This window comes from Patella vulgata, chromosome 5 (genome assembly GCF_932274485.2).
Source record: "Patella vulgata chromosome 5, xgPatVulg1.2, whole genome shotgun sequence".
Taxonomy (NCBI): domain Eukaryota; kingdom Metazoa; phylum Mollusca; class Gastropoda; family Patellidae; genus Patella; species Patella vulgata.
The window spans coordinates 65570499-65631446 of record NC_065883.2 but is presented as its reverse complement, the minus strand read 5'-3'; the positions used below and the strand labels follow the sequence as shown (position 1 = coordinate 65631446).

The 60948-nt window shown below is 36.3% G+C and overlaps 1 protein-coding gene across 3 annotated transcripts; it reads right to left on the bottom strand.

The window, feature by feature from the left end:
• Nucleotides 1–328: 328 nt before the first annotated feature.
• LOC126820456 (TNF receptor-associated factor 3) lies at nt 329–53125 on the bottom strand. Of its 3 annotated transcripts, none has more exons than XM_050548457.2 (7): nt 53088–53125; nt 5589–5645; nt 4070–4141; nt 3689–3802; nt 2156–2227; nt 1748–1889; nt 329–988 (listed from the first exon to the last, which is right to left on the bottom strand). In XM_050548457.2, exons 2-7 carry the CDS (start codon nt 5601–5603, stop codon nt 348–350), a joined length of 1056 nt encoding a protein of 351 aa, XP_050404414.1. In that variant the 5' UTR covers nt 5604–5645; nt 53088–53125; the 3' UTR covers nt 329–347. The 3 variants fall into 3 exon arrangements, with proteins under 3 accessions (XP_050404414.1, XP_050404413.1, XP_050404415.1); XM_050548456.2 differs by lacking the exon at nt 53088–53125 and adding an exon at nt 47344–47577; XM_050548458.2 differs by lacking the exons at nt 3689–3802; nt 53088–53125 and adding an exon at nt 47344–47577.
• Nucleotides 53126–60948: the final 7823 nt, after the last annotated feature.

The window sequence follows — 60948 nt, the reverse complement described above, 5'->3', positions numbered from 1 at the left end:
CGACAACCCGAGTAATAGCGTCAGTGTAATCCTAGGTATTGTTTTTAAAGTTAAAGCTGTCACCATTAATCTTACTTAATTACTTTAAAATAAACAACCAATAAAGGACCCTCTATTCAAGTTCTTCTATATCAGTATACCATTATATATTATGCTTAAGATCTATTGACACCAAATCAGCGTCAAGGTTGATTTATGCAATATAGACTCGACGTCTTTAATAAACATATATACATTTAAAATAAACTATATAATCTATAAAATATACATAAGAATAAAATATCTAAAATAAAATATATTGCATATTTTGTCAATGTACACTGTTACAATATTCAGCTCTGTCTACATTAAACGTTATCCAAGCCATTTAAGTCTACATTACAGCGTATAAATAAAGTATCATCCTTTATATACTGGTTTGAGTTGCTTTCTAAAACAGTATGGCTGACAAACAGTGGACAGCCTGAGGCCACGTTCATCTCAGAAACCGGTCGTCTAAAACTTGTACTTGTAGCATCCGGGTGAAAATGGTCGCTTAGATGGCGTTTACCTGGGCCTTGATCCATGATGTATAATGTGACCTTTTGTTGGAATGGCCACGGTAACAAGGCATCAAATTCTCCGCCCATGACCACAAAGAGCAAGGAAACGTGGGTATTTTGGCCCATACCATCTCCGTCCAAAAACGCCCTAACGCACATCTTGTATCCATATTTACTGGTATAAAATGGTCGGGAATTTAAAGCCAGTATTCTCCCATTGACGGCATCCTGTTTTATTCGCATGTAGTCTTTGATCTTCCATATGATTACACCGTTGTAACTTGCCGCTTCTAATATCTGAAATCGCTGACCCATTTCAGCTATTCTACCATCATGGTTCTGGATTAATGTCTCGTTGTGACATGCTTGTTCCAATGCTCCTTCTAGTCGATTCATTCCGACTATACTTATTTCAGTGTTACCATGGAGATGGTGCGTAAAGGTGTCTAAAAGCGAAAAGAAAAATAATTATACACTAACACGAACTTAGCACAAGGAATATTTTAATTTTAGTACCGTTTGTAAACATGAAATAGAGACCGTAATTTAGACCGGGAGCCCAGGGGGTCAACCTAGCTAAAAAGTGTACCAATTGTCTCCTATACGGGATCAATTTATGTATATCTGGTATCATCAGAATGTAAGTCTGCCGGGTTTCTGGTGGTGGGTGTGGTATTCCACGCCCTAAATGCCATGACCCCCAACTAGGCTAGATTAGCTCAAAAGTGTACCAAATGAAATTCGTACAGCAGTGTACCATACATCTTCAGGTATTACAAAAACACTCTGACAGACATTTCTAGTGGTTGGGTACCCCTGACAGAGCTATGTAATTGCCAGACATTTGTAGTGATGGAGTATCCCTGACAAGAGTTATCTAATATTTAGACCAAAGCTAGGCTAGATTAGCTCAAATCTGGAACACCTAAAACAGCTTTGGAGTTGTTCAGTACCACCACAGAAGTGATGAATGGCCACTGCCGACAGTTTGTGCGGTGGGTTACCCCTAACAGACACGCCCCAAAATGCCACGCCCCCAATTAGGCTAACTTCGCAAGCACTGTTCCCGTGTTTTAAAAAATTAATAGATTGAATCTTAGCTACTTGATAATTATATCTATTCTCTACCTGTTAATTTCTTAGTTTTGTAAAATTCTACCTACCGCCCCCCCCCCCCCCCCACCACCACCTACTTTGTAACTCACCATATTGTTCGCTTAAAGTGGCAACTCTCCCTTTTATATCAACGATATCCCGAGCCGGTTGTTCAAAATCCACTTGACTTGGTAGATCAGCCAATTTTCTCTCCATTGTTGTAACTTTTTCAGTTATTCCAGCTAGATTCAGCTATTAAAAAAACACATCAATTATTTTAATTAGTTATAAACTATGGTTAACCACTAAAAAGTTCAACAGCAACACAAAAAGAGGGAAAGTGGTCTTCAATTGCCCATAATGTTTATTAAAGACATGTCCACATGTGATTAAGCGATCTACTGGATTAGAAGAAGCAAAAACTATTGATTCGCGAATATAAACTTCAAGTAAAATCATAATCACTTTAATTTTTTATTTTTGTACATAAATGAGTAGGTGCCAGTTGTTTTACATACCTTTAAATCTTTAATACCATTTTCTACTAATAATATCTTAGCTTTTATATCATCTGTTACATTAGCTACAGACTGAAATAAACATTAAATAATCAGAATCGTCGACACAATACATCAATAACTTTAAGGCTAACCAAAGGTTATTTTTTACTATAGTGACGTGGCAAATAGATCTCGGCGTTTTCACCTAAGAGTAAGGGTCCGTTTATACAACGCTTTGATGCCACGGACGATACTCTTTTAAAATATTTATCCTTAAAGTAGCTAGGTCTCTAACTCAATATCACCCAAAGTCTAACACGTTGAAAACATGAATTATTTGTCAACTGAAATCGACATTGATGTTGTGATCTTACTGGGAAAAGGTAGGCTTCTGATATCCAATATTTAAGACAAAATAAACATTTTACCATTGGTACACGAATCGTGTACCATAGTGGGTTTCAGTGTCATGTGTAACAAGTGGCCAGAAAGAACGAGGCTAGACATATTCCGCAACTCATGTCAAACGGTGACGCCATAACTTATCTGGAGAGCATGCGCAATAGACTGGAATAACCAGACGCTAGAAATTTCCATTCGGTTGAGACTCATGCCGTATTTCCCTGGACATATATGATTTGAAATTAGAGTCAAAACCGAAACAATTGAATGTAAATCAGTTCATATACAACCAGATTACATTATTATATGCGTTGCGATCCATTTGGGTCAATTTTTAGGTCCCAAATATTAGCAATTTAGCGCCTTTAAATTACTAGCTACATAGTCTCAGTGCGTTCGGAAAAGGTGCTTAAAACCATGTAGAGATTACAAGTATTCGATTTCAGGAGGAATAACTTCGCTAATAACTGATGGAGACAGACCACCATTAATTTCCCCATAACTCCGTTATCCTTCCGCTTCAAAATCATGAATATTTACCAAAACCTGGCAGAAAATTTTAATTCAAACCCTTCGTCCATTCTAGATCAAAAAATCAACAAAAATGGGCATGCAAAAGGAGAGAAAGGAGACAGAGAAAGAATTGCTACAAATAGACAAACTACCATTTGTGGGTACCGAGATGGTGAAATTTAATGGTGGTCTGCCTCCTGATACGCAATTCTGAGAAACTGAATATGTTCACCCAGTTTCAAATCTCAGAAATTGGAGAGAGATTACAGAGACGACGACAATATACGACATTATAAAAGAATGAAAGCGTGTAAATACTCCACACAGCTGCTACATCTCGATAGTAAACGGTGGAACAAAATTCGTAAGGTCGGTAGGGTTTGACCGACGGTCGGGCGAACAGGCTTATGACATAATACGCCCATACTATATTTTTGTATGTTGTTTACCCTTTTACCACAGTAGTATCGAACAAAATACGGCTTTGTTCAAATGAACAAGTGCTCTGTTCTGGACAGTAAAGTTTTCAATCAGATCAGATCAGACAGATATCACGCTTGTTACAATCAGATCAGATCAGACAGATATCTTGGCTTTGGGTTGTGTAATTTCTATGATTTATTGAAGCCAACTTACAGCATGCTGCGCTACCATGAGGTGTTTATCTCTCTCCCTAATATTACGTGCCATTAATTCTAAATGTTGATTAACATCTTTTATTTTATGTTCCTTTAATTCCGATTTAGATCCCTGGAATAGTGAGAAAAATTCCCCATTAGACATGGAGACTCGGCATACTTAATGAAAGGTCAAGTAATTGATTTAGCCCACAATTTAAATGTCTTTTAAAAGGGTTGAAATAAGTGTCTAAAATGTAAACATTAGATTCTTTTTAATTTTACCCACCACAAGTGGAACCACAGAACTCACCCCCCTCCATTCGCAAATTTGATCAAATATGATATTTGTGATTAACGTAATCTCTTGCACAAATTGAACATACATAACTTTGCCTACCATTTTCTTGCAGCCAAAATACGTAAAGTCACATGCAACAGGTTCTTCGGTACCCTCTAGATGCTGGGGCAACTGAAATAAAGACAAACTATTATTAATGGCTATTAAATTGGAAATCTAAAAAAAACAAAACAACAAACAGTGAGGCTGTTGTCCCCCGCTGTAATCCCCAAATAAATACACAAATTTCGACTAATTTCACATTTATCTTTTTGAAAAGTATCCAGCAATCAAGCTGATAATCTAAAGTTAGTTTAACTAGAAAATGTTCACGATCAAACTCAGTCAAGGTTTTGAAGTACCTGGTAGTGAAACTCCACACTAAGTTTCAGCACTCTCCATGAGTAAGAATAAAAGTTATCTTGTCCCAAAGCATCGATAAATGAAATTGCCTAGCTCTGCTTAACGTTAGCGGAAAATGTTAATCATTGAACTCGGATTCACACTTCAAGTCTCCCCTTCACCCCGTCATCGATCCCGTACGCATATGGACAAGATATTCACCTAATGTACATCTACATCAAGTTTAAACATTCTACCGCAAATAAAAGCAGCGTTGTTACGTTCCAAACTCTTGACCAATCAAATTGCTTATCGCTACTTAGCCTAAGCAGAAAATTCTATTCGCCGATATTAGTCAAGCCATTCACCTAATAAACACCTACACCAAGTTTGGATATTCTAGCTCAATTAGAAGGGGAGTTATTGTGTGATGAACAGGCAGACGGACAGAGGGACAGGCTTTTAGTTATAACAAACACATCTAAAACCTATATGACAATAACATAAGAATAGTCAGTGGAGTGGTGTGGCCAGTAGTGGGTATGGGGAGGTTAGGATTATCTGAATATGGATAAAAATCATGTATAAAGTAAGCCACAGGTGCAAGGAAAACACTGTTTAATTATTGCCTTATACCATTGCCCCATAACGCTTATATTGTCACATCAACAGTGCCCTAGGAAAGCACCAGTGAAATAATATTCTTCTAACATGCATTTCTGTATCTTTGGTAACCCTGATGAAAAGGGTAGTATGAAGATAGCTCGATTTTGGTGAATAACGAAAAACAAGTATCTCTTTTTTCGATAATGACGAATAACGAAAAACAAGCTACTCGTTTTGCGATATTTAGATTACAAAATGAAAAAAAAAACAGATTTCAGATTTCAAAATAAAAAAATAATAATAAAAAAAAAAACAGATTTCAGTGATGGATAGAGAACAACTAAAAAACGCGTTTAATAAACCCAAAAATAAATTTAACATAATAAATAAGAAAATCATTTATGAAAAAGTTCTCTATCCATTTCTGAAATCTGTTTTTTTTTTATTTTGAAATATGAATATCAAAAAAACGAGTAGCTTGTTATTCATAAATATCGAAAAAGAGCTACTTGTTTTTCATTATTCACCAATCTCGAAAATCGAGTAGCTTCACACTGCCTTTTTCAATAGGGTTACCAAGATCCAGAAATGTTTCGTGCAATTATAACGTTTCAGTTACTAAGATACTAACATTTCTTCTCTGCATTCGTGTTGTATCAAATTTATACTTGCAGCTAATACCATGTGCCTACAAACAAAGAATTGTATATTGTAATAATATCAAACAATTAAGTAAATTAATCTTAAATAAATACATTCCGAAACAAGCGGTTGAGATGCAAGATACGCCTACATTTTGCAAGAAATGGACAGAGAACAAGTTACAAAAGCGATTTTTCTTGCAATCGGGGTCTATAATCCGGGATGTTACGGATAAGAACATATCTTTTAATTTTTTATCAAAATCAGTTAAAAATTGTGACCTCTAGTGGGTCCACAAGCTACAAACGCGTTTGTTCGCACAAACATGGGCCATAATTATATATAATCCATGAAGTTACGGTCTGAATATCAAAAGGAGCCGAGATCTTTGGGATATAAATCGGATAATAATTGAGACCACTAGTGTACAAAATGTTCAAAAAATCTTATGTAAACCAAATTTAATAGACATTATTGCTTTTAAAACCGCCTTTTGAGCATGCAGGTTTAAGAATGGATTTGGGGATCACGAAATGGACATTATTATTATTATTTACTCTGATCTCCCCGTTGTTCCGTTTGTATGCTGGCTTAGATAGAAGGTTAATGTCCCGAAAATCTGTGTGATTCCCCCCACACCATAACAGACCTAGGCCCGAATCTCTCATGCTGTCTGGCGTTAACGTTAGCATGAAGCTCATTTACACGCGTCCAAACGCGAGCACGCCTATCGGTGAAATCCAGAGTAAATCTGGACACCTCTGAGAACATTACACGCCAACTTCGACGATTACCCTAATTTCTACGCTTTCTACATCATTGACGCCTTTGTAGAACCCATTTGAAGCACACCAATAGCACGCAGACGTTCATCATTTTGAAGACGTCTCATTGCAAATTAAACGTAACACACTAAAGCAAAGATACGCTAAACATAGGAAAGCAAACATGGAAAGGATAAACCAACTCTTCCTTGAAGTGTCAAATTTGACAATGAACCCCTCCCACGTGTATGACGCTATTGCGTGTCGCCAGAGGCGTAGCCGTGAAATATATATTGGGGGGGGGGGGCGCAACCCTAACCATTTTTTAAAACCCCTAAAAAAGATGAACAAAACATTATGGTTACGTGGCTGGCTGAGCGGGCGATAAATATTTGGCTTAGGCGATAATGTTTTTGGGTACCTACATGCGATTATCATGGCAGAAAAAAATTAACAAAATATTACTGACAGGCTAACTAGACACAATTTTATGGACCACAGTTACTTTTCACTTGACACATGTTAGCAGGATGATTCTCTCTGTGTTTTATTTTAGCAATGTAAACCATATTGGGATATGTACATGTCCAAGTATATTCAGCCCCCCCCCCCCCCGAAAAACAATTGGGGGGGGGGGGGCGTGTGACGCCCATGCGTGTCGCACGTACAGCTCAGTGGTTCTGTTGAGGCGATACGTTCTTCATCCGTGAACATACTCTCAAAGCATGTCAAGTGTTCATGACTATTTATCATATCACAACCTGCATAGGTATTTGCATTTCAATATCCCCTACTTTTTTTGAAGAGTATATTATAGTTGCTAGCCCGTAAAGCTTACAGCCCACCCTTCCATTATTCGCTCAGTATTCAAAATCTTATTTTTTTGCGTAAATTTCAAAATAGTCAACCCTCCTGAATTTGGGAGGGAAAAAATTTGAAAATATTTGAGAGAGATCCAAATGCAAATTCAATCAACTACATTAAATATTAGCGGGATGTATTTTTTTTTTTTTTTTTATCGTAATCACTTTTTCCCAAAAATACAAGTTGGGTTTTAAATTTCAAAATTGCGGCATTCCCCTAATTTTCGCGGGAAAATCCTGAAACTTTGTAGTGATCAAATGAGACCCCCATGGAAGTTCGATTACTCGAAAAAGTGGAAAAGGGAAACAGCCTAGTTTGCAATCATCGCAATAAATTTGAAAAAAAGACCCGTTTCTTGAACGGACGGTACTGGAAGGGCGTGCAAAGGTCTGAATTCGGTGTCTGGGAATTCCTTAGCAAGCACTATGTTGAGTGCATGCAGACTGAGAATTTTTTCAGTGGTGGTGATGGTGATGATGCATGAAGTCAGAAAGCGAGAAAGAAATTTAAAATTTTGATTTATTTTCAGTTTGCAACATTTCATTGTTACATAGTCATAAAACCTCAATAAACAAATTACATTGACTCCGTGTACGATCGATTAACAAATCGTCTAAAGGTTATCTTCAAAATCTACTAGTATTGCATCATCCTAATGGCTCATTACGATAAGCAGGCGAATTATTATTGGATGTGCCTACCTATAATTTGAATTAATTTGGATCCAGAACTTTTTGATACAGTGCATCAATTGTGTGGAATACACTTCTAGAAAATATCCGACAATATGATTCTGTGTCGGTTTTTATGGATAAAGCGAAAACGTGGTTATTTAATCACTATGATTTAACATTTTCTAGCGTCTATTGCATTCCCTAGTGGATTGAATAGTTGCGCCATACAAACATCATTATTATTATCGTTAATGTTTACAAAAATAATGAACCGTTCGCATTAATAATAGACCCCTTTGATTAATAATGGACTGTGGTTTTTAGAAAACAATCCATTCTTCATTATGATGGATTAAAAGATGAAAGGATGGTGTCATAGTTATAGGACAGAAAAGTGGGTCTGTGCAACAGCTAAAAGCTATGTTGGCCTATTTTTTTTTAAATATTAAAATAGTCCGACTACAGGCTAAAAATAAAACCAAACTAACAAAATGAAACTAGCTTTGCCTCAGTTAGTTTCGTTTCGTAGAAATTAGCCAACCTTCTAAGAAATATTTAATAGCCATGTAGGTCTATTTAATACTCCGACTAATTAGGCGTCTACAGGCTAAAAATAAAACCAAACTAACAAAATGAAACTAGTTTTGCCGCAGGTATTTTCGTTTCTTGGAAAAGCCAACATTCTAAGAAAGTCAGTCGCTATAACGAGATGGGGGAATCTGATAACGACTAATTCTAAGAAATAAATGATCATATTCGTGGAATTGTTAACAAAGTTTAGAAATACTTCCTGGTAATGGGAGGGGTCGTGTATTGATCTGGTTACTACTAATTCTGAGAATTGAAGCACAACTGTTAGATCACGAACATATTGGCCTGTCGGGGGGTTGGATGGCTGAATGGTTAGTACGTGCGTGCTGTATCATAAAGTCTGTCATTGAGTCAACTGGCGTGGTTTCGAATCCCCGGTTGTACGTGACAAGGAGTAGGGCCGCCTGTCCATCTTCGTGGGTTTTCTCCGGGTCCTCCGGTTTCCTCCCACTGCTAGAGACCCCTACACGCAAGCGAATTATGGAAATAAAATTGAACCATAGGTTAGTCCCGAAATGACCTGGTTTGTGTCGAGTGGACGTTAAAACCCATTTCTCTCTCTCTATTGGCCTGTCAAAGTTAAACAAGGGTAGTGGCATATGTATTGTTTTATCGATAAGGATATTATATAATGACTGGTAAAAAAATCAATAGAAGGTAAGTTTAATTTAAATGTCTTCATACTTTTATAAATGTTTATTGACTAACGGTTACATATTTGTTGATTTTGAAGTTATTCAGAATACCACCGTTAAATTCTCTTAAACTATTTAGCAAACAACGAATATGTGGCTAGTTTCGGTTTCACAGGGCGATTGATTGTGATATCTTGCAAAAACAGGAAATATTTCTTTGGTGTACGTCTTAATAATAACAAATAAAAATAATTGACTAACGGTTACATATTTGTTGATTTTGAAGTTATTCAGAATACCACCGTTAAATTCTCTTAAACTATTTAGCAAACAACGAATATGTGGCTAGTTTCAGTTTCACAGGGCGATTGATTGTGATATCATGCAAAAACAGGAAATATTTCTTTGGTGTACGTCTTAATAATAATAAATAAAAATAATTGAGGAATGGTTGAAGTTTTGACAAGCCCATACAGTTCCGATCCTTGGCGTTCTTTAGCGTTCTTTGGCGTTCTTTAGGGAAATTTAAATATTCAAGATGGCCGTCATGAGATATTTTCTGGTTATTTAGCTAGGTAAAATTTGAGGGTGGTTTGTAGAAGAATTCAATCCGCCGAATCCAATGAGATTTGGTATTCCTCTCAAAAGTGACGGCTAATTCCGCTACGGGCGCAATTTCAAAAATGGAGGCTCATTTTGACGGGAAATTCATAAAGTCCGTTGTGTTGTACAATATATTGAAATATAGGTTTTCGGGGTCAGTTACATTTTTCCATCTGCAAATTAAATTCTGAAATATGTTTTTGAAGTATTTGAAATATAAAATGAGTAAAAGGCACCATTCTGCCCAGACCAGTTATGTACACAGTGCACGTGCAAAAGGACCAATGATAAAAAAACCCCGTGATAGTGGGGCAGTTAAGGAAGAATTTTTGGTAGAATCGTGCATTTTGGGTTAAAAGCATGAAACTTGGCACATAGATGGCATCAACCCTACTGAATATTTTGGGATGTGGATCCACCTCAGCAGCTCTCCCTGGTGGTCGTTACGGCGATTTTTCTCAAAATGGCCACCAATTTATTGAAATACATATATATCTTTAGAAGTATACAGTGTAGAACCATGACCTAGGTGTCTAAATGTATTGCTCGAAGGTCAACCAAGCCAGCGGACACAAAAACATAAGATATAATCAATTACATCTAACAACACATTCAAAATGAATTAAAAGCATATTTTGTTTAAACTTAAAAATAAATAAATATTGGAAATAACTTTTCAAGCTCATTTCACTCTTTGATATGGTTTATAATATGTAATTTAAAGTGTTTTCAGTGTCACTGAACTTAAAATTAATCTAAATATATAGAGTTTCCAAAATCCAAGATGGCGGAAATTCAAAATGGCGGCCAGAATTTCCCTTAAATGGTCGATTTTTCAAATAATCGTCATTTTTAAGTTTGATATGGCTAGTGATATGCGATTTAAAGGGTTTTCTGTGTAACTGAACTTAAATACAACCTCAAAAGAAGAGTTTCCAAAATCCAAGATGGTTGAAAATCCAAAATGGCGACTAGAATTTCCCTAAAATGAAAATTTTTTCAGATAATTGTCATTTTTTCGGTTTTGTATGGCTTGTAATAATGTCCTTTATTAGGTTTTCAAAGTCAATGAACTTGAAAATAACCTAAGAAATGAATTTTGAAAATGAATATTACCTCAAAAATGAATTTTGAAAATGAATATTACATCAAAAATGAATTTTGAAGATGGTAGATGATTGTGAATTTTCCTCTTGGATTGGCTTGTAATAGCAAAGAGTAGTAATTATTTTGATGGTAACTGGAATTGTTAGACTCGATCTCACATAAACAAGATTTAATATTATTCCAGTTGTTACGAATTCATCTATTGTTTATTCAGAAATGGTTCAAAGCAGTGGTAAGAGTAAGACTCGTCAAGAACGAGGTCAGGGGTTCGATCCCTATGTTTGCTGAGAAAGTACTTCAGGATTTTCCAGGATGCAGCACGGAGGCGTCCCAAGAAACCAGGTTTATATGTACACGTTGACGTGCGCATAAAAGAATCCTAAACAGTTGGAATTCGAAATAAGAGTAGGCCAGAGCACCACTGTCGGGACCAATTTTCCTCGTAGCACACTGCTTGATGAATAACAATATTTATTAACTTTGTTAGTACAGAGCAGTAGGACATTAAACCCCATTGCATCATTTCTGGTTCAGAAGACTTATGTCCGGAAACCGTTTGTGGTATGATCTAGACAGATGGATTCATATTTTCATATTTGTCATTCATGTATTTCACAAAATGAAAAGTGTAATATGAATCATCAAAGTCTCTATGTCCGGCAACTTTTGTGGTATAGTCTAAATATGGTATCCACAGATCATTTTCGTCTGTAATGTATTGCACACTAAGTTCTAAGTTTAAAAATAATCATCACGAAAATAATTTGAAATGCATTTAGAACTAGTATAGGTATCCCAAAAGTCATGCCCGACGATTTCCACTTTTCTAATGTGTTGTTCTTACATGTAGAACTTGTTGTGAAATACGTCACTGACGAAAATGACCCGTGGATACGACATCTAGACTCTACCACAAATGTTACTGGACACAGAGTCTTTGATGCAAAAACAGATCACATTACTATTTCTGAACGAATAGGAGAACTTAAATTCTTAACAACTGCATATACCATAAATGATTCTCACTCCGGTAAAATGGTGCAAAGACAAAAGAGATGAAATTAAAAATGCCTCAGTTGACCCCGTTGTATTGTTATGGGGTGGGGGTGGAGGGTCGGAATAACCAGATGTGTTCTCCAAAAAATATGTCAATTCTTAACATTATCATTAGCATCATATGTTTTTATGCATAAAACAATTAAACTACATTTATTGTGTCTTAAGATTAAATTCTTTGAAATTCTAATTAGCTTACTGCTAAGTACTGACAGGTAGATTCCCGAGTCCGGTTAATTTCAGTTGCCCTCAAACAACTATTACACTTTGCTATTATAAACCAATCCAATAGAAAGATTGATGATTGTCCCTTTTTTTCTGAAACAATCATCTACAATTATCAAATTAAGTGACTCTGAAAACTTAATAGAGGACATATTACAAGCCACATCAAACAGAAAATTGACGGTTATCTTAAAATGTGATCATTTAAGGGAAATTCTGACCGCCATTTTGAATTTCCGCCATATTGGATATTCGAAACCTTTTTTTAGGTTGAATTTAAGTTCAGTGACTTTGAAAAAACTTTAAATTACATATTACAAACCATATCAAGGAGTGAAATGATTTTTATCTGACAAATCGGCCATTTTAGATAAATGTTGGTTGCCATTTTGAATTTCCGCCATCTTGGATTTTGGGAACTATTTTTTTCTTTAGATTAATTTTAAGTTCAGTGACACTGTAAACCCTTTAAATTATATATTACAAACCTAATCAAACAGTGAAATGACTTTAATCTGACCAATCGGCCATTTTGGGTATATTTTGGCCGCCGTCTTGGATTTGGGGAAACTAGCTTTAGAGATTATTTTTCAGTTCAATTACAACAAAAACCTTATATTTGATATATTACAAGCCATACCTTGCGTGATAATCACCCATCCTATCTGGAAATTCATTTTTCTTCAAATTTTGGCGGCCATTTTTGAAATCAGACAAACCCCAACCGAAAATGACGTCATAGATAAATCTTTTTTCAAAAATCGTGTTCAGCTAGCAATTTCGCCTCTGGAAATTGCTGGCCTGAAATGATTTGTAAAAAAATGTCTTATTGTGACATACCTAGTTATATGTATTTCAATGGATAGGCGGCCATTTTGGAAAAGATGGCCGTAACGACCACCAGGGGGAGCTGCTGGGGTGGATCCACATCCCAAAATAATCAGTAGGGTTGATGCGATCTATGTGCCAAGTTTCATGCTTTTAACCCAAAGTGCACAATTTTTTGCTTAACCGCCCCACTATGAGCTTCGGCTCTCCTCCGTTTTGTCTACGGGGGGAGGGGAGGGGTGTGGATGGACAGGTAGTTGTAGAACGCTAAATATTTATAAAGGATTGTCCTTTCGCGACTACAATGCTTCACGCCAAATTTGAAAAGAATCCTGTCGTAAACCGTAGCCTATATCATGTTGACAAGGTTTTTCTATTAATAGATTTTGAAAATTGTAATTGGAAAACACCTTTCTATTAATAAATATTCTAAATCGGATACATATCTACGAACGTGGAAGACTGTAGGCTCATAGTGTATGAAACTTGTGTGGCAAGGCGCCACCACACTTGCGGTCACCGGAACCTTTCGATATCCCCAATCGGCGACGTCCAAATTTGAAATAATTTAGTTACAAATGTAGCCTTTATCGTGTCCACAAAGTTTTCGGCATGGTTGGAAGTCGTAGAACGCTGAATATCGTTAGGGTTAATCTTCTCATGACCACAGTGCTTCACAACAAATTTGAAAAGAACCCACCGAAAACTATAGCATCTTTCGTGTTTACAACGTTTTCGAAAACAGCACCCTACCCAGAATAAATGTTTAGCTACACTGTTACATCAGATTTAAGCATCGGTTACCTTTTAGAAGCATTTGCTAACAACTCACGGTGGTCCGATGGTGGATTGTGTTTTGATGTGAAGAATGTGTGTTCGTATAATAATGCAAGGAGCAGATTGTCCTCGAAGTGGTCGTCCTTGAAGTCGCTCATTCCGTCATGCTCTAAGTCGTTGATACAGAAGTTTTGGATGTGAAGAATGTGTGTTCGTATAATAATGCGAGGAGCAGATTGTCCCTTAAGCAGTCGTTCTTGAAGTCGCTTATTCTGTCATGCTCTTAGTCGTTGATACAGAAGTTTTTACATTACAATTTTCTTCTGTCGTCTCCTAAACTTAGTTATTATGTCTAATTTGAGAACCATACTGCTGATCGTCTATGAATAAGAATGAGAAAGAAATGTTATAAGACATTTCCAGAATTGTGGCATACCCAACCATGCAACATTCTATTATAAATAAAAAGTCAATGTATCGTGATCGTTTTGGTTATTTAACAAGCGATGGTCTTTATCAGAGAGAAGAAATTGTTTTCATAATGACTTTATTTCAGTAGTGTTGACGATAAGGCTATAATAATCTTTTAACATACTTCCCTTCGTAGAAAATATAATACAAAAGATATAGCGAGAAAACATTTTTTAATGCCACTTAATTTTTTAATGCCATCCGATGTAATCCCATCGGAGAATTGATTATAGATCCAGTATGTGAATAATTGCCTAAATAATAATATATAATCTGAAGCCAAATTAAAAACCTGTAATCGACAGCATTAGCTCTTACATAATGCATCTTTAAATACAGTATATATGGGTCTTTAAACAGAAAGTTTGAATCTATTTATAACATATCTATCTATACTAATATTTGTGACTGTCGTTTGTCTGTTTTTCTGTCTGTCTGTCTGTTCGGGGTTGGCGGCTACACTAGGTCTGCCCCGAGTCTGAAATTTGGGGTATAGGGGTAGCTCGGACCGGGGAGTAACATAGGCCAGGTGGCGTTAGTCTACCACTTCCGGTTTCGGAGTTATGACCCCCGAGCGAAGCCGGGTATCCTGCTAGTAACAAATAAAAATAAGTTTTGAAAAGCCCATACAGTTCCGATCCTTTGCGTTCTTTAGCTTTGTTTGGCGTTCTTTAGGGAAATTTAAATATTCAAGATAGCCGTCTTGAGATATTTTTTGGTTATTTAGGTAGGTAAAATTTGAGGGTGGTTTGTAGAAGAATTCAACCCGTAATCCAATGAGATTTGGTATCCCTCTCAAAAGTGACGGCTAATTCCGCTAGGGGCGCAAATTCAAAAATGGAGGCTCATTTTGACGGGAAATTCATAAAGTCCCTTGTGTTGTACAATATATTGAAATATAGGTTTTCGGGGTCACTTACTTTTTTCCATCTGCAAATTAAATTCTAAAACATGTTTTTGAAGTATTTGAAATATAAAATGAGTAAAAGGCACCATTCTGCCCAGACCAGTTATGTAAACAGTGCACGTGCAATAGGACCACGTGCAAGATACGCCCACAATTTACAAAAAAAAAAGATTGACAGAGAACAAGCCTGAGAAGTACGATCAATATGACCATGTTGTTGGATGACATTAAAAATCTAATTTACCAATGCAGAATTGTTCAAAGAACAAGCATGCCAATTTTCATGTCAATCGGACTTTTAAGGGTTAGGGTTAGGGTTAAATAGACGGAGCCTTAGGCTTTTTCGAAAAGCGTCAACCCAACAAGAAAAAGAATCAACAGGGTTGGTCTTCTCGTGCACCAAATTTGAAAAAAAAATATCCGTCAAAAACTCTAGTCTCTATAGCGTTAACGGAAAAGGCTGAAAATCTGTAGGGATCTTCTCATAGTGCTTAACAATGCTTCATTACAAATTTGAAAAGAAAACTCTAGTCAATATCGGGTTAACGAGGAATTTTCCTGTGGGAATGAAAGGGAGAATAACTCTGGAACAAAATGTCGGGTCATTCAATCAAGGTTTGCAATCATTACACCATATTTAATAAAAAAAAAAGACCCGTTTCTTGAACGGACTATCTGAAAGCTGAATTCGGTGTCTGGAAATTCCTTATGCCGGGCTCCAACTGCCGTGCGATGCGTTACGATGGGATTATCTCTATTGAGTCTACGATCTGCTAAATACGTTCGCCTACGTATCGGTACGATACGCTACGACTGACCTCAATATGATAAAACCATAATTTCAATCATAAGATGAAATGAAATGAAATGAAATGGGGTTTAACGTCCTACTGTTCTGCTCCTATACTGGGCTAATGAAGACGGGCATACGCCATGCAGTGTGATATGAGGGAAGTTTTGCTCGGGCAGCGACACTATGGCCTACTCTTATATCGAATTCCAATTGCCAAGGGATCTTTTACGTGCATTCCAATGTATACACGGGACCTCGGTTTTCAATCACAGGATGAATCGCGATAGTAAGAACCTTGCATTAGCACTATGGTGGGTGCATGCAGATTGGTGTTTCTTCTGTGGTAGTGATGGTGATAATGCATTGAGTCGTTGTTAAATGGAAATCAGAAAGCTAGAAAGCAACTTAAAACTGTTGATTTATTTTTTCAGTTTGCTACATTTCATTGTTACATTGTCATAAAAACTCAATCAAGATCACACATCGCCCGAATCTTAAATAAATTACATTGGCTCCGTGTTCGACAAAGGAATGACTTTAAAATCTTGTCGTTAACTTATCGATGGATTAACAAATCCGCTCCAGGTTATCTTCAAAATCTAGTACCATTGTATCATCCTAAACGCCCATTACGACCAGAAGGCAAATTATTATTGGATGTGCCAACCTATAATTTGAATTCATTTGGATCCAGAACTTTTCGATACAGTGTATCAATTGTGTGGAATACACTTCCAGAATATATCCCACAATATGATTCTGTGTCAGTTTTTAAATTTAAAGTGATAACTTGGTTATTTAGTCTCTTTCATTAACAGTTACAATAGTTTCTAGTGCCTAGTGCAATCCGTGGTGAATTGAATAATGTTTACAAAAATAAAGAACTGCTTGCATTAATAATAGACCCTTTTAATTAGTAATGGACAGTGGTTTTTAGAAAACAACCCATCCCTCATTATGATGGATTAAAAGATCAAGGGTTGGTGTCATAGTTATGTTGTAGACATGGTGTCTCAGTGAGTAAGACGTAGGGTCGCTAACCTGGAGGTCCCGTGTTTGATCCCTGCGTTGTCCGAGTTTAAGTTCGTCGGATTTTCCGGCATAGTTCCCACTAGACAGTAATGCAGTTCCGGGGGCCTGGCAAGGGACAACATATAGTGGTTCGGAAGTCCCTTGTATACATTGGCGTGCATGTAAAAGATCCCTTGGCAGTTTGAATTAGATATAAGAGTAGGCCGTATGCAACATTTTCCTCATAGCAAACTGTATGGTGTAAGCCCTTCTTCATATTAGGCCATTCGGAGCAGAACAGTTGGACGTTAAACCCCATTTCATTTCATTTTATAGCCATGTTTTAACTGGCAGAAATACTGTGCAATAGCTAAAAACTATGTTGGTCTATTTTTAAATATTTTAATAGTCCAATTAATTAGGCGTCAACAGACTATAAATAAAACCATACTAACAAAGTGAAACTAGCTTTTAAACATTAAGTTTCGTTTCTTAGAAATTAGTCAACGTTCTATTCAGTTTCGCTGTTGGCTTATGATATCTACTAATTCTGAGAAATGAAGAGATATTCGTGGAATTTCTAACTAATTTTAGAAATAATTCCTGGTATGGATCTGGTTACAACTAATTCCGAGAAATGAAGTGGACAAACTGTTAGAAACATGAACATATTTTCCTGTCAAAGTTAAACAAGGGCAGTGTCATGGTTACAGTTTTATCGTCAAGCGCAATTATATATCATGGCTGGTAAGAAAATTCGATAGAAGGTCAGTGTAACCATTGACAATCAACATTTGTGTATACATGTATATATATTGTTGAGCGTGTGTGTGGGTGGGTATGTGTGTGTGTATTAATATAATGTTTTATCAACAAAACGTAAAACTAAAACTAAAATCAATTATTTAAATGTCTTTATACTTTTATTTATGTTTATTGACTAACGGTTACACATTAATTGTTGATTTTAAAGATATCCAGTGCATACCACCGTTAAATTATGTTAAACTATTTAGCAAAGAACGAATATGTGACTAGTTTCAGTTTCACAGGGCGATTGATTGTGAAATCTTGCAATAACATGTTAGTCTATTCACGCTGAATAAAATCATACTAACAAAATGAAACTAGCTTTGCGTCTGTTAGTTTCGTTTCTTAGAAAACCAGCGGCTGCCAGGCAGGATACGCCAACATTTTCGAGAGATGGATAGAGAACAAGCTAACAAGAAAGTGATTTTTCCTACAATCAAGGGCCATAATTCAGGAAATTACAATTCGATATGCGCAAATATCGAAAGAAATTGAGATCTTTGTGTTATAAACTTACATTTCAAGTTTCAACAAAATCGGATAAAAATTGTGACCTCTATAGGGTCCACAAGCTAAAAACGTGATTTTTCGTACAAACAGGGGCCATAATCCATGAAGTTTCGATCCGATACATGCCAATATCGAAAGCAGCCGAGATCTTTTGGAGATAAACCTATATTTCAAGTTTCGTCAGAATCGGATAAAAATTGTGACCTGTAGAGTGTCCACAAACAAATTGTGGACGGACGGACGTCCGGACGGACAGGGGCGACGGCATAATACGTCCACATGAAAATGTGGGCGTATAAAACATACTAACAAAATGAAACTAGCCAACGTTCTAAGAAATTCAATCACCGTAACGAGATGGGAGAAATCTGATAACGACTAATTCTAAGAATTGACGTGATATTCGTGGAATTGTTAACAAAGTTTAGAAATACTTCCTGGTAATTGATCTGGTTACAACTATTTAAGCGTCTACAGACTATGAATAAAACCATACTAACAAAATGAAACTAGTGATATTCGTGGAATTGTTAACAAAAATTAGAAATACTTCCTGGTAATTAATCTGGTTACAGCTATTTAAGCGTCTACAGACTATGAATAAAACCATACTAACAAAATGAAACTAGTGATATTCGTGGAATTATCAACAGATTTTAGAAACACTTCCTGGTAATGGGAGGGGGCGTGTATGGAACTGGTTACAACTAATTCTGAGAAATGAAGTGGAACAGTTGGATCACGAACATATTGGCCTGTCAAAGTTAAACAAGGGTAGTGGAATATGTAATATGTAAGGATAGGATATTATATTATGACTGGTAAAAAATTCAATAGAAGGTAAGTCTAACCATTGACAATCATCGTTTGAGTAGATAAATTGTTGAGTGTGTTAAAATCATTTATTTAAATGTCTTCATACTTTTATAAATGTTTATTGACTAATGATTACATATTTGTTGATTTTAAAGTTATTCAAAATATAACCGTTAAATTCTCAAAAAGATCCAGAAAAAAGCTCTAGAGGCTAAAGTTAATATCCGATTGACTTTAAATTTATACACAGTGTTTAAGGTCTTGAGACGAAGAAGCCTATTGATTTGTAGCATTTCCCGATAATTACTGCTAGAGTTATGGCCCTTGATCACTTTGAAAAATCTTGTGGACGCTCTAGAGGCCAAAGTTAATATCCGATTGACTTTAAATTCATACACAGTGTTTAAGGTCATGAGACGAAGAATCCTATTGATTTTTAGCATTTTCCGATAATTACTGCCAGAGTTATGGCCCTTGATCACTTTGAAAAACCTTGTGGATGCTCTAGAGGCCAAAGTTAATATCCGATTGACCTTTAATTTATACACAGTGTTTAAGGTCATGAGATGAAGAATCCTATTGATTTTCAACGATTTCCAATAATTACTGCCAAAGTTATGGCCCTTGATAACTTTGCAAAATCTTGTGACGCTCTAAAGGCTAAAGTTGTCATCTTATTGTCTTAAGATTGATACACAGAGTTTAAGATCTTGAGACGAACAACTATATTGATTTTCAATGAATTTTGATGACTTGGAAGAGCTAAAACCATGATATTAAAAGTTTTGTATACAAAACGTTAGCATGGGGCAGAACTTTACAAAAACCAAACAAATTCTAATGGTTTTCTGAGTTGTTGCTCTTAATCAGATTTTAGTGTGTATTATAAATGTTTCATTACCGAAAAAAGTAAAAATATGCGACAACTCTTGTTGACTGCCCGGACAATTTAGCTGCTGTGGGCGTATGTTTCGTTGCCTTGCAACCTATCTTTCTATTATTTAAAGGAAAATAAAATCAAGAGAATGAATCCGGGAGCCAGCCGTAAAAGTCCACTGCACCTTTCTATTAATAAATATTCTAAAACGGATAAATATCTAGTAGGCTCAGAGTGTATGAACCTTGTGTGGCAAGGCGCAACTACACTTGCGGTCACTGGTACCTATTTATAAAATATAAGAATTTCCCATTTAGTTACTGATAGAATATTGCCTTTATATTTCGATATCCCCAATCGATGTCGTCCAAATTTGAAATAATTTAGTTACAAATGTTGCCTATACCGCGTTCGCAAAGTTTTCGGCATGGTTGGAAGTCGTAGAACGCTGAATATCGTTAGGGTTTACCTTCTCATGACCACGGTGCTTCACAACAAATTTGAAAAGAACCCATCGAAAACTATAGCATCTTTCGTGTTCACAACGATTTCGAAAACAGCATCCTACCCAGAATAAATGTTTAGCTACAGTGTAACATCAGATTTAAGCATCGGTTACCTTTTAGAAGCATTTGCTAACAACTCACGGTGGTCCGATGGTGGATTGGGTTTGAATGTGAAGAATGTGTGTTCGTATAATAATGCAAGGAGCAGATTGCCCTCGAAGTAGTCGTTCTTGAAGTCGCTCATTCTGTCATGCTCTTAGTCGTTGAGAGCAGATTGTCCCGGAAGTAGTCGTTCTTGAAGTCGCTCATTCTGCCATGCTCTTCTAGTCGTTGATACAGAAGTTTTTACATTACAATTTTCTTCTGTCGTCTCCTAAACTTAGTTATTATGTCTAATTTGAGAACCACACTGCTGATCGTCTATGAATAAGAATGAGAAAGAAATGTTATAAGGCATTTCCAGAATTGTGGCATACCCAACCATGCAACATTCTATTATAAATAAAAAGTCAATGTATCGTGATCGTTTTGGTTATTTAAAAAGCGATGGTCTTTATCAGAGAGAAGAAATTGTTTTCATAATGACTTTATTTCAGTAGTGTTGACGATAAGGCTATAATAATCTTTTAACATACTTCCCTTCGTAGAAAATATAATACAAAAGATAAAGCGAGAAAACATTTTTAAATGCCACTTATACCACAATAATTTACAATTTACAATAAACGATTAAAGATACATTCTGTAGGATTTAGATAAAATTAATATTAAATTGAAAATCTCATTTAAATTACTTTAATCTTTGCGGCGTTATCACTGAAGCTTGAAATAGATAATCTAACGTATTTCAATCTGATTACATCGGGGCCATCCGATGTAATCCCATCGGAGAATTGATTATAGACCCGGTATGTGAATAATTGCCTAAATAATAATATATAATCTGAAGCCAAATTAAAAACCTGTAATCGACAGCATTAGCTCTTACATAATGCATCTTTAAATACAGTATATATGGGTCTTTAAACAGAAAGTTTGAATCTATCTATAACATATCTATCTATACTAATATTTGTGACTGTCGTTTGTCTGTTTTTCTGTCTGTCTGTCTGTTCGGGGTTGGCGGCTACACTAGGTCTGCCCCGAGTCTGAAATTTGGGGTATAGGGGTAGCTCGGACAGGGGAGTAACATAGGCAGGTGGCGTTAGTCTACCACTTCCGGTTTCGGAGTTATGACCCCCGAGCGACGCCGGTCTGTTCGAGGTTGGTGGCTACACTAGGTCCGCCCCTAAATAGTTTAAGATATGTTTTACCCAAACAGACATTGTACTGGTCTCAATTGGCTTCATTTTAATGTTAATAAAAGATAACACTGATGGTGGCGGCGGGGTATCTTCGTTTGACTGCAGAAAATTATTTGGTGTTTCTACATTGTTGTGCAAAACATTTCACGAAATAAGACAAAACTTGGTGTTCGTTGGTAGATTTGTTATTGTTTGACCTAAGGCAATTTTTCTGTTATTTTTAGAGCAAAAATACATCGTGGTTGACTTATTTAGTCTAATCAGTAAAATAATATGTACCTGATCAGACATAATAATTGTGTAGCAATAATATATTCAGTAAACTGATAGTAGGGATAGTGAAAAAACTTCAGTCAGCCAGGAGGTAATTGGTAGTTGACTAGCCAGGAGGTAGTCGGTAGTTGACTAGCTAACCGGATGTGGACTCTTTGCTTGACACGGCATATACTGGATGTGGGTGTGGCTTGTCTGTGTTTTTGTTACCCCTAAGCTGTCGCCATGTGTGTTCTACAGATTGAAAACAAGTATGGCGGTTGTTTTGGGCGTTAACTTTATTTTTATTTAATTATTTCTGTAGTTTTGTAATCTGAGTTCAGCTTTAAAGACAAAAAGATAAGTGTATTTTCTCTACAATTATATTAAATATGATAAAGTAGATGTGGTTTTCATATTTACATAAACCTCGTTTGACTTTTTTTCCAATATATTTTAGTTATAACAATCATCAACAGAACTCAAATTAATCTATAAAGAAAAAAATAGGCTTATCAAATTAGAAAACTCGCGGGCCGACTCTATTTTGTCACTAAAAAGAATTAATAAAACCTGATCAGGAAATTGAAAAGTTAATCTACTCACCAAATTCAAAATCTTGTACCCTTGATCCGTTACCTACTTACCTTCTAAAATAATGCCTCGATTGCATACCCTCTTCAATTACTCACTTGATCAATTGAGCAATCGAAAACCACAATCGTTGTTCCTTTAATCAAAAAGCCAACTCTTGACCCGAATCACTATCGACCGGTTTCTAATCTCAATTTTATCTAGTAAATCCTTGAGAAATGCATAGCTTATCAATTAAATACTTACATTTCGGACAACAACCTTCTTGGAGTATTCCAACGTGCGTATCGCAAGCATCACGTCACAGACTGTCCGAGTTCAAAATAACATTCTTAATTCATTAGACAATCATAATTGTGTTCCCCTTATTGGGCCCGTCAGCTGCTGACTTTGATACCGTCGATCATAGCATTTTAATGCCTCGTTTAACATCTGATTTCGGTATATCTGGCTCTGCCATCAACCTTCTCGGATCTTATTTAACAGATAGAAAACAATCTATTGTTGTCGGTGGAAAATTATCTGAAGAGTTTTGCTTTTTATACGGTGTCCCACAGGGATCTGTTATGGGTCAAATTCTATTCTGCAGCTTGTATCAATGAAATACGACAATGGATGTCAACCATTTTTTTAAAAGCTGAAGGATGATAAAATCGAGTATCTCTTAATAAGCTCACCAACAGTACAAGCAAAGATTTCAGATATTGATATTTCTATCGGTGACATTTCTGTAGCGCCAGTAAAAACTGACAGAAACATTTGTGTAATCTTTGATAGTCACCTGAACTTAAGAGGTCCATGTAAATAATGTATGTAAATTATGTTATTACCATCTACGTAATATCAGTAGAATTCACAATAACCTCTCAACCAACTCCATACAAATACTTGTAAATACCTTAATTACCTCCAGGCTGGACAGTTGCAGGTCCTTATTGATTGGCCTTCCATTTCGCATTATTGATTAACTCCAAAGAGTACAAAATTCAGCAGCAAGACTGATAACGCACACCAAATATAATCAGCATATTACTCCAGTTTTATTTCAATTGCCCTGGTTGTCTAATTTTTTTTTAGAATTAAATATAAAATACTTTTATACTATTATTGACTTTTAAATGTTTTAATGATATCGCGCCATTTTACTTTTCCTGTCATTTGGATATATATAACCCCTCTGGAACGTTGCGGTCATCCAAGTTATAGAGAGCTATAGTTTTCGTTTCAAGCAGCAAACCAGTGGAATTCCTTGCCTTTTAGTATTCGCAGTTGTACCTCTTTGACAACTTTTAAATCAGAACTTAAAACATTAAATGTTTTCGTTCTTTACTGGTTTCAGAGATCTTTCTATTCTACTGGTTAGCCTGATTTTATAGATATTTATTGATTATCACTGATTTTATCGGTATTTATATTTATGTTTTTATAAATATTTTTTTATTTTGTACTGGTTTTATAGATTTTTATGAATATTTATTACTGTTTCTATAGCTATTGTTTATGCTTTACTGGTTTTATAGAAGATATTTATATTTTCTATGTTTATTGTGTCTTTAAATATCTATAATACCAGTAAAAATAAATAATATCGATAGAAACAGTAATAAATAAATAAATATTTATAAAATCTATAAAATCAGTAAAAATAAATACTATTCTATAAATTAGTAAAATATAAATACTAATGTATAAATTAGTAAAAAATAAATACTAATGTATAAATAAGTAAAAAAATAAATAAATATCTATAAAAAACATAAATATAAATATCTATAAGTGATAATTAATACAATCTATAAAATCCGCCAAACCAGTAAAATGGAAATATCTATGAAACCAGTAAAGTATGAATACCTATAAACTATGTTTAAGTCTAAACAAATTAGACAACCAGTGCAGTTGAAACAAAACTGGAGTAATATGCTGATTATATTTGGCAGGTGTGATCAGTCTTAATGCTGAATTCTGTACTTTTTGGAGTTTATCAATAATGCGAAATGGAAGGTCAACCAATAAGGAGCTGCAACTGTCCAGTCTGGAGGTAATTAAGGTATTTACAAGTATTTGTATGGCGTCAGTTGTGAATTTTACTGATGGATGTATTTCGTGGATGTAATAACGAAATTTACATACATTTTTTACATGAGAACACACCCTTCCCGTGAACTCTCAATGTCCCAGTGCGTTGGATCCCTTAAACGTTTCATTCTTAAATATTTATTTGGGTCTGGAGTAATCGGTTCTAAAAGGCTTTTGCAGAGAACCAATTCACTGTGGGATGTATCATCATACCTTAATGGAAAGTCCCATAGTTTTATAAAATAAGGTCAAGAATTACATCGAGTTCACAGTATATCCGAATGTTCGAACGTAAATGAGGAGAAAATCTTTTAATTTCAATAGTTTTCTCCCTGACCAAATGAACAATCTCTGTAAGTTAAAAACGAAATAAAAGAGCAGCATTATTAGAAGGTCCACACAGCAACAAATATAATAGGACGGACTGACGGGGAGGAGGAAGAGTGGGGGGGAATGTGACGACAATAAACGCCATCACTAAATGCGGATGTATATGAGGATATAATTATAAGTAATGAATTGATTTATTAAAATACTAACCTGAATTGGTCCTAAAGAATCCACATGATTACAGCCATGTTCTTTATTTGTACAATAAACTTTTAAATTAAGTATTTCTCTTCCAACACTCACATCATGAAACACCTACAAAAATATATTATATTAAATATTACAGCAACAAATCTAATCAGCATACATTAAGTGAAATGTGGTATTGATAAAATAATTCAAACAATTAAATATGAATAGATCCATATTATGTTTATTCCATATTGTTTGCCGGGGCAGATATTTTACTTTTTGTTATTTCTCATTTAGAAATAATTTCAGAATTATCGCATTGAGAAAAAGATTAAAGCAAATTACCTCATTCCTTGATAAGTCTTTACAATATTCATCATCATTTATAGGACATGTAGCTTTATCTCCCTTCTCAAATACTTTGTTCAGACATTTGTCACAAACATGATGACCACAGCCCAGTTGCATTGGTTTATTGAGAACAAGTTTACAAACTGGACATTCATATCTCGGCTCTAGTTTATTGACAAATTGAAGTTTACTCAGGTCAACACTCTGTAGATCTATAGACCTTAAACTAGGCGCTGCCATACTGAAAATAAGAGAAAACCAATTCAGATTAAAATCTTGCCGATAATTAGTGATCTACGATGATTGAGTCTGACATTTATCCTGAGTTGCAGTTTTTAAAGATGTATTATATATGTGATAAATCTGCCTATTGCAGGACTAAAAACAAATTCAAACTAATTAATCTATCACAAATTTACTTCAAATCAGCTAATACGACAGTGTTATCGGCATAGAGTAGGACATACATCTAGATCCTTGTCTATACATACTTCATTTGTGTATTTTAGCCCTTGGTACTTACTGGATAAGTAAGATTCTAAATCTGCTAGGAAGATGGAAAACAATAAAGGGGAAAGAGTTTCACCTTGCCTGACACCTATCAAACAATTATTGAAGTTCGGGGAAGTTAAACCATTGAGTTTGATACAAGATTTAGCCTACACCATTGACGCCTTTGTAGAACATATTTGAAGCACACCAATAGCACGCAGACGTTCATCATTTTGAAGACGTCTCATTGCAAATTAAACGTAACACACTAAAGCAAAGATACGCTAAACATAGGAAAGCAAACATGGAAAGGATAAACCAACTCTTCCTTGAAGTGTCAAATTTGACAATGAACCCCTCCCACGTGTATGACGCTATTGCGTGTCGCCAGAGGCGTAGCCGTGAAATATATATTGGGGGGGGGGGGCGCAACCCTAACCCTTTTTTAAAACCCCTAAAAAAGATAAACAAAACATTATGGTTACGTGGCTGGCTGAGCGGGCGATAAATATTTGGCTTAGGCGATAATGTTTTTGGGTACCTACATGCGATTATCATGGCAGAAAAAAATTAACAAAATATTACTGACAGGCTAACTAGACACAATTTTATGGACCACAGTTACTTTTCACTTTACACATGTTAGCAGGATGATTCTCTCTGTGTTTTATTTTAGCAATGTAAACCATATTGGGATATGTACATGTTTTATTCAGATAGAATCTTAATTAATCCTAATAATTGTTGTAAATAAATAGGAGTTTGGGCCTACGATGGAAATTTTTTGGGGGTCCAAGTATATTCAGCCCCCCCCCCGCCGAAAAACAATTGGGGGGGGGGGGGCGTGTGACGCCCTTGCGTGTCGCACGTACAGCTCAGTGGTTCTGTTGAGGCGATACGTTCTTCATCCGTGAACATACTCTCAAAGCATGTCAAGTGTTCATGACTATTTATCATATCACAACCTGCATAGGTATTTGCATTTCAATATCCCCTACTTTTTTTGAAGAGTATATTATAGTTGCTAGCCCGTAAAGCTTACAGCCCACCCTTCCATTATTCGCTCAGTATTCAAAATCTTATTTTTTTGCGTAAATTTCAAAATAGTCAACCCTCCTGAATTTTGGAGGGAAAAAATTTGAAAATATTTGAGAGAGATCCAAATGCAAATTCAATCAACTACATTAAATATTAGTGGGATGTATTTTTTTTTTTTTTATCGTAATCACTTTTTCCCAAAAATACAAGTTGGGTTTTAAATTTCAAAATTGCGGCATTCCCCTAATTTTCGCGGGAAAATCCTGAAACTTTGTAGTGATCAAATGAGACCCCCATGGAAGTTCGATTACTCGAAAAAGTGGAAAAGGGAAACAGCCTAGTTTGCAATCATCGCAATAAATTTGAAAAAAAAGGACCCGTTTCTTGAACGGACGGTACTGGAAGGGCGTGCAAAGGTCTGAATTCGGTGTCTGGGAATTCCTTAGCAAGCACTATGTTGAGTGCATGCAGACTGAGAATTTTTTCAGTGGTGGTGATGGTGATGATGCATGAAGTCAGAAAGCGAGAAAGAAATTTAAAATTTTGATTTATTTTCAGTTTGCAACATTTCATTGTTACATAGTCATAAAACCTCAATAAACAAATTACATTGACTCCGTGTACGATCGATTAACAAATCGTCTAAAGGTTATCTTCAAAATCTACTAGTATTGCATCATCCTAATGGCTCATTACGATAAGCAGGCGAATTATTAATGGATGTGCCTACCTATAATTTGAATTAATTTGGATCCAGAACTTTTTGATACAGTGCATCAATTGTGTGGAATACACTTCTAGAAAATATCCGACAATATGATTCTGTGTCGGTTTTTATGGATAAAGCGAAAACGTGGTTATTTAATCACTATGATTTAACATTTTCTAGCGTCTATTGCATTCCCTAGTGGATTGAATAGTTGCGCCATACAAACATCATTATTATTATCGTTAATGTTTACAAAAATAAATAACCGTTCGCATTAATAATAGACCCCTTTGATTAATAATGGACTGTGGTTTTTAGAAAACAATCCATTCTTCATTATGATGGATTAAAAGATGAAAAGATGGTGTCATAGTTATAGGACAGAAAAGTGGGTCTGTGCAACAGCTAAAAGCTATGTTGGCCTATTTTTTTTAAACTATTAAAATAGTCCGACTAATTAGGCGTCTACAGGCTAAAAATAAAACCAAACTAACAAAATGAAACTAGCTTTGCCTCAGTTAGTTTCGTTTCGTAGAAATTAGCCAACCTTCTAAGAAATATTTAATAGCCATGTAGGTCTATTTAATACTCCGACTAATTAGGCGTCTACAGGCTAAAAATAAAACCAAACTAACAAAATGAAACTAGCTTTGCCTCAGTTAGTTTCGTTTATTAGAAAAAAACATACTAACGAAATGAAACTAGTTTTGCCGCAGGTATTTTCGTTTCTTGGAAAAGCCAACGTTCTAAGAAAGTCAGTCGCTATAACGAGATGGGGGAATCTGATAACGACTAATTCTAAGAAATAAATGATCATATTCGTGGAATTGTTAACAAAGTTTAGAAATACTTCCTGGTAATGGGAGGGGTCGTGTATTGATCTGGTTACTACTAATTCTGAGAATTGAAGCACGACTGTAAGATCACGAACATATTGGCCTGTCGGGGGGTTGGATGGCTGAATGGTTAGTACGTGCGTGCTGTATCATAAAGTCTGTCATTGAGTCAACTGGCGTGGTTTCGAATCCCCGGTTGTACGTGACAAGGAGTAGGGCCGCCTGTCCATCTTCGTGGGTTTTCTCCGGGTCCTCCGGTTTCCTCCCACTGCTAAAGACCCCTACACGCAAGCGAATTATGGAAATAAAATTGAACCATAGGTTAGTCCCGAAATGACCTGGTTGGTGTCGAGTGGACGTTAAAACCCATTTCTCTCTCTCTATTGGCCTGTCAAAGTTAAACAAGGGTAGTGGCATATGTATTGTTTTATCGATAAGGATATTATATAATGACTGGTAAAAAAATCAATAGAAGGTAAGTTTAATTTAAATGTCTTCATACTTTTATAAATGTTTATTGACTAACGGTTACATATTTGTTGATTTTGAAGTTATTCAGAATACCACCGTTAAATTCTCTTAAACTATTTAGCAAACAACGAATATGTGGCTAGTTTCGGTTTCACAGGGCGATTGATTGTGATATCTTGCAAAAACAGGAAATATTTCTTTGGTGTACGTCTTAATAATAACAAATAAAAATAATTGACTAACGGTTACATATTTGTTAATTTTGAAGTTATTCAGAATACCACCGTTAAATTCTCTTAAACTATTTAGCAAACAACGAATATGTGGCTAGTTTCAGTTTCACAGGGCGATTGATTGTGATATCATGCAAAAACAGGAAATATTTCTTTGGTGTACGTCTTAATAATAACAAATAAAAATAATTGAGGAATGGTTGAAGTTTTGACAAGCCCATACAGTTCCGATCCTTGGCGTTCTTTAGCGTTCTTTGGCGTTCTTTAGGGAAATTTAAATATTCAAGATGGCCGTCATGAGATATTTTTCTGGTTATTTAGCTAGGTAAAATTTGAGGGTGGTTTGTAGAAGAATTCAATCCGCCGAATCCAATGAGATTTGGTATTCCTCTCAAAAGTGACGGCTAATTCCGCTAGGGGCGCAATTTCAAAAATGGAGGCTCATTTTGAAGGGAAATTCATAAAGTCCGTAATATAACTAACCCATTCATTCGAATCATTAGTGCTTAGAGTTAATTTATACAACTTACAAGATAGCTTTTAATACAAAAATAAACCATCCGACAATCTATTTCGATTTTCAAAGGATAATATACCCAATTCACCATAGTCCATGACGTTTGGGTTTGATATTTTAAAATTCAAGAGAATCTTACAAAACTTAAGTTATAGGCTTTCGAGGGGATCTGTGTCCGAGTATCCCCAAACCTAAGAACCATAAAGCATAATAGGTATAACTAGGTGATTAAATAAGTATAATACAGTATCTATGGTTAGATTAAGAACTTTGGCTTTCCGAATAATGTTAAACATAGCTTCACTTGCTTTACAGTGTCATCGGCATAGAGTAGGACATACATCTAGATCCTTGTCTTTACATACTTCATTTGTGTATTTTAGCCCTTGGTACTTACTGGATAAGTAAGATTCTAAATCTGCTAGGAAGATGGAAAACAATAAAGGGGAAAGAGTTTCACCTTGCCTGACACCTATCAAACAATTATTGAAGTTCGGGGAAGTTAAACCATTGAGTTTGATACAAGATTTAGCACATTTATACATAATATAGATAGCATTAAAAAGTTTACCTTTAATTCCAATATTTTGGACTTTTCCACGCAGATTTATTCTTGTCAAAGAATCGAAAGCACGCTTGTAATCAATAAAGCATACAAATAGTCATTTGATTTTACTAAGATATAAATCTATTATAAATTTTAGACTGAGTAAATCGTCCGCTGTTGAAAACCCCCTTCGGAAGCCTGCCTGTTCAGGACCTTCCCTGTCAATGTATTTGCACAAACGTTCGTTTATGACTGCTGTGAACAACTTGTCCATACAGCTGAGAATAGTAATTCCTCTATAGTTTTCAGCGTTATTTGTGCTACCTTTATTTTTATATGGAGGATATGATGCCCATTACCCAGGAGGTAGGTATAAACCCAGTATTCAGAACAGCATTTAAAAGTTTCACATAAATTTTTACCATGACAAGAGACTCGAGGGACGAGGCTAGACACATTGAACCAAATCAAACGGCATATGTAGACTGGAATAACCAGACGCTAAAAATTTGCACTCGCTTGAGACTGCTGGCTTACTTCGCCGAACATAACTGATTTGAAATTGGAGTAAAAACGGAAACCATTGAATGTAAATCAGTTTATATACATTCATATTACAGTATTATATGCGTTGCGACCCACTTTTGTCAATTTCTAGGTCCCAAATGTTAGCGATTTAGTTCCTTTAAGTATCATAAATTCACACCATGTAAGAGCAAGCCCATGACTACACATAGCTTCTATTTTTTAAATAATTTTACGAAATTGAACATCTGATAGTTTTCTAGATGGATCTTTTGTAATATTATATAGTAGTTTCGTGCTTTTATACATACCATTTTACAGTGTATGCTTATAGTGTCGCGAGGAAATGTGAGATCATTCATACTGTGACCATTACAACAGTCTGAAATGGTTCTTCAAATCTTTAATACTGAAAACTTATTATCTACATATAATTACAGAACCGAGGATAACCGACTAGTACCTTATGCTACTAAGTCGGATAGACCTAAATGACTGAAGTATCAAGTATAATTACATATTTATATGGAATTACTTCTAACCACTTGTCGAGATCAAGTCGTGTTGACATAAACTAGCATTGATGTACCAATTTACTATATAAGAAATAAAACAATGGTAAATAAAACAATAGATTAATCATACAGGCCGTATTGGCAGTTACTTTCTATCTATAACAGTTTTATAAACAATAAGGATTTATAATAAATTAACATGTCATCAGAAATACGTAATATTTCACCATTGGCTATAGCCACCTTTCAATAGCACACACACGCACACCTACGCACTGTTTTGAAGAAATAGAATGATTATTGTCCTTAGGGTTACATGTATACAGAATTCCATTTGATGACTTTCCTTTTATAAAATTAAATTATTATGTGAAATATTCTAGATTAAATTTTTTAACATAAAACTACTATAACCAGCACGAATATAGTAGGCCTACATTAATACGGATATAATAGGTTTTGGGGTAATGCCTATTTTATCTGGGTCTTAACCTCTCTCTGAAAGTTACTAATCAGCCACATTCTCCATGCTTATAATTAGTCCATGTGACAGACAGATTTTCATTACCAATTTGATGAATAAATTTAACCATGATTTTCAGTTAGTGTAGCAGCATCGTAGTAATACAAAATATACTTTCTGAAGCTAACCATACTATTATAACAGAGTGCCACAGATAAATTCCATCTATCATGTCAGTATAACAAAAGAAATATGACAAGTCTGACAGATAAACAGAAAATACCTTGACATATGACTACTACAAATCCTAGGTTAACATACTATGCATATAAGTATCGTATTAGTTTTGACAGTTCATTCTATTAAGGATGTAAACAAAACAGCTGATTGGGGTCACGTGACTTACTACTTAACGGCGAGCGGGTTTTATGCACAAATAACCACGCCAGCTTCACGAACGAATTGCATACAAATTACACTGTGACAAATGAAATAATTAGAATAATTGGTGCCACTGATGGCTTATACAGTAAAATATAACAAAATATGTATAATGATACCGGTTTTTTGTGCCCTCTAGCTGCTTTTGACAACACACGGAAAAACTTCTTCTTTGCTAAGAAAACATGGCGCCCCTCCGTGTGCAAAACACACTGGACAACCCAGACCAACCACCAGTGGAATAAGACCACCAATGAAAATTACATCATTATAATTATATGCTAAATTAGGCAAATCAAACCATTAATATACTCATCCTCGGTATCAAGTATACAAAATAACATTAACAATCACAAGGCTTACAGCCTCTTTTTACATAAAAACATACTATAATATAATTTGAGCACTCACATACCGACCCCCTAATTGTGTAACTTCGTGAAAACAATTAAAACAATTTTCTTAACATAATGACACAAATCTTAATACAATATCTTACTGAAATATTATAGTAAACACAGCAATCCTAAGGTAAAGAATTACAACTTAATCTGGTATTATATTACTAATTAACTCTGTAATTCCAGTAAGCTTATGTTATGATAATTGGCATATGCCTACTCATAATAATAAGAAACCTAGTTTCCAAATGAAACTTAACTGTTACTGCTCTGATTCCATAATAAGACAAAGTTTGGAAATGGGCCTTATCAGTTCAGAATGCTTGGTTTTGACTTTAACTACCCTAACATTTCCCTTAGAATCAGGCATAATCTTAATGATGCGTCCTAGCAACCACAATCCCCTAGGTTGAGAATCATCAACTATCAAAACAAGATCTGACACTTTAAAGTTTTTTTTGCTATTTGTCCATTTTTTACGTTCTTGTAACGTGGGTAAGTATTCTTTTGCCCACCTATCCCAAAAGGTGTCAGCAATAAACTGAACTTGTTTCCACCTACGTCTGGAATAAGAGTCTTTCAAATCAAAAATACCTGGGGGAAAATTAAAATTAGATTGTAAATATAACAAATGGTTGGGTGTTAGTGGGTCCAAGTCATTCGGATCACTAGATAAGCTGGAAAGTGGCCTACTATTCACAATCCTTTCAACTTCACAAAACACAGTTTGAAGAGCCTCATCATCTAAACTACTCTTGGTACAAGTGTCCTTTAAAATGGAATATAGAACTTTCCTAACTGACCGTATTTGTCGCTCCCAGACTCCACCAAAGTGGGATCCTGTTGGTGGATTAAATTTCCATTGGATATTATCTTGGAGCATATAATCATGGATCTGTTGTTTGTTCCATTTATCTATCTCCTCGCGAAGTTCTCTCTCACACCCTACTAAATTAGTACCATTATCTGACCTAATGAATTTAACATTACCCCTACGTGATGCAAAACGTCTTAAAGCATTGATACATGAAGTGGTCTCTAAAGAATGAGCAACCTCTAAGTGAATAGCCCTAATACCCATACAAGTAAATAAGACACCGTAACGCTTCACAATGCTACGACCTCGCTTTATCTCAAATGGTCCGAAGTAATCGACTCCTGTTCTAGAAAATGGCGGATCATCTGGTATCAATCTTTCCTTTGGGATATCGCCCATCTTCTGACATCCGGGTTTAGATTGGTATAGACGACAAACTATGCACTTTGAAATAACTCTTCGTATCAGGGTATTTGCTTGTACTATCCAGTATTTCTGACGTAACTGAGCTAGGGTTGAGTTTCGACCAAGATGTCCGACTGTCTTGTGTGCATCTTGTATAATAAGAGTAGATATTTGAGACTGTCTTGGTATAACAGGGGGGGTGCTTAACCTCATCACTTAAACTTGAACGACTGAGGCGGCCACCTACTTTTATAAGATCATCTTCTAACATTGGGTCTAACCTGTGAATAGGACTGGCAGCTTTAATCATTTCTGGTACATTTTTGTTGCGATTAGCTTTCAATGTTTGGAGTTCTTCATTTAAGTATTTCTTCTGTTCATTCTTGATGATTAAATATTCTGACTTCTGTAGAACTTCTAAATTCAATTGACCAAATGTGTTGAAGTTATCCTTTGTTTTAATTTTATCCATTTCCCTCTTAATCCTTTCTTCTAAACATTGACCATTGTTTTCTGTTTGTTGTAATTTATCACGAATCTCTTTTCTTTTAGAAGACAAGTACTTGAGAAAAGACGTGAACTGTACAATCCATCCAACTACTTTACACAGTTTTTTCCAAGTGGAGAAGTGAGTTAAGTAAACATCAATTGGAGATGGTTTAACAATGGTTGCATGAACTGCAGGTCTGACTTCTGGGTCATTTCCAGCGAGTTGATTATTACTTCTGGTAATAGGCCATTCCGTTTCTCCTTTCTTTAGAAAATCTGGTCCTATAAACCAATTACTATTAACCAATTTTTCAACTGTTGTACCACGAGACGCCATATCACTAACATTTAGCTTACCGTCTATGTGTCGCCATTGTTTTGGTTCTGTATTGGCATGAATTATGGTGATGCGGTTGGCGACAAAAGTGTAAAACCGTGTAGACTCATTATTAATGTAGTTAATTACTGACATACTGTCTGTCCAAAATATGACTTCATCAATTGGTATTTCCATTTCACTGTTAATAATATTACTCAATCTTACAGACATCATGGCTGCTGTTAATTCCATGCGAGGGATTGTCACTTTCTTTAATGGTGCCACTCGCGACTTGCTCATCAAAAGACAGACATAAACCTTGTTATTACTGTTGACTAACCGTAGATACGAGGCCGTTCCGTATCCCTTCTCACTGGCATCACTGAAATTATGGACTTGACAGGAGGTTATATCATCGAAATTAGCTGGTTTTATACATCTATTAACTCTAATGGTCTCTAACAACGGAAGATCTGTTAACCAATTTTGCCATCTTCGGGTTAATGATTGGTCTGCTTCAGTATCCCAATCGAGACCGCTTTTACAAAGTTCTTGCAGTATTATCTTAGCTGGTAATAAGACTGGTGACACCAATCCTAATGGATCATATAAACTACTAACAACAGACAGTGTATTACGTCGGGTATTACAATCTATTTTCCGTAACTGTACATGAAAACCAAAGCTGTCACTGTCAACACACCAGGTAACCCCTAATGCTCTTTCAGGCGGCAGTTCATCGTAATCCAAATTTAATTGTTGAACGTCTTTTGCTCTCTCTGTGACAGGCAATGAATTTAGTAACTCTCTACTATTGCTGATCCACTTCCGAAGGTTGAAGCCGCCTTTACTCATGACATAGGTTGATAGCTTCTGACTCCGTTTTAACACTCTTTAAACAGTCGTCTACATAAAAGTCTTTAAGAACTGTATTTACAGCTTCTTCAGAAAATTTATCTTGATTGTCATATGCTGTTCTCTTCAGAGCATAATTAGAGCAACTTGGTGACGATACCGCTCCAAAAATATGTACTGTCATCTTATAAATTTCGGGATCTGTGTCAAGATCAGCATCTGGCCACCAATAAAATCTTAAATAATCATGTTGTTGTTCTGGTAATTTAACTTCATAGAACATGTTGTCTATGTCGGATATAAAGCATACTGGTTCCTGGCGAAATCTCAAAAGGACTCCTACGAGACTATTTGTTAAATCTGGCCCTGGTAAAAGAAGATCATTTAAAGAGACTCCCCTAAACTTGTTGGAACAATCAAATACCACTCGTAGCTTATCAGGTTTTCGAGGGTGGTAAATTCCATGATGCAAAAGGAAATATTCTCTATTCTGGGTGTCAACTAATAAATCTTCTTCTTTAATCTTCTCTGCAAAGCCTTTATCAATGATGCTGTTCATGAAAGTTTTGTAATCTGTATAATATTTCTCATTTTTAGTCATCTTGGCCTTAACACCCTTTAGTCTTTGTAGAGCTTGATATCTGTTGTTTGGTATAACAGGCAAAGGCGTTCTAAATGGTAATGGTATAATATAATGATTATTTTGGTACTGAATTGACTCTTTAATAATCTGCATAAACTTTTTGTCATCTTTAGAATATTCTCTCTTTTCGTCAGCGACCCTTTCTGGAAAATCTAAGTTATAGGAATTTCGAACAGCTTGATCAATTTGGTTTAACTTCTCTATTTCTTCTATTGCAGCAATTTCTACTTTGTTGATTCTTGGTAAATCTTGACTTGTGTAACTAGTATGACTTGTTTGGCCTTTGATATGACGTCTGACATTCCATAACACCCATCCTAGTCTTGTCCTAGTAGCATGGGGACTTCCATCCGGACCTGATATAACTTCTAATGGTGAAAAGGCATTCGGAACATTAATACCAATTAACAACCCTATTTCGGCGTTGATTTCAGGCAACTCAATGCCTTGTAGATGAGGAAATCTACTAATATCTCTGTTGGTAGGTATATGACGGGTCGAGACAGGGATTTCATCTTTACTGTAAACCATGGGTAAATCGAACATAAAGTTTCCATGCACATCTCCTATTTCCAAACATCTAATGGTTTCTGTCTCAATTGTCTGAAGACTGCCCAGCGTGTTTAACGTTAGCTTTGACCTTTTCCCTTTAAGACCAAGTTTACTTAATACGTATACTGTGCAAAAGGTAATGCTACTGCCAGAGTCAAGAAAGGCATGTGTGATAACAAAATGTTCTGTGTTTTTAACTTTAATTCTGACAGGAATCACAGAAAATATAAATTCTTCTGCTTCTTTGTCTCCGACCCCCATATGAGATTCTGGGCGTTCTGATTCTTTAAGGACAGCAGAATTATTACTTGGGTGATTCAATGAACTAGAATTTGATGAAGGATTACGAACTTGTCTGTCTGGGTTATGCAACAAAGTTGGGTGACTCCCTTTACAAACGCTGCATTGTAATATACTGGTACAAACTCGAACATGATGTCCTTGTTTTAGGCAACCAAAACATGCAGACAGATTCCTTAATAGAACTTGTTTGTCTTCTAAGGATTTCTCTACAAACTGACGACAGTGTTCTATGGTGTGTAATGATGAATTGCAATATAAACATGGCTTAAGCTGAAATCTAGAGTTCACAGGAGGTTGACTATCACCTTGAGTTTGACTTGAATTATTCTGATAATTTTGTTGTCGAGTTTGACGATGGGTTTGACTTGAGTAACTGGTTTGTTGGGGAGCTGGGCTTTGGTAACTAGTCTGACGAGTGGCTTGACCTGGATAACTATTTTGACTAACTTGGTTACAACAAGTGTTACCATTTCTTCCAATATGAGCAGTTGCTGTTAAAGGAGTTCTGTTTCTGTTTCCAGATAATTTATTATTGATGAAGTGGTTTGAAGTCTGATGCATAGCTTCTTTTCCAAAAACAGGATCCGATGCCTTTCTAGCTTCACGTCTGACAAACTGGACTAAATCTTTGAACTTAACAGTTTGGTGTTTATCTTTCTTGTCTAAAGCCATTGTACGGAATTTCTCGTGCAGATGAAAAGGTAATTTCTGTACAAGTCTTTTCAAGTTTTCTGAGTACTCTAAAATATTAAGGGCATCAATACTTTCTACTGCAGCCTCACATTCGAACAGGAAGATAGAATATTCATCTAACAGTTTAACGTTATCGGCTTTAATAGTTGGCCACTCCAAAGCTTTTTTTATGTAGGTATTAGCTATGACTTCTGAATTCCCATATCTGTCCTGTAATTCCTTTAAAGCCGCCGGGTATCCAACATGAGCATCAATGTGTGAATAGCCAGTGACGATCTTGTGAGCCTCACCCGTTGTGTACTGTTCTAAATATGTCATTATTTCATCATCATCTGATGCATTGTTTATTATCTTCGTTTTGAATTGACGCATAAATTTCTTGTAGTCTAAGCAGTTACCATCAAATTTCTTTATTTCACTTTCAGGCTTCTTTAATTCACGAACGATTCTGGCCATAACATCATTAACCCCCTTTAACTCTTCTTCAATTCTACTGCTCCTCTTACTGGATCTAACGGAATCTGCACTTATCTGTGATACACTATCTTCTGGTCTCACCTCTGTTTCATCATCACTAATCTCTATGTTTGACATAATTTGCTTCTGGGTTTTCGTCTGAATTCTCTTCGTTTTTTCTGCAGACTTCCTTTTACTATTAGATAAAGGCACTTGTGAGATGTCATCTTTTGTTCTTACTTCTGTATCATCACTGATCTTTCTATTAGGTGGAATTTCTTCCTGTGTTTGATTCCTCTTTTCTGTAAGTTTTCTCATACCTCTTGTTTCTATAACAGCACTAACTACTGTCCTGGCTCCAGCAGAAGGCTTTAATGGAGCAGGAGTCAGATTTTCTACAGACTTTGACTTATAAGTTGTGGGCATATTGTGACTATGTGACTACTAGTATGACTACTAAAACTATTTAGAGGCTGCTTTACAAATATTATTACTATATATAAATGAAATAGTTATGACACTACATGAAGGATGAATTCTAAAACCACATAGCAAAGTAAGCTTATAACTATTAGGGAATAATGATGAAAGGTGAGAGAGAATTATATCGTGCCGTCTCTATCCACAGTTTATAATATAACTTCACTTAAGTGGTTTGACATCTAGGCTGTGACTTTATAACTGGAAACATGTAACAAGAAATTACATCACCTTGGATCTGTAGACTATTAATTTCAACGTTGTATCACTTTGAACACAAAACCGTCAATACCATATGTAGCAGCATCGTAGTAATACAAAATATACTTTCTGAAGCTAACCATACTATTATAACAGAGTGCCACAGATAAATTCCATCTATCATGTCAGTATAACAAAAGAAATATGACAAGTCTGACAGATAAACAGAAAATACCTTGACATATGACTACTAAAAATCCTAGGTTAACATACTATGCATATAAGTATCGTATTAGTTTTGACAGTTCATTCTATTAAGGATGTAAACAAAACAGCTGATTGGGGTCACGTGACTTATTACTTAACGGCGAGCGGGTTTTATGCACAAATAACCACGCCAGCTTCACGAACGAATTGCATACAAATTACACTGTGACAAATGACATAATTAGAATAATTGGTGCCACTGATGGCTTATACAGTAAAATATAACAAAATATGTATAATGATACCGGTTTTTTGTGCCCTCTAGCTGCTTTTGACAACACACGGAAAAACTTCTTCTTTGCTAAGAAAACATGGCGCCCCTCCGTGTGCAAAACACACTGGACAACCCAGACCAACCACCAGTGGAATAAGACCACCAATGAAAATTACATCATTATAATTATATGCTAAATTAGGCAAATCAAACCATTAATATACTCATCCTCGGTATCAGGTATACAAAATAACATTAACAATCACAAGGCTTACAGCCTCTTTTTACATAAAAACATACTATAATATTATTTGAGCACTCACAGTTAGCCTTAGGTCTAAAGTGTCCAAAATTGGTTGATGGACATCCGGGTCACTTTGCCAAATATGAGTTTGGCGGCCATCTTTGAAAATGGCCGCCATTTTTTTATTTGAAATAGTGTAAGTCAGGGAAACCCCCACAACTCCTCAACAGGTTCACCTACGGATATGTAATATGGCTCAAAATGTTCATAATATAATTCTAAATCTGCTGGTATATAATTCATGTTGTTTAGTCAATGCTTTCGGTTTCAAAATAAAAGATTAATCTGAAAACAGCAATATTTTCGGTTTTTTTTCATGATGTCTGTTCATAAGTTTACTAAAAAAAATCTTGTTCAGACCCATATAAGCCAAATTATCTATTTGGTCAACTAAAGTGATTTACTAGATATCAGAAACATTGATCATAAAAAATAATCTCTAATATGAGTGCCCCAAATCCAAGATGGCAGAAATTCAAAATGGCGGCCAAAAGTTGCTCAAATGGCCAATTTGTCAGATAATAGTTATTTCACAGTTTGATATTACATGTAATATCCAATTGAATGGGATTACTGAACTTAAAATGAACCAAAACACAGAGTGTTGAATATTCAAAAAGGCGGCCAGAATTTCCATAAAATGATCGATTTTCTGTTTGATGTAGCTTGTAATATGTCTTTTATAAGCAAATAACACACTATTTATGGATAACAATTACTATAGTTTATTTCACTGCGACGTTTCAACAAGATTTCACAAGTCGTTATCATGTTTTTACTGTTATGGCCTATTGCTCGTGGTTCATTATACCGCTTAAATAATTGTTTGATCTTTTATTCTTGTGCTTATCTATACCAATTACAGTTTATACCTGTCTATGTGCATTTGTTTATCTAACGGCTTGGGACAGTTGCCCATAATAGCTGATTTTGCATCCCATTGGAGGGTCCACACTGCTCTTGTATATATAGAATGTTTAAACTTGGTGTAGGTGTTTATTAGGCCAATGCCTTGAATGAGTTCGAAGATGAGAATTCTTTGCTTAGGGTAAGCAGAGATAAGCAATTTGATTGGTTGATGTTTTGGGACACGATAGTACTTTAGTTCTAATTAAGTGCGAGTGATAAAACTTGGTGTATAGTTTCATTACATCAATACCTTGACTAAGTTCGATAATGAGAATTTTCTGCTCAGGGTAAGCAGAACGATAAGCAATTTGATTGGCCGGGACTTTAGAACACAATAACTCTCATTCTAATTGAGGTAGAATGTTCAAACTTGGTGTAGGCGTTCATTAGGGGAATGCCTTGATGGAGTTCGATGACGAACATTGTCTGTTTAGGGTAAACAGAGATAAGCTATCTCATTGGTTGATGCTTTGGGGCACGATAACTTTGGTTATAATGAAGTCAGGGCGATATTAGCTTGACTAAGTTCGATCGTGAGAATTTTCTGCTTAGGCTAAAGAGCGATAAGCAATTTGATTGGTCAAGACTTTGGAACACAATAACTCTGCTTTTAATTGGGGTAGAATGCTGAAACTTGATGTAAATGTTCATTAGGTGAATGTCTTGACTCGCAGTTCAGTAATTAACATTTCGGGCTAAAGCTAAGCAGAGCTAAGCAATTTCATTGATTGATGCTTTGAGACAAGATAACTTTGATTCTGTCTGATAGAGAGTGATGAAACTTAGTGTATAGTTGATAATCAGTTTGATTGCTCGATACTTTTGAAAAAAATAAATGTGCGATTAATTAATATTGGTCATCTATTTATTTAGGGATTTGGACGGGGGACATCAGCCTCACTGTTGGCTTGTTTCTTAATGTTATATGCTTGATAAGGACTTGTGAAATCTTGTTGAAACGTCGCAGTGAAATAAACTATAGAAATTGTTATCCGTAAATAGTGTGTTATTTGATTATGCTTCAATTACTAATGCCTGACCCATGACCCACCTACAATGCCCAACTAGTCTTATGCGGGACATATTGTGATCAATAGCCAACTGAATGCAGGCGCTGATTGGGCCATGCGATCGCCCGAAGGGCCGGTTGGACAAAAAATGAAAAAAATAATTTTGTCCAATTCGTCTAAAAAACCGGCCATGGAGCGACGATGATCATGTTGTATGTGTGGCTTAGGTTTTTTTTCGGTAATTAGTGTTGTTTTTTCGTTATTTATTGATTTTTCGATATTTTGGGTTTTTCGAATTTTTTCGGTAATTAGTATCAAAAAGTTTTTTCGGTATTTATCACTTTTTCCGTATTTTGTCTGCATTTTTCGGTACTTTTCAGATTTTTATCTCGGTACTTTTCGCATTTTTTCGTTATATGGTACAACTGGACCGGTTTTTCATCAAAGACTCTATGACTGGCAACTTTTGTGGTATAGTCTAGATATCGTATCGACAGATCCATTTCACAACAAGTTGAAAGTTTAAAAAGAATCGTTGCGAAGATAATTTGAAATGCATTTACGACTAGGCATCACAAAAATAATGTCGACCAATTTCCTCTTTCGCTTTAGGCAGGCCTATGATATTAAAATGATATCATCATTGTCGCTGCCGAGATCTCCTGTTTCTACTTGTACTTTGGCTAGTGTACATTGCTGAAGAAAAACAGTAGTTGCGATTGTCACAGTAATTCCAATGAGGTGGATGGTTGTGACATTAACAAAGAGGAAATCGTGAGCCATGGCTTTTGGGATACCTAGTCGTAAATGTATTTCAAACTATCTCTGTAATTATCATTTTTAAACTTAGAACTTATTGTGAAATACACTTTACACTTTCACAATTTACAAATATGAATCCATGATACCATCTGTCTAGATTCTAGATGATACCACAAAAGGTTGTCAGATTCTTCAAAGTAAAAATCTATCACATTACGATTTGTGGACCAGAAATGAAATGCAATGTGGGTTAACTTCCTACTGTTCTAACTTGGTCAATGAAGATGGCTATTTGTCATACAGTGTGAAATGAGGAATAATTTGCCCAGACACAGGGGTCGAATTGCGGACCTTGTTGAGCCTTACACACCGAGCCACTATTTCGGCCCATTTGTGAACAAACAGAATAGGTAATTCTTAACAACTAGATATATTTGCAAAGATATATTAAAATTCCATACAGTTTTGCTGGAATAATATTAAATCTTGTTTTCTGTTCTGATTTACGAGATCTAGTATAATTAATTCCATCCTCCCCTAAAAAACTACTACACAATTTTATAATAAGCAAAGCCAATAGAAAGACTGACAATTGTCCCGTTTTGTTCTTAAGCAATCATCTACGATATTAAAAATCTATTTTTGGGGCAATCATCTACCAAAATCTATTTTTGAGGTAACATTTAAGTTTAGTGATCCTGAAAACCCCATAAAGGACATATTACAAGCCGTACAAAACAGAAAAATGACAATTATCTGAAAAATCATTCATTTTAGGGAAAATCTTGCCGCCATCTTGGATTTTGGAAACCCTTTTTTTAGAGGTTGTATTTATGTTCTGTGACATCGAAAACCCCTAAGCGGCATATTACAGGGCATATCAAACTGTAAAATAACGATTATCCGAGGCATCGATCAAATTTTGACTGCCATTTTGAATTTTCGCCATCTTGGATTTTGGGAAACTAATTTTATAGATCAATTCAAAGTACAATGACTACGGAAACCCTATATATGATATATCACAAGTCTTGCTTTGCGTGATACTCATCCATCCTAACAAGAAATTCATTTTTGTCAAATTTTGGCGGCCATTTTGGAAATCGGACGGATTCAACCGAAAATGACGTCACAGAAGTGACATAATATCAAAATCGTCTTCAGTGACAAATTTTTCTTCAGAAACAACCGGTCCCCAAATATCGTTGCGATTGCGACAACCCTAAATAAACGTCCACATGGTTAGTACCCTAACTCGCCGAGGCTCAACATTTTAAAATTGACAGTCTGCTCAAGACTTTTGTTGAGTTTCCGACCACCGCAGCTGTACAGACGGGGTCACTGAGCGTATTTATTTATGCCAAATGAATAACTTAAGAAGACCACACACAAAATTTGGCTAAATTTACCCTGAACATGATTTGGTAGTGAACTTATAAAATAAATCTTGAAAAAAAATGCCAAAACGTTGCTTTTTTCAGAATAATCTGTTGATTTGGAAAATATATGATTCATTTACCAACATGTGTCATATAACAGCAGCTGTAGAATGTTATTGCGAACATTTTGAGCCATATTCCATATCAATAGGTCAATCTGTGAAAGAGTTATGAAGGTTTCCTTGACGCGCTCAATTGCAATGAAAAAACGGCGGCCATTTTTAAAGATGGCCGCCAAAATGGCATTTAGCAAAGTGAACCGGAAGTCCATCAGCCAAATTTGAACACTTCGGGCACCAGGCTAACTGAAAATCATGGTTGAATTTATTCATCAAATTGGTAATGATACTCCGAAATCCGAGGTCTGTCACATGGACTAAATGAGGTATAAATTATGTTTACAAAATGCGGGATTCTTACACTTCAATGAAAGAGACAAAAAAGATTAAAAATAGAATACCTTATAAGATGCTGATACTGGGGAATCCGGTGAATTACAAGACAGTTATATATTTCTTCACCCAACACACGTGCCTCAAACTTCAAGATTAGGCGATCGATGATAATTTAAAATGCGTCACCTTGAAATTGGTATGAAAAAGTCATTCACGAAAACTTTATTAAAAACAACACATACAATCAAGCAGTGCTAAAAATAGATCTGCAGTCTAGACAAAAGGCCAATACAAGTAAATATATCAACCAGTCACATAATAATACTGCTTTCAATTTCAAAGTGGAAGAATTCCAATGAGTTTTTGGTTTTTGTAGGGGTGGGGGTCACTCTGAAAAAATCTAACTGACGCTCAAACTGCATCATGGTCCACTCCACACTGCGTACCATTCCCCTATGGTGACCCTCACCAGGCCCTCTTTTCTCTCATACTAATTCACGAATTGCCACTATCAACCATTCCGTTGGATGTACACGAGACCTCAGTTTTTCGTCCCCATCCGAACGTCTTGACATGGTTCGTTCCTTGCCTGACTCTCTGTCCTGCATCACAGACAATGAGATAGTAACACCGGGATAGTAACCCGGACGTTCTGGTCAGAGAGCAAGGTCATGGCACTATCTCTATGACACAAACAGGTCGATAGATAGAATAGTTTTAAAGGCCTTTCGACTTTTTGATCTACGTCTGTTGGGAGGAATTTATAGCCCGTCATTTTCTTAGTTTCTTAGCTGATTCCTTTTATTTATATCTGTCTTTTTTCCCCAGAATTTACTGCCTCAAATTCTTTCATCTACTGCCTCAAATTCTGAAATTCCTGAATATTCAGTACAACCTGACAGAAAATGTAAATTCAAACGCCTTTTTATCGATTTCAGAGTAAAATGTCAACAAGAATTGAGATGCTCGTTGGGTAACAAAAAATGCTATAAATAAATGAACTGGGGTACCGAAATAAAGGAAAGCCATTACTAGTCTTTGTACTTTTTACACAAATTTATTTTTATTACAGATACAAAGTTATATTTTATATGTCTCAAGTCTAGATCTTGTTCCTTTTATTGATGTTTTTAAGTAGATCGAGACATTTGTTATCTTAGCTTCAACTACAGGGATACTTGCCCACTAAACTTAGAAAAACCTCCAAAACGTTTTTTGGCCGCTAATCAACTTGATTAGTTAATATAACATGTCTCTTTTGACTATTATTCTAGATATATTTAACTGACGCTTATAATATTTTCCTGATTATGTCTACATCTGTTAGTACTGTTCATCATGTACATTAAGCATATGGACAGTCCATTTGCTAATAGGCTATTTTACCGAGATTTCGTCTAATGGCATGGATGCAGCTATGGCGGGTGTGTGCCAGGCAGGGTAAGCTTACTCTTCCGGTCACCTGCTACAATGTATTTTGCACAGGGTGAACCGTCCATTTGCCGATTACACTATGTTGCTGATACCGTATTTTAGGACTTCGAATTTTGTCAAATAGTTTGGATTGTTCGTACTAGGTTTTATTTTATTTTCATTACCGATTAAGTCTGTCCAAACAAATAAAGGATAGAACAATGTTGAATAGTTGAATAAATGGCACCCGTTTAACCTTTAATTGATATAATAAGTATATAATATCAGCGAGTTCTTATAATTTTTTTTATTTTTCAGAAAACGTCCCCAAGAATCCAGTGTATTTTTCACCAGGACAGCTGATAATATCTGGTTTTCAATTTTCTGTATCCTTTAAAAAGACCACTTTAGAGCAACGGTTGCAAAAAAGATGACAACAAACAGAAGTTAATAATCAGAAACCATCGTTTGTATTAAATATGATTTTGTCAACGTGTTATGTATTATATTGGGTGTATCACGATGTTAATTAGAGTTGAAAATAGTGACGTGTTTATTGTACATTGAAGATGCATTATTCAAGAGCTAAATCTAACTAATGCAGATATTTCGTTTGGCCTCAAATGTTATATTATAAATCATTAATTAGACATTTATTTACATGAAAGCGTATAATCAACTCACTAGAACTTCGGGTGATGTTCATTTTCAACAGATTTAAATACGATTGGCATCTAATGATTTAATTAAAAAATGGATAATCGAGACTTTGTTTGTTATGGTACCAACAGTAGCCATGACAACCGATACTACACCGTGCTTCCAACGATGATTCCAACCTCGTGGGTTTCCTCCCAGTGATAAAGACCCCTACGCGCAAGCGAATTATTGAAATAAAATTAAACCATATCTTAGTCCAGAAATGACCTAGTTTGTGTCGAGTGGACGTTAAACCCCATTTCTCTCTCTCTCTCCAACGACGATAACTCAGAATGAAGTAATTTTACTGAAATTTTCAACAAATTCCTTTTTCCTTATTTTTGTTATGGTAACAACGGTAGCCATGACAACCGATACTACACTGTGCTTCCAACGACGATAACTGAACATATTCCTTTTTGCTGATCTATATTGTAACTGTATGATATGTGCGACACTTATCTTGTGCCACGGCCCCAAAAAGACAGATAATATATACTACTGTGTATTCGATCCACTTGATCCGATGTCACAGCTCCCAATCCTCGGAATACCTGTGTTGTTATGTAAGGTATAAGAAATACTGGAAACTATAACATCTATGATAGCATATAACGGTTGAAATCCTACATATTGTCTCTATGTAGCCGAAGCGGCTATACTAAGTGTACGTCTCTAGGAACGCCTTATGGTGATCACCCTCCTAGCCTCATATTGCAATATTATATGCGTTGCAACCCATTTGTCTCAATTTCTAGGTCCCAAATATTAGCGATTTAGCTCCTTTAAACTCCGCTGGTAGACAACCACGTGTTTATAGGGCCACCAGTTCGTCGGGAAATGTGAGGTCATTCATCCATTAATAGATTTCTATGTAATGTCTCTCTCTGAAATTTACTATTCAGCAAGGTTCGCCTCATAAATCTGGTATAAATTCTGTTTACAAAATGCGAGCTTCTCCCAATATGATAAAAGAGATAAAAAAAAGATTTAAAATAGAATACCTTACAAGACGCTGAGACTGTTGAGAGGAGATTCGATGAATACCAAGACACGTGGCTCAAACTTTAAATCGGGTATGTCCAATTATAACAGACGAGTTCACTATTTACAGTATATACAACAAATTACATTAACACAAATGGTTTACACTATATAAACTATATTATGGTATTGTCCACATTTTGTTCCAAGCAGCTTGGATGTTGAAAAGAATAGATTAAGTGAAGATTGATCTTGATCCTTTTTCCGGGGCAGCTCTGTATTGACTGTGGACAACTTGGCGTTGGCTCCAACTTACTGCAACTGATAGTCTCGGTCACCCAGAACCCCCTAGTCTTCAACGTATTTGTCTGGATGATAAAGACTATGCAACGGAAAGTGGTCGCCCTGGGCGCCTCTTACAGCACCTAGTGAGCTAGTTGCTGTCCTAACGACGCCTCATCGGACTCTTGTCCTCACATCGTTACTGTCGTCCCTATACACATGTAATATGAAAATAACGCTTTACACCATCTCGGTTCTAGGGCTATTTTGGAATCTTTACCCTCACCGTGATTCTTCTTTGTTCGCCAAAAGGAATCATTTCTCGAAACATCTGACAATAATCGATAACAATTCAACACTATTTTTAAGTAGAATTTTGCGATTTAAAAACACCAACAAATTCATTTGAATTGGGCTGCCATGAATACCCATGATGAAACCCACGCTTGCAGAGAACGGATATTTTTTCTGCTACTTGTTTCAACTAGCGGCGACTTGGTGCCGTCGACATTCGAGCCCATATGATTGGTTTGCAAAAGCTATTTTGAAAGCTGGCGATATATTTAGCTCCTTTCAACGAATATTTGGCTCTTAACCACCGGTTTTTTGACTCATAGCCAAAGAATATGTAGCTCATATCCAACGAATATTTAGCTCATTGCCAATGAATTTTATTTACATGTAATATGAAAACTGAAATGAAATGCGGTCTAATCTCCAACTATTCTCCCGGACATTTTGCCCGAACTGCGGTATTCCTGTGCGTTTCCGCCCAAGGGCCTGGTGATGATGAGTAGCAATACAGTCACCGGCACAGTGGATTTGTTTGCACAGCGAACAAAACATCTTCATGCTTACAAAAAATACTACTACATTCATTTTTGAGGTTGAAGAAATCCAATGATTTTTTTTTTATTGTTGTAGGGGTGGGGGTCACTTTGGAAGATGTAACTTACGTGTTTGAACACTGACGTTCAAACTGCACCATGTTCCACTCTCCAGTGCGTACCATTCCTCCTATTCATGTGTACTTTTACGCGACATACTTTTATGCCAATGTCTCGGTCATACTAAACCCCAAATGACCACCACTAGGCCCCTATTTCAGCCTACTAATCCACGATTTCCCACTATCAAACGTTCCGTTAAAGATACATTATATAAGATTTAGTTAAAGAGCTGACCGTTCTTGCTATAATGCAGTAGCTCAAAAATATATAATGTAAAATGAAAATTTCATTCAAATTACTTCATTCTGAGTTAAGTTGTCTGTTTGTAGTTTTGACACGATCTGGCCTAGTGGTAACCAGGGCATTGGTATATTCGAGACTTAGCCTCGTTTTCCCATTTTTAGATTAAATTCTTAAATGGCGAACCGTTCTAATCAAGTTAAAATCTCGAGTATCTGTGATACAGTGATACAATACATAACTCTTATTTATTAAAAAGATATTTCAATACTGGATAACATATTTACAGGTACAATTCTACATATGAACATCATTTGGTTGGGTATAGTTACGTCTATCTATAGCTGCTTCTCCTGGGCCTCACAGGACCCCTGTTCTCCGGGGTCGAGGGCAGGCCCTCTCCCGAGGTCCGGGCCGAATTCTCTCGACGTCTCTACAGGTCTCGCCCGTCTCTCTCCAGGTCTGCCTATCTGATTCGTTCGTTCGTTTCTGGTGTTTTACGTCCACTTCCACCTAAGGTGATATCGTAGACAAGCCTATCTGATTCTCAACTAGGCTTTTTATAAGGTGCAGCAATATCTGTCGCGTCAGATAGGCACGCCCTAGTTAATAGCATTTGTAATCAGAACAATGATAACTAATTATTAAGATTCAAACATCTTATCTTTAGACAAAAGGTGTCGATACGTGTTAAGCCTAAATCTTATATCATATACTTGTCTAAAGACAAACCGAGCAAATAAGTTTGACAACCCATTATATCTTACATAATAGTATGTCATAACCCTCACAGCTGATGCAGATTAAATTTTTAGATCCCAAATGATATTGTATTACATATCCGATGCCATCGAGAGTTGGTTATTTGTATACTTTCGATGGCCTACACTACATGAAGATCTGACCGGTTGTACTGGAAGGTCGCGTCAGTGGTCGTGAGTGCGACTTTTGAACCTATGACGCCAGACATTGATTAATCAATGAGCTTTGACGTTTCTAGTGGTTTAGCCACAGTTCTGTACATCGCACTCCAAGAACTCGCCGTAGCCGACCGTTTTACCGGCTAACCCCTGACTTCAACCAGAACGCCGGTATTATAACAACTCTTCCAGATCCTAGTGTAGTAAAGACAAGTAAAACGAAATTTGGACTATAAAAACGAATTAAAATAGGGTCTGTGTTTTAATCAGATTGAATGATATATAAATCATGGCATTATGGAAGATTAGATAAAGGGTTGGCAGTTTGGGCTATAATAGCTAAAAAGAAATAGATAATGTAACGGAAATATGCTGAAAATTTCAGTCAAATTTCTTCACACTGCGCCCAGAAATACTCATTTTAATAACATTGTAGCATCTATTTTCATTGTCAACAATGGCCGTTGAAAATCGGACCCATCAAATGGTACCAAGAGATGATTATGGTCTTGTCATGTTAATAGTAATAAATGTCTAATTAATAGTTTATATAACCTTTAGGGTCTAAATAGCATTTAGGGTCTTGTTAATAAATTTCTAATTAATAATTTATATAACATTTCAGGTCTAACGAAAGATCTGTAATAGGCAGATTTAGCTCTTGCATAATGTATGTTTAAGTGTACCGTAGTAATGTGTACACGGGACCTTGGTTTATCGTCCCATCCGAACGTCTAGACACTATTTCTTAGAAATGTAAAAACACGTTGGTTAAGTCGCCCACATGACATAGTTTACTTTCGGGACACATCATCATTCCCCCATTTTCAACTCTCACCTCGACCCCTTCCCCTCTCACACCCACACCGCCTTCCAGATCACTGTGAAGGAAGCAGGGTTGGGCAGTTCTATCGGACAATCTTGACAATAAAACTGCACACTCCCCTACTCTGGCGACGGTCTAGCACATATGACGTCATATGTGGGTTAGATTTAAAAATTTGGGGGAAGAAATGAAATGAAATGGGGTTTAACGTCCTACTGTTCTGCTCCTATGCTGGGCTAATGAAGACGGGCATACACCATACAGTGTGCTATGAGGAAAATTTTGCCCGGGCAGCGGCACTATCGCCTACTCTTATATCGAATTCCAACTGCCAAGGGATCTTTTATGTGCATTCCAATGTATACACGGGACCTCGGTTTTTCGTCTCATCCGAAGCACTAGACAGCTGTCCTTGTCAGGCCCTCCGTCCTGCATCACTGACAAGGGATTGAGTCCCCACATAAGCACTTACCTAGAATGATGAAAATTTCGTTCGTAATATTTTCTGGTGGGCAAAAGCTATTTTGAAAACTGACGTTATATTTGGTCCATAGCCAAGGAATATTTGGCTCATGGCCAAATAATATTATTTAATATATGAAACTGAAATGAAATGGGTTGTCCGTACTGCGGTGTTTCTGTGCGTTTCCGCCCAGAGGCTTGATGAGTACGTGAGTAGCAATACTCATGCGCCACTGTCACAGTGACTTTAGCTATCATTTATGCGACAGAAATCAAAAGGGATTTTTTTTTCTTTTGCATAGTAAACAAAACATCTTATATTCTTAAAAATATATATACCACTTTTATTATTGAGGTTGAAGAAAAAGTAGCTTACGTGTTTGAGCATCCTCCTGTTTATGTGCATTTTTACGCCATAATATCTCGGTCGTACTCAACCCCAAGTGACCCTCTTTCCGCCTATCCACGAATTCCCACTGTCAAGCGTTCCATTAGGTGAACGCTAATGTGTACACCGAACCCGGGTTATCGTCCCCACGCTGTTCCTTGCCTGGCTCCCTGTAATATTTTACTGACATGAAGAAACCAACCTTGCTATTCACAAAATCCCGACAGAAAAGGTAAATTCAAACACTCTTCCATTGTTGAAGTGAAAGAAATTCCTTGAGTTTTTATATTGTTGTGGGGAATGAGTGTGGGGTGGAAAATGTAACCTAGGTGTTTGAAGACTGGCGTTCAAACTGCATACTGTTCCACTCCCCACTGCGTACCATGTGCATTTTTGCGTCACAATGCCTCGGCCCTAAAATTAGTAAAGTGTTTATTTAATATATTAAATCTAGTAATATAAGACTATATTTTTCAGGACGGGCATAAATACAACCGTTATTTTAATATTATACCTGTAAGATTATGAAGGTAAGCAGTGTCAACATGCGTACCATATTATATAAATCAATATTTAACAAACAATGGCTACATGTCACTAGTTTTAGTTTCACAAGACAATCGATTAAGTGATATAAATTTCATCTTAACACACCTAATTTAAAAAATTCAACTAAATGATTTGAAAAGCCTGACGTAAAGCTTTTCAAATGTGACATGGATTTAAAAATATTTTTGAACCCTCTGGACAAGTAAAATAGGATTTAATGGATAATTTACACAACAGGTAAGACACTAACACATCTAGTACTTAGAATAAGGCTATTTTTTATTTTCTGATGCTGTGAAGCCAGCAAGAGTGTTATTGCCCCTTTAAGGGGGTATTCTGCAAGAGCTAAACCTGCCTATTTTCTGACTTCAATTGGTATATAAAATATTCAGATATTTATTCACATAACAGGACCATAATCAACCAATAGACACCACAGACAGCAAATGCACACATCAGATTAAGTGAATGGATCCGGGGGCAAACCGTAAGCGTCCACTGCATTAAGCAATTTATATATTGTCATCAAATACACCGAAATAATATATTATAGTAAAAACAATTATTTGAGAGCAACAAATCTTGAATGAGATCTAAATGAAGTACTGGTATTTATAAAAATAATTTGGTCTATCCTAGCCCACTACGTATATATTAATAGATCCATATATATGGAAGTACCGGACCTAGAGAAATGGGAAGGGGGTGGGGGGTCAAATGTCCCTGGCCCCTATATTTTGAGTTGGATACAAGATCAAAAGTTCCATCGAATGACCGAAGATTCTAGTTTAGATTTGAAGATATGGTGGTCATTTTCTGGACCCCCATTCTGTTCACCCTCCATTTAAACCCCATTAAAACTCCTGGCGATTGTATTCCATGGGATCCCTTTTACACCAAAAAGATTTACGTTGGTAGATATGTATAATATGTTTATAGTGTCGTCAAGAAATGTAATATCATTCATACATTAATACGGATAAAATAAGTTTTGGGGTAATGCCTATTTTATTTGGGTCTTAACCTCTCTCTGAAATTAACCATTCAGTCAGATTCTCCGGGTAAATCTGGTAAAAATTCTGTTTACCAAACACGTGCCTCTCACACTTTGATGAAAGAAACAAAACAAGATTAAAAAATATACTACCTTATGAAATGCTGATGCTTGGCGATCCGGTGAATTAATTACAAGATAGATGTATACTATTCAAAAAAAGTAGGGGATATTTGATTTTGGGGGCATAATACTAAAATATGCAAATGACTACGAAAAAAGTCACTATAGAACCTAACAGAAGAAACATTTCCAGTTACATGTGACGCCCAAACGCACCAATAGCTACCGCATGGAATGCAGGTGATGCTTGGGATCATCATGGGGGTCCAACCCAAGATTTGCACGACTCTGACTTTGAATGTTACAGTCATTGTGGCATTGAATTCCAGGGTGGAAACATCAGTTTAATTGTTTTAGTGACCAGAAAACAAATTTTGATATGCGTCGGCTTACCCAAAATGAAAGGTTACGTGCCCTTGGCATGCTACAGATCGGCACAACACAGGCGGTTGTGGCGCGGACGATGAATGTTTCTCAGTCTGTCATAAGCAGGCTATGGTCCAGATACCGTGATACACAATCTGTACAGGACAGACCACGCTCAGGTCGACCAAGGGCGACAACTCAAGCCCAGGATCGATTTATCCGTACCTTGGCCTTGAGAAATCGTGTCATCACAGCAAGTCAGATCAGCGCTCGTCTTCAAACAGACACTGGTGTGAGAGTGAGTGGCCAGACGATTCGGAATCGACTGCATAGGGGTCACCTTCGCGCCCGACGTCCTCGCGTGATCCCTTGTTTGAGAGATCATCACATTCAGGCAAGACGTCGTTGGTGTAGGGATCGTCAACACTGGGATAATCGACGCTGGAGCAATGTGATGTTTTCAGATGAGTCAAGGTTCACTGTTGATTTTTTGGACAGACGTAGGAGGGTGTGGCGTCGTCGAAACGAGCGCTTCCAAGACGTTAACGTCATCAGACATGATCGATTTGGGGGTGGTTCTGTTATGGTGTGGGGAGGCATCACTGTTGCTGGAAGAACGGCTTTACATGTTGTTGCAGGGCGTGTTACAGGCCAGTACTACCGGGACAACATCTTGGCAGTCCATGTTGTGCCGTTCGCACGACGTCATGGCCGCCGTTTCATCTTCCAGGATGACAACGCAAGATGTCACAGGGCCAGGATCGTTACAGGTTACCTCCAACAACAGAACATCACCACATTACCTTGGCCAGCACTGAGTCCCGACCTCTCCCCCATCGAGCATGTCTGGGACATGCTTGGACAGAGGTTACGTCAACGTCAACAACGTCCTGCCAATGTCCAAGAACTTGCTGCTGCGTTGCAACAGGAATGGGACAATCTGGACCAAAATGACCTTAGACGTCTCATTAGGAGTATGCCACGTCGGATCAATGCTTGTTTGGCAAACAGAGGAGGATTTACCCGTTACTGACTTGGTTGTGATGCTGTGGTAACTTTGCTGTTTGACCCCGGGTATCATTTTACCCTTATAATGGTCAGTCTGTGCCTTACTTAGTCTAACGATCATTTGGAATAAATCGATGAATGTGAACTTCATTTCATTTTGTCATTTGTTTCTTCTTCAGTTTCATTAGGTGACTTTAATAACACTTAAAAATCAAATATCCCCTACTTTTTTTGAATAGTATATATTTCGTCACCCTACACACACGTGGCTCAAACCTTCAAGATTATACGATGATAATTTAACGTAAACTTAAAATCGGTTATCCCCAATATACAATCGGATGAGCTCACACAAACTGTGGGGTTGGACGGCTTGATTTCGTTTCCCCGGGTGTACGTGACAAGAAGTAGAGCCGCACCCACATTATCGCATGTTATATGGAACACCAAACAGCTCTTTATTCTTAGTTTTTAATTCACAGTCCTTAATTCTTATGTCTTCATTTGTTGTCGTATTTCGATATTTGTACACTAATGTTCAGGTTAGATGAATTAGGTGAAGTGTTTTGACGGTGATTTTGGAAGATTGGCATTTGGAGATTTGTATTTGAAAATTTGTTGTTCGGGATTTGTTTTTCGTTGTATGCTTTTAAATTTGGAGAATTTACAAATCTAATCTGGCAAATGTCTGAAATGTTAATACAAATTTTGATTTTATGATGCAAATGTTAATTTTAAACATTATGCAAAAGCTAAATCTGTCTATTGCAGGTCTTTCTTTAGACCTGAAATGTTATCTAAATTATTATTTAGACATTAATTAACCTATCCAGACCATAATCAACTCTAGATGGCATGGCTATCCTGCGATCTGTAGTGGATTATGAGCCGATTTACTGCATAACTTATCCTTCACGATTTAGCGATTAAATGGATAATCGAGACTATGCTGTTTATCGTACTGACTTTAGTAATGAGGAACGAGGCTAGGCGGAAATTTCATTCGCTTAGTTCTGGGTCCATAGTGGATCAATTTAAATTAAATTTTCAGCAAATTGCCTTTACGTTATCTAGTTTTTAACTATTATATTGAGAACTGCCAACTCGTTATTGAATCTCCCATAATGTATCTTTAAGATACAAATGTTAATGTTAATTTTAAGATACAAATGTTAGTTTTCAGATACAAATGTTAGTTTTAAGATACAAATGTTAATTTTAAGATACAAATGTTGAAATACATCAAATGAAGAAATAAGAATTAAGGACAATGAATTAAGAACTAAGAATTAAGAACATTTAAATAAGGGCTGTTTGGCTTTCCATATTATTATGGTATCGTCCACATTTTTCTCAAGTAACTGGGAAGCCGAGAAGGATTATATTAGTATTGTATCGTCCATATTTTTTTCAAGTAACTGGGAAGCTGAAAAGGATATATTAAAGGAGGCATGTCGCTAACTCAATATCAGCCAACATCTTCGACATTGTAAACACGACTTACTGGTCAATTTAAATCAACATTGATGTTGTTATCTTACCGTGAAAAGCTGAGCTTCTGGTATCCAAATCTTTAAGACAAATGAATATTTTAAAATTGCCAGAATGATTTCGAGTGCCATTTGTAATGAAGTGACTCGAAAAACGGAGCTAAACATATCCCACAGGAGAATACTACCGGTGTAGACTGGAATAAACTGTCATTGAATTTGAAGTCTATGTGTATTTCGCCGAACATAACTGATTAGAAATTACAGTAAAAACAGAAACGATTGAATGTAAATCAGTTTATATAAATTCATAATTCATATTATATAATTATATGCGTTGCGGCTCATTTGTGCCTATTCCTAGAAGCCAAAGAATAGTGATTTAGCTCCTTTAAGTTAAGCGTCGGTATTTATGAAGCATTTGCGACTATTCTATTAGATATGTATTTATCCCTGTTTATTCTTACCGGGACAGGTCTTTTACGTTTTTCTAGTCCTGCAGTAGGTCGACAAACCTGGAAATGTAGTCCACCTAATGTTTTTGATGGATTATATATCTTCAGTATGTTTACATTCAGAATCCGGATGATGCAACCCTGGCACCCTTGCGAAATATAAATATTCAAGATAGTCGCCTTGAAGTATTTTCTGGTTGTTTAGTTTGGTAAAATTCATAATGTTCCCTAAAACGGTGTGTAATATTTTGAAATATAGGTTTTCATTGTCAATATGTTCAGATATAAACATAAAAACATGTTCCGACCAAACGGTATTACAACCCGATGATACCCATGTCCTTGTTATAAGTTCACATATTATACACGGTCAAACACAATCCACTATCGGACCATCCTGAGTTGAACGCAAATGTTTATCAAAGCTAATTGGAGCTCACATATTTATCGTGTCCGGCCTCACGTATTTGTCTAACTTACCTTCGCTTGAATCACTGGAATACTCGCAATCAGTAGAACAGTCTGATTCTCCCCTTTTAATCCGTATCATGCAATGGGGGAGAACTTTGTCTTGGCAGTTATTAGGTCACTCATACGTGCCGGTAAAGATGGGGTTTTATATTACACAGACAAACATGGTCGATCATAATATATGCCTAACAATTCGCTCACTTTTTGGGGGGACTTTATGAGTTTCCCCTCCAAACTGAGTCCCCATTTTGAATTTGGCCTCCTACGCCCCTAGCGGAATTAACCATCACTTTTAGGAGGAATACCAAGTTCACTGGATTCAGCGGGTCAAATTCGGACAGAAACCACCTTCATACCGAGTTTCCCCTCCAAAATGAGCCCCCATTTTGAATTTGGTCACCTAGCGGAATTAGCCATCACATTTAGGAGGGATACCAAGTTCACTGGTTTCAGCGGGTCAAATTCTGATAGAAAACACCTTCATACCGAGGTCCGAGAGAATCTGTCCCGATTTTTACCAAAGTAAATTAAAGTAAATAACCAGAAAATGTCTCATGTCGGCCATCTTGAATATTTAAATTTCCCCAAGGGTGGCAGGGTGGCATCATCTGGTTTCTGAATCTACACATACTGAAGTTATATAATCCACCAAAAACATTAGGTAGACTATAATTATTTGCACGTGAAGTTTTAAAATCGGCTTCAGCGACCGGACTATTTTATAATACTTCGCCGAAAGAAGTCAAGGGAGGGTATTGAAACAGACTCCGTACGACGAGTTCTCTATTTGCAGAATGTACAAGAAGTAAAATTAATATAACTGCTTTACACTATCATTTTGGTATTGGCCGCCACAATTTGTTACAGGCAGCTGTAATGTCTTTTCGACCTAATGTATTATAGCTGATCCAAACATCTGATTTCAACAAGTACATATTGCAGACAAGACAAGTAAACCATCCGTGAAATTCCTTATAAACAAATGGCTTTAGGTCTTAATAAGGTCTGTCATTGGGTCAAGTGGCCTGCTTTCGATCCTAAGTGTGTAGGATCGCATGTATTGAAATAAATTGCACAAGCTAGTTCCGAAATGACCTACTTTGTGTTGAGTAGACGTTATACGCCATTTCTTTGTCTCTGATGCGAGGAACGCAAAGAACATTTTCTTTTTTTTTTCCATCAAACTTTATCATTGGCTGGTAAAAGCTATTTTGAAAACTGACGATATTTTTGGCTAATAGCCAACGAATTTTAAAGGGGACATTTCATTTAATATGACATTGGAATGGAATGGGGTTTGATCTCTTATTTTCCTGCTTCATCTGGCATACGCCATGCAGTGCCCTATTAGGGACATTTTCCACCGCTTGTGACGCTTCTGTGCGTTTCCTCCCAAGAACCTGGTGATAATGCGTACGTGCATAAGTAGCATTACTTGTGCGCCACTGAACAGTGACACTTTTGCGCCAGAAATTAAAAGTGAATTCATTTGCAAAGCAAACAAAAACTCGTCATACTCAAAAAACTAAAAATAAATAATTAACGATACCTGTTCTCGAAATAGGTTTGATAGTTTTTATACAACTCAATCATACACATAAATTTCAACATCTAGTAGATTAATATGTTTGTTGTCCTGGCTTTTTTTTTCACGGTTCTTAAAAAAAAAAAAAGAATTATTAAAATCGGTCAAAAATTCCCTATCTTATATAGCAAAAACATTTAAGCAAGCAAAATTTCCTGTTGTTTTTCAAAACAAATTGCACATAACCTATGTCTACAGATCGATTGTGGTAAAGGGGGGTTGGATGGCTGATAGCGCTGTATCATAAAGTCTGTCATTGAGTCGACTGGCGTGGTTTCGAATCCCCGGTTGTACGTGGCAAGGAGTAGGGTCGCCTGTCCAACCTCGTGGGTTTTCTCCGGGTCCTCCGGTTTCCTCCCACTGCTAAAGACCCCTACGCGCAAGCGAATTATTGAAATAAATTAAACCATGCGTTAGTCCCGAAGTGACCTAGTTTGTGTCGAGTGGACGTTAAACCCCATTTCTCTCTCTCTCTCTCTCTCTCTCTCGATTGTGGTAAAACTTTCAGAATAAGCACCAAATGGCTTGGTTAATCGTTTACCATCAACATTTTACCCGATTTAAAAGTTTGGCATTTTTTTTAAACAAACGATTGCCATACAAAATACGCCCACATTTTGCGAAAGATGGACAGAGGACAAGCTAAAAAATTTTTTTTGTACAATCAGGGGGCATTATCTGTGATGTTACGGTCCAATATGCGTGAATCTACCGGAACCTAACTCTTCGGGATATAAATATATTTTAAGTATTATCAAAATCAGATAAAAATTATTGTGACCTCTAGAGGGTTCACAACCTTGTTGTTATATACTTTTTCACTATTTGCGTACAAGGAGCGAGTGGCCATTCTGTCGAGCAGTTTCGATCCAATTTTTACGAAATTCAAACTTAATCGGTGTAACCGTGATATATTTAAACGGTTTTCAAAATCGGATAGAAATTAAGGATGTATTATTCAAGAACTAAATCCAACTAATGCGGATAAATGTTATATAAATCATTAATTTGATATTTATTTACAAGCCCGGACCATAATCAACTCTCTAGAATATGATTCTCAATTAATGATTTGATTAAAAATTGATTGTCAGTTCTTTATTTAAATGTTACACAATGCATCTTTAAATGAATTAATTGTAGATTATATCTTACAGCATAAGCAGAAATAGTACTACTTTTATTGGCGTGTAGTAATTGAACACATTAACATAAGCTACAATTTTATGGATACACAATTACTGAGTTTAATATTATGCGACGTCTTTATCTCGCAAATAATGCATGTGAATAATAGAATAATATGTAACAAAAATAGCATTGTTCGTGGTTAGGGACTTGTATTTCATTGTTATTTTGTTGCATATTCAGTGGCGGATTAAGCTCCACCAAGGCCTGAGGCGGCAGTTGCTGGAGGGCCTATTTAGTTTTTAAAGTTAGAGCCAAGGTAGTTGCTAACATTAAAAACGGGATTCGTTACTGAGGTTATCCAGGGGCCTACAATCACGTCATAACTAGTATGACGTCTTAGACTATACTAAGCCAATTAAGTCGTTTGATATTGGTAATGTAACTTTATATGCCCATAAATGACGTCACGTGGATACAAATATTATTATTAAGCAAGACATAACCGAAAACTTACAAGGATTTAACGTACATTGTAGACCTACGTTTAAAAAATAAGATCAGATCTCCAAACAATAGGGCCTATTTAAAATGGCGTGGGCTTAATTAATTTCGGGTCAGGGCCTATGTTGATTCCCGTTGGGCCTAAACCCCACCCCCTAACATTCATTGTCTATGCGTTTTTAATCATATCAGACAAGTCTAAAAAAATTTATTTTACAAAATCTTTGGGCCTGAGGCTGCAGCCTCATCAGCCTCACTGATAATCCGCTACTGTGCATATTCTGTGAAATCAGGGGATAAGTAGAGTTTGCAACAAGTTGACATTTTTAATGCGATGTAGGGATGTTCTTGATACTAGTGTTGGCCCAATATGCTGTTTAACTGTATTTGTTATAACACCTTACATGCTTTTTGTCTAAAGGTATTTAGATTACATTCCCGTTTTTTATATTCACACACGGACATAAAATATCTGGGATGTCTATTGAACTGAGGTATATTGTTTTATATGGATTTTATCTTTTTTTTTAAAATAAGGTCTGCGGTGGCCTCCTCGGGATGGTCCTGAGTCTGCTTGTGTGGCTTGCAGCCCCTTTCTACAGTATTTGAACACATAGCAGTTGCTCGGATATAGTCTGCGGCAATCGGGCAATAATCCATTAAACCCAGATGATCAATAGCCACCACAGTACCCGGACCTGAATCCAATTGATTACGCCATCTGGAACAGTCTCTCGGAAAAGGTTTAGGAAGGATGCATGAAACCACTCACGGAAATAAACTGAAGGGTACAATTCGGGAAAAATGGACAGAGTAAGTTTAGAAGAAATAAACCATTAGATTTCTGTGTGGAAAGGGTGCTTACGGTGAATGTGATGGAACTT

Excerpts from the sequence above, each read along its gene's own strand:
- LOC126820456 (XM_050548457.2), bottom strand. Across the intron at positions 3,803-4,069 it reads ATTTTGGCTGCAAGAAAATG|GGATCTAAATCGGAATTAAA; the intron begins GTAGGCAAAGTT and ends TCACTATTCCAG. Across the intron at positions 2,228-3,688 it reads TCATGGTAGCGCAGCATGCT|TCTGTAGCTAATGTAACAGA; the intron begins GTAAGTTGGCTT and ends TGTTTATTTCAG.